Source organism: Azolla caroliniana, unplaced genomic scaffold (genome assembly GCF_043228905.1).
Source record: "Azolla caroliniana isolate FFs.n. ecotype wild unplaced genomic scaffold, voAzoCaro1.0.p SCAF_3, whole genome shotgun sequence".
Classification (NCBI taxonomy): Eukaryota; Viridiplantae; Streptophyta; class Polypodiopsida; order Salviniales; family Salviniaceae; genus Azolla; species Azolla caroliniana.
Window position 1 is genome coordinate 18,940,268 of NW_028230438.1, and position 72,089 is coordinate 19,012,356.

The window sequence follows — 72,089 nt, forward strand, 5'->3', positions numbered from 1 at the left end:
TGGGAGCAAGCCGCAAGTCACGTGATGTATTGCTTGGCGACATGTGTTCAGGATCACATGCTTGGCTACATTCGCGAAGCCAAGACGCCGAAGGAGGCATGGGAATATCTACGAAAGATTTTCGCGGCGAACACAACCGCAAGAAGGCTTCAACTCCGCCAAGAGTTGAACAACACTCAACAAAGGGACATGTCCATCACGACATACACCTTGAAGATCAAGGAGCTTTGCGACTCACTCGGCTCGATAAGTGTAAATATCGATGATGATAAGATGGTGCAAATCTGCCTCGGTGGCATTGCACCACGGTTCGGCGCGATGCGAACCGCTGTTCTAGCAAGGGAGAAATCTCCCTCCTTCTTCAAGCTCCAATCAATGCTATTGGTCGAAGAAAACCACGTGCGCACAAGGAGCAATGAGTCGGAAGGCCACATGCTCTACACGCACTCGAACAGAGGAAGAGGACGCGGACGAGCGAGAGGCCGATTCGGCCAAGGACAAGGAGGACGAGGTTCGACCTACGACAACAACTTCCAATTTCGGCCGCAAAACGAAAGCCAACGAGGAACCTTCGCAAGAAGGGGGAGCTTCCACGCCGGCCCGAGCCATCAAAACGCAACCAAATGCGGATATTGCGGAAAGCTCAGCCACCACGAAGAAGAGTGTCGAAAGAAGATGCACGAATCGGCTTCCACAAGACGAGAACTCACGAATTACACGCACAATTCCGACTACGAAGAGTATAGCGGAATGTACAGGCACAACTCTGACTACGAAGATTGTGGCGGAATGTATGCACACAACTCCAACCGTGGTGGAATGTTCATGATGAAACATAGAGCAAACTCTACATAAGTGCACATCACATTTACACTTTATGAATTTTCATAGTGCACTTTTAACACCTTACATTTACCCTTCCTTTTTTACATTTGTTTCTTTTACAAATCGAAGTCCAAGTGCATGTGCAATGTTGCACATCCCCATTTTATCCATCCCACTTGGTTTTCTCACCATGGCCGAAAATCTTCACGACAACGTAACCTATGTATGTGAACGTAATACACAATTGAGGTATTAACCTTGTATCCATATGACACGAATCACATATCAAATATATGTCAAATGAGGTATTGACCTCATACACATATATAAACGTTTTATACAACCAATTAATTACCACTACAACATCATTGAATCAATAAAGAAAAAAAACATATTCACTATACATAAATAGATTAGGAGAAGAAACAATAGAAAAAAAAAAGAGTTACCAAAGTTCCTTTGTTGATCATTATCTGGATCAAGGTCGAACGCACATTGATCAATCACCATCCATCAAGAAGACAACAAAAACCAACAAAAGAAACATTAGAAACATAAGCTCTGATACCGATTGTTAGAGTTATGATCTAACGTAAGCATATGATAAGGATAAAAGATATATTGTTGGGAGACAGGTCCCTCCGAATGGGAAGGGTGAAGAACAGTGTCGATGAACAAACTCGGCCGAGGCCGAAACCGTATGAGGTGCAGACCCGGTATGAACCGGATGAGGAGTACCCGGCTACAGAGAGCCGGATGGTGCAGACCCGGTATGAACCAGATGAGGAGTACTCGACTACGGAGAGCCGGATGGTGCAAACCCGGTATGAACCGGATGAGGAGTACCCGGCTACGGAGAACCGGATGAAGAGACATATTCGTAAATATGTTTTCTGATAGTCCACCGAGGCTATATTTGTAAATAGCCGAAAAGTCATATTAGTATAAATATGACTTAGGGCAAACTAGTAACTGTTGTTGTTGTTTTCCTTTTGTTGGTACAAGAAGAAGAGAGAGCACGTAACAGTGTACAGAGAGAGAGAGAGAAAGAGGTCGTTGCCTCTGTTGTAACCGCCACCTGTGGCGAAGATCGTGAGCACGAGGTCGTTGCCTCAGTGAACTCACTGTTGTACATTCTTACATAGTGACAGTTTGCAGCCTGTGGGCTGCCGTGGTTTTTCCCCTAGTTTGGGGTTTTCCACGTAAACCTCCTGTGTATTTTCCTCTTCTTTGTGTCGTGTTTTATTTCCCGTTTTCTGTGTATCATTCTAAGCTCGGTTGTGGCCGAGCGTTGTGCATAAGGAGCGTTGAGTTCCTGGCAAGTGGTATCAGAGCAAAACAACACAAAAAATGGATGAATCATTTGGCGGCATGTTCAAGCTCACCGACTCCAACTATTCAGTGTGGAAGTCGAAGATGAGGGACATGCTCGTGGTTAAAGACCTCTGGCTGCCGGTTTAGTTCGGGGACAAGAGACCGGACAAAATCGACGCCGCGATATGGGAGGTGATGCACATGAAGACAACAACGTACATACGGTGCTTCATCGACATGAGCATGTACAACAACTTCAATGAAGAGAGCAAGGCTCATGAGCTCTGGGAGAATATCGGCATAATGTTTCAAAACAAAAATGTTGTTAATCAAGTTTCGGTATTCCGGAAGCTAGTAAGACTCTGGTACCAAGATGGCTCCAGCATGGAGGAGCATATGAATGCCTTCCAGGGGCTGATACACCAGGCAATGTCATTGGAAGTACCTCTTGCCGATGAGGTACTAGCGCTACTCCTGATCGGTTCCCTCTCGGATAGCTGGGAGACGTTGGTTGTCACTTTGGGCAACGCCGGGCCGGAAGGAAAACGGTTATCCCTAGCAATAGTAAAGTCGAGCTTGCTAGATGAGGAGGTGCGTCGGAAAGACAAAGATACGAGCTCCGACTCCAAAGCGCTCCTTACCGAATCGGAACGCGGAAGACATAGAAACCGTAGTCCCCAGAACCGGGAGAAGTCGGGGACACGGTCAAAGTCAAGGGGGAGGCCTACTTGCTTCTATTGCGGCAAGCCGGGACACTTCCAGAAGAACTGTCGGCACTTCCGTAAAGACAAGGAAACCGACGGCACCGATTCGAAGCAGACACCGGACCGGAACGGTAAAGACCATAGGGGATCGGACCGGAAGGGAATGACGGCAATCACGGCAAGTGAAGAGGAGTTGATGCTCATCACCGAGGAGAGTGAGATAAACCTTGCCGGCGACGAGATGACCTGGGTGGTAGACTCCGGAGCGTCGTTCCACCTTACCCCGAACTGGAAATACTTCTCATCTTACTCAGCCGATGATCACGGCTGTGTCCGGATGGGGAATGAAGGTACATGCCGAATTGTCGGCATAGGAGACGTGTGGCTCTCGACACCAACCGGATGCAAGATGTTGTTGAGGGATGTCCGACACGTTCCGGAGGTTCGACTGAACCTGATATCAGCCGGTCGGCTAGATGATGAGGGCTACACGGGTAGCATCCGGAACGGTGTCATGAAGTTCAGCAAAGGGAGCCTGATTGTGGCTCGGGCCCGGAAGGTAAACACTCTATACCTGATGAATGCCCGGTTATGCCCGGAAGAAGTGAACGTGGCATCCGACACTGCCGGTGAGCTGTGGCACAAGAGGCTGTGTCATATGAGCGAGAAGGGGATGAAGAGGCTTGCAGACGACAACCTCATTCTAGTGAAGAACGTGCACTTAGAGAAGTGCACTGATTGTCTGGCCGGTAAGCAGAACCAGACCTCCTTCCAACCAAGGCCACCAATGAGACGCAATGCACCACTGCAGTTGGTGCATACGGATGTGTGTCAAGTAGACACGAAGTCACATGTCGGAGCGCAGTACTTCGTGACGTTCATAGATGACCACAGTCGGAAGTTGTGGGCCACACCGTTGAAGACGAAGGATCAGGTGTTATCCGTCTTCAAAGAGCTCCACGCAAGAGTGGAAAGAGAAACCGGCCGGAAGCTGAAGGCGGTTCGAACAGATAACGGAAGAGAATATCGGGGGCAGTTCGAGGAGTACTGTCGCTCGAAGGGAATCCGGCTCGAATTTACCGTGCCGAAGACGCCGGAACTAAACGGACTGGCCGAGAGGATGAACCGGACCATAATGGAGAGGGTTCGGAGTATGCTAACGCATGCAAAACTACCCAAGAAGTTTTGGGCTGAGGCATTGTCGACGGCGACATACGTGATAAACAGATCACCCTCAGTACCCTTGGACGGAGACACGCCACAGAGAGTATGGACCGGTAAGGAAGTGTCCTACCGACATCTGAAGGTGTTCGGGTGTCTCGCGTACGTGCATGTAGCAAAGGACCGGAGAGGAAAGTTAGATCCAAAGACCCTGCCATGCATATTCCTCGGTTACGGTGACGATGAGTTCGACTACCGAGTGTGGGACCCGGTCGACAAGAAGGTATTCCGGAGTCGAGATATTATCTTCATGGAGGACAAGACGCTCGCCGACTGGGAGTCGGAGAAGAAGATAATGAACTCCGAGTCGACCGGTAAGGATCGACTCTACGATGAGCAGACCCAACCGGCGAGAGACCGGTTAGCACTCGAAGAACCAGCCGGATACGGTGAGGATACCGAACTGGCAGAAGAAGAAGTAGATGAAGTTGAGACCGGAACCGGCCTAGACCCCGAATCGGATTCGGATGAAGAGCAAATAGAGGAGCCGGCTACCGAAGCCCAAAGACGGAGATATCCCCTCAGAGAGAGAAGGGCCCCCCGGAGATTTCTGGATGCAGAGCATGTTCTGCTGACCGATGAGGGGGAGCCGGAAAGCTTCAAAGAAGCAAAGGAAGACACCCACAGCCGAAAATGGTTAAGTGCCATGCAGGATGAGATGGATTCCCTGCATGAGAACCATACGTACGAATTGGTGGAGCTGCCGAAAGGTAAACGGGCACTCCGAAACAAGTGGGTGTACAAGTTGAAACCGGGAGATGCCGGAAACCCCCCGAGATACAAAGCTAGGATCGTGGTGAAGGGGTTCCAGCAGAAGAAGGGCGTGGACTTCGACGAGATATTTGCCCCGGTAGTAAAGATGACCTCCATCCGAACGGTGCTGAGTATAGCGGTAAGCATGGACCTCGAGGTAGAGCAGCTGGACGTGAAGACGGCATTCCTTCACGGCAACCTCGAAGAGGAGATCTACATGCAGCAACCAGAAGGATTTGTGGAGAATGGGAAGGAGCACCTGGTATGCCGGCTGAAGAAGAGCTTGTACGGACTAAAGCAGGCTCCCCGACAATGGTACCGGAAGTTCGATTCCTTCATGACCGATCAAGGGTACCACAAGATGCAGGCCGATCACTGCGTGTTTGTGAAGAAGTTCGAAGGAGGAGACTTCCTAATACTCCTTCTGTACGTGGATGACATGTTGATCGTCGGACGGGACCAAGTCAAAATACAGATGCTGAAGAAGGCTCTCAACCGGACCTTCTCGATGAAAGACTTGGGTCCGGCAAGGCAGATGTTGGGGATGCACATCATCCGGAACCGGTCAGCGAAGCAATTATGGCTGTCACAGGAGAAGTACGTGACAAAGGTGCTTCACCGGTTCAACATGTCAGATGCGAAACCGGTCGGATTGACACTTCCGGCTAACTGCAAGCTATCCGGTAAGCAAAGCCCGAAGACGAAAGCAGAGAAGACGGATATGATGACGATTCCATATGCCTCTGCTGTCGGGAGCTTGATGTACGCAATGGTGTGTACCCGACCGGATATAGGATACGTAGTCGGAGTGGTGAGCCGGTTCATGAGTAATCCCAGCAAGGAGCACTGGAACGCGGTCAAATGGATACTCCGGTATTTGAAGGGCACTTCAAATATGTGTCTCCGATTCGGCTCCGGAAAACCTCAACTGGACGGTTTCACCGATTCGGACATGTCGGCTGATGTAGACACCAGCCGGTCTACATCCGGGTATGTGATGACATATGCAGGGGGAGCTGTTTCGTGGCAGTCGAGGCTGCAGAAGACGGTTGCATTGTCAACCACGGAGGCGGAGTACATGGCGGCTGTGGAAGCAGGCAAGGAAATATTATGGATGAAGGACTTCATCGGAGAGCTCGGTATCCGGCAAGAGGAATACCGACTCTATTGCGATAGTCAAAGTGCCATCCACCTTGCTAAGAATGCGGCCTACCATTCCCGGACAAAGCATATCCAGCGGAGGTATCACTGGATCCGGGAAAGAGTAGATGACCAGGAGTTCACACTGACGAAGATCCATACGGCCGAGAACGGGTCAGATATGCTGACCAAAGTGCTGACACCTGACAAGTTGAGCGCATGCCGGAAGAGGATCGGACTGGTAAGACACCCCATGCCGGAGTGAAGGGGGAGTTTGTTGGGAGACAGGTCCCTCCGGATGGGAAGGGTGAAGAACAGTGCCGATGAACAAACTCGTATGAGGTGCAGACCCGGTATGAACCGGATGAGGAGTACCCGGCTACGGAGAGCCGGATGGTGCAGACCCAATATGAACCGGATGAGGAGTACCCGGCTACGGAGAGCCGGATGGTGCAGACCCGGTATGAACCGGATGAGGAGTACCCGGCTACGGAGAACCGGATGAAGAGACATATTCGTAAATATGTTTTCTGATAGTCCACCGAGGCTATATTTGTAAATAGCCGACTCTATTGCGATAGTCAAAGTGCCATCCACCTTGCTAAGAATGCGGCCTACCATTCCCGGACGAAGCATATCCAGCGGAGGTATCACTGGATCCGGGAAAGAGTAGATAACCAGGAGTTCACACTGACGAAGATCCATACGGCCGAGAACGGGTCAGATATGCTGACCAAAGTGCTGACACCTGACAAGTTGAGCGCATGCCGGAAGAGGATCGGACTGGTAAGACACCCCATGCCGGAGTGAAGGGGGAGTTTGTTGGGAGACAGGTCCCTCCGGATGGGAAGGGTGAAGAACAGTGCCGATGAACAAACTCGTATGAGGTGCAGACCCGGTATGAACCGGATGAGGAGTACCCGGCTACGGAGAGTCGGATGGTGCAGACCCGATATGAACCGGATGAGGAGTACCCGGCTACAGAGAGCCGGATGGTGCAAACCCGGTATGAACCGGATGAGGAGTACCCGGCTACGGAGAGCCGGATGGTGCAGACCCGGTATGAACCGGATGAGGAGTACCCGGCTACGGAGAACCGGATGAAGAGACATATTCGTAAATATGTTTTCTGATAGTCCACCGAGGCTATATTTGTAAATAGCCGAAAAGTCATATTAGTATAAATATGACTTAGGGCAAACTAGTAACTGTTGTTGTTGTTTTCATTTTGTTGGTACAAGAAGAAGAGAGAACACGTAACAGTGTACAGAGAGAGAGAGAGAGAAAGAGGTCGCTGCCTCTGTTGTAACCGCCGCCTGTGGCGAAGATCATGAGCACGAGGTCATTGCCTCAGTGAACTCACTGTTGTACATTCTTACATAGTGACAGTTCGCAGCCTGTGGGCTGCCGTGGTTTTTCCCCTAGTTTGGGGTTTTCCACGTAAACCTCCTGTGTATTTTCCTCTTCTTTGTGTCGTGTTTTATTTCCCGTTTTCTGTGTATCATTCTAAGCTCGGTTGTGGCCGAGCGTTGTGCATAAGGAGCGTTGAGTTCCTGGCATATATGAAATAAGAAAGGAGAGAGAGAAAGAAGGGTGTCGATCCACCCGACCATCCCCGAGCGAAGGGATCGAGATGGACTCGAGCCTTGATTGGCGTCCCATACCGCCGTCGTGGCGTCGAGTCATACATGGTGTTGGCGTGCTCGCTACAAGAGTTGACCCACCACAAGAACAAAGTCTCGACGTAGTCAAGAGATAATGAAATGAGGGTAGCTAGGCCTCATATTTATAGCAAGACCCAAGGCCCCCATGCAAGTTCACACTTGGCCTAATGGGTTGTCTCAATCCCGAGGATTAAAAGTAATCCTCCCCTTCTTTACACTCTCGTTTAACCCTCACACTTATCCACGTGTATAGAATACTACGATAAATTCTCACCACGGGATATTATATGGTCATGCCCGTAACACTAACCAAGCCACTCAACGTATTTCATTATGGGCTCACTCCTTCAAACCCTATGTGTGGGCCGTCCGGGATTACTTATGGGTGATTTCAACATGTGTATTGATGCATCTCAATCTATATTTGAACATTCAATCATGGATGTTCCTGAGCAACTTGCTTGGGATTTGTTGGCTATGGAGGTTCTGAAGTTGGATGTTTGGACATAAGTTGCATGGGAATGATTCATGTTTTACATTCTAATATGTTCAACATAGACAAACATTGAGTCGGTTAAATAGAATGTATGTGGTGCACGATGATTCTTTTTTACCAACATCACATCGTATGACAGTTTTACAAGATGTAGGAACTTCATATCACTTTCCTATTTGTTTGGAGGTTTGTAGTCGTGCAATTGACATGTATAAATCCTTACTTGAAAAGCCTCCATTACGCGTTAACTCTTCTCTTTTGCTTCAACCTCCCTTTGATTCTCTCATGGATCAAATTTTGGTAATTTTGTCACAAGAAGTGAATCTTAAAGGAGTTAAAGCATGGGATATCACGTTACGAAACATTAAGATCATTCATTGTATGTATGGAGTAACTAATGCTCAACGAAGAAGAGGTCTTCTTTGACAATTCTCACAAGTTCTCTCCAGGTGTAATGCATTATTGGTACATGCACCATTAGATGAGGAGGTTTTGGATATCCAAAGTCAATTGCAGGTTATTATTTCTCAATTGTAATGCCAAAGTTATCTTTATGCGAAGATGCGTCAACTGAAGGATGGGCTCATAGATAATCAATTGATATCAATCTCATTTGTTTTTCCAAGTGTTACATCCTACTTATGCTCGATCTAATGTGGTACATGTGAAGCAAGGGGATGAATTGATGTTCATTACTTTAAGGAGTTGATTGGCCCATAATTGTTAATGACAAATGAGGTGAGTAGAGCATGTCATGAGTTTTATGATGTGGTTGGATGTATTGTGCATGACCTCATTAGTCATGAATTGGATGCAGATTTCGCTAAGGATGAGATGGCCACGGTTTTAAGGCATCTTCCTAGTGGTAAGAACCTTGGTTGGGACGGCTTGACAAATGAAGTTTTTAAGCGATATTCGAACATTTTAAAGGGGTCCTTAACTTTGATGTTTCAACATACTTGGGATGTTGGTTGCCTGCCTCAAGCTTGGAAGGTTGGTCTAATTAAATTAGTTCCAATTGTGGCATTTCCCTAGTCATTTCATCAATGGAGACCTATTTCTTTGATGGGGGGATTGTATAAGATATTTACAAAGGACTTGGCAAATAGATTACAAAATTATTTGCCAAAGTTGATACATCCCACCTAATATGGTTTTATTGCAAGTAGGAATATATTGCATAATGTGTTGAATGTTCAAATGGCCATGGATTATGCTCAAAACACTCATCAAGAATTGATTATGGTCCAATTAGATTTGGAGAAAGCTTATGATCATGTTAATTGGTCCTTTGTTTCTAGGTTAATGGATACAATCGGCTTTGGACCTCGTATGTCTCGCCTCATATTTTTATTAGGACAACATGCGATGTCTTGAATAATGCTTAATGGGGGAGTTACATTAGATATTGCCCTCACAAGATCCGTTTGTCAAGGATGCCCTCTTAGCCCATTCTTATTTGTGATTGTTGGTCATCCCTTGTTAGTGATGCTATCAAGGCTTGCAACAAATGGTGACATTGTGGGTTTACACCTTCCGTATATAGGGCAACTAGTAGCACAAGCTTTGGTTGATGATTCTTTCATGTTTCTACAAGCCTCACGAGAGAATCTTGAGAAGGGGATGCTTGTATGGAACCAATTTGCATTGGCTTCCGGATTATATATTAATTGGAGGAAGTCTAGTCTCATATCATGTACTGAAAGGAATTTGGAATCTTTAGAATGGCAAGGATCCGTGGTGAAGAACGACTCTATCTTTTGACACTTGGGCTATCCATTAGGAATGAACGTTACAAATGGTCAATTGATTGAATGGATGTCTAGTAAATTGAGGGATAAGTTCATGTATTGGAAGTCAGAATCTTGGTCATTTCATGTACGCTTGAAGGTTGTACAATGTATTATGAAACCCATGATATTATATTCTTGCCATTGTTGCCATAAACAAAGAAGGCTTTGCATTCTGTTTTGCAACCTCTTCTATATTTGTTGTGGAAGAAGAGGGATAAGATGGGAATCACTTGGGTTGCGTGGAATCATCTAGCAACCCCTAAGCGCTTGGGGGGAGTTGGAATATTGAACTTATCTATGCATATGATGGCTCGTAGATTTTCATTATTACAATACATGTGTTCAAACTCATAACCATGGATATCTATTGTTCAATATTTCATTGAGACCAAGAACAAGGGTTTAACACATGGGAGGACAACGATTAAAGCTTCATGGTGGCAATTATTGAATGGACGTATTTCACTTAGGATTTTGGGCTCTTCATGTGTTCAACACTTGGTTACCTCATGGCAAGAAGCACTCTTGTTATGTGTATGGAAACCATCATCTAGTAGAGAGAATTGTAATTCTTTATAAAAAGAGTTACTTGTGTCTTCTCGGTTATTATGTTGGCTGGGAAAGGATAGTTTGCACTCTCAATTTAATCATTTGTTTCGTGTGGGGGTGAAAGAGGCGGGAGATATAGTTGAGGCTCCATCTTCAAAGAATTTTGGAGTTTGTTGAAGCACAACAATTATTACGCAAGCTGCCTAATTATGGGTTTATTTGGTAACAACTACAAAATATTGCATTGATGCAAGGTCCCTTACCTCTACAAACAGGGGAACAACTATGGATTGATTGGTGTTTACGGGGTCAAACGACATTGTTACAAGTGACTACTAATCTTTTGTATTATTGCTTTGTTGAGTCTCTTGGATGGTTATCATCTAAGGCTGAAGAAGAATGGAAAATACACAAATCTGATCATGGGTGGTGGCAGATCTTACAACGTAGTTGGCATTCTAAATTGCCACTTGTAGCAAAGGTCTTCATTTGGAGAGTTTTGATTGGAGGATTGCCTTTGGGATTAACTCTAAAGCATCGTGGACTAGCAACGGGTAATTGCTTCTTTTGCACTGTTCAAATGGAAGATAGTACTCATCGATTTATACTATGTATGATTGCTTGAAAGCTACATTTCGCAAATTTGGCAAGTTTTATCATGATGTTATTTGACCTCTCAACAGTGGGTGTTTGCACAATTTACACAAGTTGACCCAAAATCTGAGATGGAGATTGTTTTTCTACTTCTGAGATATAATAATTGGAACATGCGCAGCGTTTTTTATGGTAGACATGGAATGAAAGCGTATCTACGAAAGTTGAAGGGAGTACTAATGTGGCAATTTTCTTTATTGGAGCAAGTGGAAATTCTTTCCTCATTGGAGTGTTTGTCTTGCCTGTTGGCAATTCAACATGTTCCACTACCCATGTAGTGGGTAACCATACTCCATTGTCACACCCATTGCAAGTAATGCTTTTTACACACATTTATTAATATAATTCTGTGTTTTCACCAAAGAGATAGATAGATTATAGATAGATTATATTATCGTCTTCAGAGGTCAAATATGACCTATGAGACCAAAAATATTACATTTCACGTGATACGTGTGAAGATGAGTAGCGATTCTCGATGTTCAAGAACTTTACCAATGAATGTTGCAATCGAGAGTGCACATCGTGGTTGTGAGAGAAATTCGTGCAAGGATTGGGCTCGATCAAGGAGATGTGGAAAGCATGGTCGAATATGATCAAAGGTAGAGCATTGTATCAAAGTGTGATACTCAGACTCTCGAACTTGTTTAGGGAAAAGTATGCATAGTCGGCCATTCTCATCACAAAGAGAGAGAGAGAGAGAGAGAGAGATGGTGTCTCGAGTAATTCTTAATGCGGGAATAACATAAGATATTTCCTTCATGAGATCTGTTCGTCAAGGGTGCCCACTTAGCCTATTGTTGTTTGTTATTGTTACTCATCTCTCGTTAGTGATGTTATCAAGGCTTGCAACAAATAATGACATTGTAGCTCTACACCTTTCTTCTGGAGGGCAAATGGTAGCGTAAGCTTTGGCAGATGATTCTTTTATAGAAGGGGATGCTTGTATGGAACCAATTTGCATTGGCTTCTGGAAAACATATTAATTCGAGGAAGTCTAATATCATAGCATGTACTGAAAGGGATTTGAAATGTTTAGGATGGGAAGGATTCGTGGTTAGGAAAGGCTCTATTTTTCGACACTTGGGGTATCCATTGGGAATGAACGTTACAAATGGTCAATTGATTGAATAAATGTTAAGTTAGGGAATAAGCTCATGTATTGGAAATCAAAATCTTGGCCATTTCATGTATTCGAAATCACAAACTTGGCCATTTCATGTATTCAAAATCACAATGTAATATGGAACCCATGATATTATATTGCTTGTCATTGATGTTGTGGACAAAGAAGGCTTTGCATTTTGTTTTGCAACCTCTTCAATATTTGTTGTGGAGGAATAGGGATAAGATGGGAATCACATGGGTTGCATGAAATCATCTAGCAACCCCTAAGCGCTTGGGGGGAGCTCGAATATTGGACTTATCTATACATATGATGGCTTGTAGATTTTCATTATTATAAGACATGTATGTGTTCAGACTCACAACCATGGATATATATTGTTCAATATTTGATTGAGAACAAGGGTTTAACACATGGGAGGACAACTGTAATTAACGCTTCATAGTGGCAATTCTTGAACGGGTGTATTTCAGTTAATATTCCCGAATCTTCATGTGTTCAAAAAATTGGTTATATCATTGCAAGAAGCACTCTCATTATGTATATTGTTCGATATAGCAAGAAACACTCTCATTATGTATATTGTTCGATATGGCAAGAAGCGCTCTCATTGGTTATCTTATGATGGCTTGTATATATTCATTATTGTAAGACATGTGTTCAGACTCACAACCATGGATATATATTGTTCAATATTTCATTGAGAACAAGGGTTTAACACATGGGAGGAAAACTATAATTAACGCTTCATAGTGGCAATTCCTGGACGGGTGTATTTCAGTTAATATTCCTGACTCTTCATGTGTTCAAAAAATTGTTTATCTCATGGCAAGAAGCGCTCTCATTATGTGTATGGTGTTGAGAAATCGTTGCGGAATTAATCACAATAACCAAACGAAGCTGAAATACGAATCACAGAAATGCCAGAAAAACAAGATAAACATATGTACACAGAGATTTACGTGGAAACCCTAAAACGGGGGAAACCACGGGAACAGAACTTCACTCTACAAAGTGGATATACAACACCGAGAGGAATACAACACTCTGTCGAGTGTATCAGCCGCACAGGGCTCTTCACGTCTGTTGTTACTTGCACAGCTATGGCACAGCTCACACTTCTCTCTCTCTCTCACGCTCTCTCTCTCTATTTCTACTACCTCTACACTTACACTGTTCTGCACTTACATAAAGTTTGCCCTAGTTGTATATATACTTACACAACTTTCTGGCTATTTACATACGTAGCCCTCATGGGGCGCACACTTAGACTATTTACAAGTATAGTCACCTGAGTTGGCTATTTACACGATTTCGGTTTCGGCCTTGGCCGAGTTCCTCATCAACTCGACTCCTGTTTACCGACTCTTCGATTGTCGACTTTCCGAACAGTCGGATCATCCTCCCACTGGAGTGATATATTCCTAACAAACTCCCCCTTCACTCCTGTGGGAGGAAATCTGTCAGTCCTATATTTTGTCGACAGACTCTGAGTCTGTCCATAGGTAGGTTCTTTGTCAGCATGTCCGATCCATTGTCGTTGGTATGGATCTTCACAAGAGAAAACTCTCCTTCTTCGACTCTCTCGTGCAACCAGTGATACCGTCTCTGTATGTGCTTGGTCCAGGAGTGGTATGCCGCGTTCTTGGCTAGGAGTGGGTATCTTCGTCCACTCGTTGTTGGCTCCAGTCCGGATGTCTCTGCCAACTCTTCTCTCTGCTCGGGATTCTGCTCATCAATCGGCATCTCTAGGTTGGACAGCTCCAACTCATATTCCTCAATTGATTTTAGCAAGTATGTCGACTCTGACTCATAGTCTGTCGGTCTTTCCGAGTCGACCGACTCGGATTCAGCTCTGTCGACCAGCTATCTCCTTACAGCTGCCGGTGACGTCTCACTTGGCCTTAAGTCGATGGTAGTCGAGGTTGACTAGGGAGTCGGTTCTAACTTCTGTTGCTTCCAATCTTCAATTGTCTTGTCTTCTAGAAAGACTACATCCCAACTTCTCACTACCTTCTTGTCGCCTAGGTCCCATAGCCTGTAGCCAAACTCATCTTCCGAGTATCCCATGAATATGCATGCTTTCGACTTGTTGTCGAGCTTTGACCTCTAATCCTTTGGTACATGCATATACGCCAAGCATCCAAACACCCTCAGGTGTTGGTAGGAGACATCCTTCCCTATCCACACCCTTTGTGGGACACCACCCTTTAGAGGTACCGAGGGAGACTTGTTGATCAGATAAATAGTTGTGTACATCGCCTCAACCCAATAGGATTTCAGCAGTTTTGCATGAGAGAGCATGCTCCTTACCCTCTCCATGATAGTTCGATTCATCCTCTTTGCAAGCCCGTTCAACTCTGGGGTCTTTGGTACTGTGTATTCAATTCGAATACCTTGGCATTTCCAGTATTCTTCAAACTGCCCTTTATACTCGCCACCATTGTCGGTTCAGACAACCTTCAGTTTCCACCCGACTCTCTTTCGGTTCTTGCCTGGAACTCCTTGAAAACCGATAGTACTTGATCCTTCGACTTCAGTACGAAGGCTCATGTTTTGCGACTATAGTCGTCAATCAATGTTGCAAAGTACTGTCCTCCTCGATGCGATGGAGCATCTACATAGCACACGTCCATGTGTACTAGTTCCAGTGCAGCTTCTCTTCTCCTCGATGGTCTCGAGTGGAATGTCGTCCTGTTCTGCTTTCCGGCTAAGCAGTCGACACACTTCTCCAGGTGCACTCCCTTGACTTATGGTAGAAGTTTCTGGTCTGCTAATAGGTGCATTCCCTTCTCACTCATGTGGCCTAGCCTCTTATGCCATATTTCCCCTGCCGAGTCGGTTGCCACGTTTACTTCCGATTTGCACAATCAGGCATGCATCATGTACAATGTGCCTTCTTTCTGTGCTCGGGCCACTATGAGATTTCCTCGGCAGAACTTCCACTTGCCATTCCGAAAGCTACCACTGTAGCCTTCGTCGTCAAGCCTTCCAGTCGATATCAGATTCAATCTGATATCGGGGACGTTTCGAACATCCTTCAACGTTAGTCGACACCTTGTCGACGTCGTTAAGCACACACTTCTAACTCCGGTTATCTTGCACTCTCCACTATCACCCATCTTTACATAGCCATGATCCCCAGCTATGTAAGTCAAGAAATACTCTCTCGACGGAGTAATATGGAAGGATGCGCCGGAGTCGATCACCCACGTGCAATCTTCACTCGCAAGATTTGCACTCGTCTGTTCACAAAAGAACAGTAGTTCTTCATTGCTCGTAGCAATGGCTGAAGTGTTCTTGTCATCCGGAATCTTCCGGGGTTCGACATTGTTTCCGACAGACTTATCTTTCTTCATGTGTCGGCAGTCCTTCTGGAAGTGTCCAGGTTTTCCGCAATAAAAGCACACAGGCTTACCTCTGGACTTCGATCTGGCGTGGGATTTGTCCGTTCGCTGCGGACTTCTTCTTTGTCGGTCCCTTCCTCTGTCCATGTGTTGAGTTAGATTAGACTCCATTTGGGATTGGACTCCTTTGTCTTTCCACCTTGCCTCCTCATTTAGGATGCTTGTCCTTACCTCCTCATTTAGGATGCTCTTCTTGATAGGAGGTGTTGAGAGTAACCACCAGGTTCTCCCAGCTTTCCGGTAGTGTGCACATCAACAGGATGGCATGCATCGCATCATCCAGGGGAAACTTGGTCGCAACAAGTTGATTTACATACCCCATAAATGCATTGATGTGTTCGACGATGCTCTCACCGTCTCTGTATTTCAGCCGTACGATTTTTCTCATCAACGAGGTTCTATTGAGCGCATTCTTCCTCTCATAAAGACCCAACAGCTTCTACCACATCTCATAAGCATTTGTGCCGTTCGCCACATGCTGAAGGACACTTACATCGACGCATTGTCGAATAGTGGCCATGGCCTTTCTGTTTAGGAGCTTCCAGTCCGACTCCAATACCCCCTGGGTATTTCTGCTCTGTCGACTGGCTCGTACAGGTCTTTTACTATGAGAGGGTCTTCCATCTTTATCTTCAAGTCTGCATAGTTCTGAGAGTTTAGAACTATCATACCTGGGAATCCGCTCACACCTCCTTCCATGCTTGCACCTCAAGCTCTGATACTAGTTTGTTGAGAAATCATTGCGGAATTAATCACAATAACCAGACGAAGCTGAAATACGAATCACAGAAATGCTAGAAAAACAAGATAAACATATGTACACAGAGATTTACGTGGAAACCCTGAAACGGGGAAAACCATGGGAACAGAACTTCACTATACAAAGTGGATATACAACACCGAGAGGAATACAACACTCTGTCGAGTGTATCAGTCGCACAGGGCTCTTCGCCTCTGCTGTTACTCACAGAGCTATGGCGTGGCTCACACTTCTCTCTCTCTCTCTCACGCTCTCTCTCTCTATTTCTACTACCTCTACACTTACACTGTTCTGCACTTACATAAAGTTTGCCCTAGTTGTATATATACGTACACAACTTTCTGGCTATTTACATACATAGCCCTCATAGGGCACACACTTAGACTATTTACAAGTATAGTCACCTGAGTTAGCTATTTACACGATTCCGGTTTCGGCCTCGGCCGAGTTCCTCATCAACTCAGCTCCTGTTTTCCGACTCTTCGACTGTTGGCTTTCCGAACAATCGGATCATCCTCCCACTGGAGTGACATATTCCCAACATATGGAAGCCACCATCTAGAACATATTCCCAACATATGACAACTTGTCTTCTCAATGATTATGTAGTCCTGAAAAGGAGAGATGATCAAGCTGTCAATTTATATGTTTGTTTCGTTTGGGGGTCAAAAAGGTGGGAGATATAATTGAGCTTGCATCTCAAAGAATTTTGATGTTTGTTGAAGCGCAACAATTATTACGCATCCTGCCTATTATGGGTTTATCTAGCAACAACTACAAAATATTGCGTCAATGCAAGGTCCTTTACCTTTACAAACAAAAGAGCAACCATGGATTGATTGGTGTTTACGAGGTCAGACGTCGTTTTTACAAGGACTACTAATCTTTTGTATCATTGCTCTGTTGAATCTCTTCGATGGCCATCATCTAAGGTTGAAGATGAATGGAAAATATAGAACTCTGATCATGGATGGTGGCAGATCTTGAAATGTAGTCGACATTCCAATTTTCCATTCATAGCAAAGTCTTCATTTGGAGTTTTGATTGGGGGTTTTCTTTTGGGATTAGCTCTAAAGCAACGTGGACTAGCAACGGACAATTGGTTTATTTTGCATTGTTAAATGGAAGATAGTACTCATTGTTTCATACAATGTCCAATTGCTTGTCAATTTTGGTGTTACCTTTCTCAAATCTGGCAAGTTTTCACTATGTTATTTGATGCCAAGACAATGGGTGTTTGCACAATTCACACATGTTGACCCAAAATCAGAGATGGAGATTGTTTTCCTATTTTTAAGGTATTGGGGATTGCATCATAATTGGGATATGCGCAATGCTTTTATATTTGATAGTAGGCATGGAGTCAAAGCATATCTAAGAAAGTTGAAGGGCGTACAAATGTGGCAATTTTCTTTATTCGAGCAAGTGGAAATTCTTTCCTCAGTGGAGTGTTCATCGTCATGAATTTGAGGCTTCACGATATCAAAATGATGTGAAGAAGCCTCAAATTCATGGAGTCAAAGCATATCTAAGAAAGTTGAAGGGCGTACTATGTGGCAATTTTCTTTATTCGAGCAAGTGGAAATTCTTTCCTCAGTGGAGTGTTCATTGTCATGAATTTGAGGCTTCACGATATCAAAATGATGTGAAGAATGATATTGTCCCACCACCTAGAGCTTATGACAAGGAGCGTGTACAAATTTATGATTCATGAATCGGAGTTTGGAAGCCCAAGATACAACCTCCGACAGGATCATCTTAAGTTCAAGATTGTTAAAGACAAAAACGTAATTATGTCAAAGGGGGAGGTCGAGATAAAATAAGGTCGACTTTGTATTTTTCAAAAGGTGTAATTTTTTAATTGATATTGAAAAAAAACGTAACCGCACGTGCATCAAGCGGTGAGCAAATCACCTCAAGGAGGGTGGCAAAGGCCGTTTGCCCCCCCCCCCATGAAAGCCCCTCTCCTATGGTAGGAAAATGCATGAGAAAGCGAGTGAAGGATTTCCCAATGGTGAAGAAGGCATGATGTTGCAAAGGCCACTGAAGAAGATGGTGGAGATGTATAAGCTGCATAATATAATATATAAACAAAGGAAAAAAAGGAAAGACATATGTTGAGGTGGTTTATCTCAAACCTTTCTTTATATTGAGAGGTCACGAGTTTGATTTTTGGCTAACCACTTCATTTTGGTAACTTCCATTAAGTAATTGCCATTGTGATGCATTAATCGTTGAATTGTTGAGTTTTAAGTGGAATACTTCCATTAAGTAATTGTCATCATGATGTGATAATCGTTTTTCTTCCCATATGTTAGACTCTCCTCAATGAAATCTTGGACAATAGATACCCAATGTTGTTGAGTGTGAAACATGTCTTACAATAACGAAAATCTATGAGCCATCATATGCATAGATAAATCCAATGTTGTAGTCCTCCCCACCCCCCAAGTGCTTAAGGGTTGTTAGATGGTTTCACACAATTTATGTTAGATGGTAACTTTCAATACAAGAACTTATACCTCAACTTGTTAGTCATCCGTTCAATCAATTGGCCATTTGTAACATTCAATCACAATGGATACCTCAAGTGTTGAAAAATAGAGCATTTTTCAACCATGGATTCTTGTCATCCTAGACACTCCAAGTCCTTCATAGTATTGAGATGAGAAGAAACTTCCTCAAATTAATATGCTAGCCAAATGTGGAGGCAAATTGGTCCCATGCACGCATTCTCTTCTCAAAATTCTCACATGACGCATGTATAACTTTATAAGCGTGAAAGGATTATCTACTAAAATATGTGCTACTAATTGTGCCCTAGATGGAAGGTGTAGACACATGATATCACCATTAGTTGTAAGCCTCGATAACGTCACCAACAAGGGATGAATAACTACATATAGCAAATACAATGGGATGAAGTGGGCATCCTTGACTAATAGATTTCATGAGGGCAATATTTGATAACTCCACCATTAAGCATTACTTAGGACATCGTATCTTGCCTTGATAAAAATATACGGCGAGGCATACCTAGGGTAAAGACCAATTGACGTGATCATAAGCTTTCTCTAAATCTAACTACACCCATAATTAATTGTTGATGAGTATGCTGCATATAATCCATGGTCATTTGAACATGACCCATCATTTGAACATGATGCACATTGTGCAAGATATTCCTAGTACCTACAATGAAACCTATTAGATTAGGTATATCAAGTTTAGCAAATATTTTGTAACTATTTGTCAAAGTACATTGTATGAAATACCACGTCAAAGAAATAGGTGTTGCCATCGTTGGAACTAATTTGATTGGGTTTTCGTACAAAGTACTTGGCAAATAGAGTACAAAATAATGGGGTGATGCCATCTTTGGAACTAATTTCATAAGACTAACCTACCACACCAAACTCCACAATAAAGGCATGCACTAAAAATCCCAACACTACTAGAACCATGAAGGGGGGCCTTTCACTTAAAACTTCATTTGTTAGGCCATCCCAACAAGTGCTCTTACTAGGAAGATGCCTAAAACCGTGTTCAGCTCATCCCTACAAAATGTGCATCTAATTCCTAACTAATCACCTCATAATACATTCAACTACAAAATAAAATTTATGGTATGTGATCTAATCACTTCATTAATCATAAACAATTGTGGGCCAATGAACACATTGTAATTATTGTAGCCGAATCCACTATCAATTCAGCCCCTTGCTTCACATATACCACATTAGATCGCACATAAGCAAGATGAAGCATTGTAGCCAAATCCACTATCAATTCAGCCCCTTGCTTCACATATAACACATTAGATCGGGCATAAGCAAGATGAAGCACTTTAAAAAAAACAAATGAGATTTGACATTTGTTATTTGTACGCCCATCTTTGAGTTATCACATCGTGGAATAACGATAGCTTTGACATTGCAATGAAGAAAATGAGTTGAAAATCTCATCATGGGAAACATTAAAGTAAATTCCATTTTTAAGACAATGAAGTTTGCCCTATTACGTAAAAACAAATGTGCAAAAACACACGAGACTGAAGGATATTTACGCTTATTAATCTTCATTGTGTGATAATTTTTATTCCGTAAGCAATGTACACATACAAAATTTGATGCATTCAACGAAGAACAAGATCATCATATTTGCAAAAACTCTCATGAATTCTTCTCTCAATTATTCTTTTCAAAATGTTATCCGAATTATCAAACATGTGGTTTCTCGAAATGATGGAGCTAATCATGCCCTTAAACAATATCAAATGATCTAAAACAAATTCGTCGTTCATTATCCATGGCAAATAAATCACTTTATGTGTTGGGCGGCTCATTATAATGTTAGCTCATCAGGATTCTCCACAATAGCAGCAAATGTCTGTAAGAAGGCAGCCAGCTCCGCACCATATATAATCCTGTGGTCAGCTGTCACATTCACCTGCAACAAATTGTTAAAGTCATATATAATCATGAAAATTCAACTTGCATTGATTGAATCGTAAGCATTTCAAATCCTCATAAATATATGAGTAAATAAGTTAGGAATATATAATCATGAAAATTCAACTTGCATTGATCAAATCGTAAGCATTCCAAGTCCTCATAAACATATTGAGTATATACACATACTTGGTCTATGATTTTTAAGTGACATTTTAAAACACGAAATGTTACCTGCATTTGACTTTTCACTCCAAGTAGCCCATCAGATGTTGCAACCACTTTCTTTTGTGATGCTCCCACAGCCATAATTGCACCCTGGATAAGAGTTAACAAAGAAGGTAATGAAATCTAAACGATCAAATTATCAAAACTGAATTGAGTTTTCGCTGGTACTATCTAGAAGCAATCAAAAACATTATATCGTCGATAAAAACTCACTTAACTATTTTCTTCAAGTTTTGAAGAAATATGGCATACCGTTCCAGGAGGCAAAATTGCATCAAATCGATCTACTCCAAACATTCCGAGATTCGATAGTGTAAAAGTTCCTGTAACGAGAAAATAAAAGTATTGTCAAGACACTATATTGAAGCACTCCCAATGAGTTAATTATAGTAATAGAGTAAAGCACTATTAGACCAATACCAGAGTTATATTCTTGCGGTTGTAATTGCTTGGCACGTGCCTTCTCGACTAGTTCTTTCCACTTGCTAGATAAAGCGTATAGATCGACCTACATGGCAAGAAAGACAATCAAACAAATCAAATCTAGAGAGAAAATTAACCTACATGACATGAATATATTCACTTAAATCCAGAGAAAATTGATATGCATCAACTCGCCATATCTAGTGTGTCAATCAAAACTACATGCCAAGATCATACTAAAGCATGGCTACAAAATGACCTACAGTGGAAATCAAACCATAGCTATATATGATGTGCATAAATCAACTCACATGCCAAAAAAGGCCCAAAAAGGTATCAAGTATATAACAAATCAACCTATTACCGAGAAAATATCAGTCAAGCCACAGATAGGCAAAAAGTAGAAAATTTTATTCACCAAGGAAGATATGCATCCAATAGAAAATTGATGCATTTATATGCCAAGAACATATCCATTAACCATGCAGAACTGGTACATTCATGGCAAGCACATGTATGCATCAAATGATAAATCATAAAGAACTGATCCATGCAACCTTAGCAAAGGTAAAAAGGAGTGCCAAGATCAGCCTATATGCCAAGAAAATAATGCATCCAACCATAGAGAATCAAAACATGTTTACAATGGCAAGGAAAAAAGTAGTATTTACACCTATTCGCCAAGAAGATGTGCACCAAACCATCACATCAAATTGTCGTCTGGATTGATACATGCACTTCAATTCGATTGCATCAAACCATCATATAAATTGACGCATGCATCAAACTATCTATCTATCAAGGGAATTCATACATGCATCAAATCGATAAATTTCTTTTAAAGTATTGACAAATGCATACATTGTTGTTAAATTTGTGAAACAAAATGGGAAGACCTTATCAGCATTTTGAAGCACTGGAGTGAGGAGGCCACCATCCATGGCCACAGCAACTGCAATGTTGATATCACTATTGTATGTGAAGCTTTTCCCATCCTTGCAACTCGCATTCACACCTGGATGCCGGGCAAGTGCCAATGCCGTGGCTTTTGCTAGCAATGCTGTCATGGTCACTCCCTTGGATTTCACCTACAGGGAGAATTATATGATTTTTCATCATTAACTTATGATTAATCAAAACTCAAACCTTAGTATTTCCATAACATCTCTTGGCACGGAGAGATGTCATGTAAATTTTTGTCTGAACAAGTATGCACACAGAAGAATTATTTTGAAGTTTTTTCCTCCAAAGTAGCAGGAAATCCTGAACTTTTCTGTTGAGAGTATTTAGGAAAACTCTTGAGATTTTCTTGAAAATTAAAGACACTTAATCTAAAATTTTGATTAAATTTTGTATAGTGTGAGAAAATCCCATACCTTCTTATAGAGAGCATCGAGAGCATCGGTGGAGATGGTGTATCCAACCCGAAACACGGGAACACTGAGACTCTCTACCATGTTCCTCGAAACCGCATTTTGCATAGTAGAGAATGGAACCGTGTTTCCAGAAGCTTCTGATAGCGACCTCCCTGCAGGGGCAGGGGCAGCTGCAGTGGTGGTTTTAGGCTCAACAACAGGTGGTTTTCCTGGCAGTGATTTCACTTCAAGGGGTTTTCCAGAGGATGATGGGGTTCCGGGAAGTGGTTTTCCTGCAGCAATTGCCACATCTGCGGCAGTAATTCGTCCGAATGGACCCGAGCCCACGACAGAATCCACATTGACCTTGAATTGCTTTGCAAGTTTCTTTGCATAAGGTGTGGCTATGGTTCTTCGCGGCCCATCGTTATCAACAACAGGAGGTAAAGAAGAAGATGGGTTCTCAGCTGAACTTGACAATGGCCCATCATTAGGCAGAGATGGATTAGCTTGTACAACCACAGAGTCTTCAATGCTACTAGGGGGGTCTGTAGAAGAAGAAGAAGAAGTGACCGTACTTGTTAATCCTAGTCCTTGAGCTTTCTTCTTTGCTTCTTCAATCTCTTCCTCTGTCTCAGCAAGAAGAGCTATGGCAGCACCAACAGGAGCTATTTCTCCTTCCCCCACGATGATAGAAGCTAAAATGCCATCATAAAATGTCTCCACATCCATATCTGCCTTATCAGATTCTACTACTACCACACTCTCGCCTTTGGATAGCTTGTCCCCTTCTGATCGTGACCAGGCCACGATCTTTCCTTCTGTCATGGTGGAGCTCAGGGCGGGCATGAAGATCTCTCTGATCCGAGATTCGATTCTGGTGGTGATGGCAAGGGGTGGGGGTCGATGATGAAGGCGAGGGGGGAATGAAGGGATTCTCTTGCCCAAGAAAGCAGAAGAAAGAGAGGAAGAAGAAGAAGATGGAGATGGAGATGGAGATGGAGAAGAAGAAGAAGAACAGAAGACATGGTGATGGGTCATGATGGTCATGAAGGAAGAAGAAGCCATGGATAGACAGGAGAGAGAGAGAGATGGATCTCTGAAGAAGAAGATTGAAGAAGAAGAAGAAGAGAAAGGAGGATGCTCTGTTTTTGATAGTGCAAAGAATGAAAGGAGAAGGATTTGGTGAGACAGAGAGAAAGAAAGAGAAAGAGAAAGAGAGAAAATATGTATGTATTGTATTGCTATTGTATACATACATAATATATATATATATATATATATATATATATATGTCTTAGACATGCAAGAGACACACTGAGAAAAAGAGAGAGAGAGAGAGAGAGAGAGATTTCTTCCTCATGCAAATTGATGCCTTTTTTCTTTGGCTTTTAGCTTTCTTTGCTTTTCTGGGCTTTTTGCTTTCACTCATTTGAATCTCTCATGAGAGAGTGTCCAAGCAATCCAATCCTTACACTTTAGACCCCCCCCCTCCAGAACCCATTGCACTCTCACTCTGCGGGTTTTGTTCGGGTTTTTCTTACAACTCATACAGACCAAGAGCACCTTCGATGGCAAGTCCATCTCTCTTGCTGATTGCTCTCTTTCCCAGAACTGAGTACCTTCGATGGAAATCCATCTCTCTTGTTGATTGCCCTCTTCCCAGACTAAGCACCTTCGATGGAAATCCATCTCTCCTTGTTGATTACTCTTTCCCAAGACTGAACACCTTGAATGGAAATCCACTTCTCTTGTTGATTGCTCTCTTCGCCAACATATTGCCACCGGGCAAAGGTAGACATTCATTCATGGATAAGCCACGAAAGCATGCCATCTATATATGAAGTCTAGTTGTTCATGTCTCATGCCTTCCTCGAGCGAGTTTCTATCCGAAACCATTCTACGATCCGATGTCATGGACTTGTGGATCTTATGGCATTCATGTTGTTGCGTTCGTAATCTCACTTGTTCTCCTTGATAAAAGCCTCTTTTTTTGTTTTGGATGTGTTCAATTTGAAAGACAAGATGGCAATGTCTTCCATCCAATCAATATGGTTTAGATTTTCCTTTATCCAACGAAATAGTGGCCAAAGCTTGTGATTCTCTTCAATTAAACATTCTCTTTGGATCGTCACTTGAACAAACAACACAATTTTCTTGCTCATTAAAGTCACGCTAGCATTTGATCGCCTATTAGGCTTGTGTTGATGTGTCGAGATGTAATCAAATTGTGCTAACAACCTTCTATATATTTGGTAAGACAACTAGTTGTAATGAGTAGCGAAGACTACAATTCAAAGTGATTTTGTAATGGATATGTAAAGTTAACAATGAAAGTAGATGTATGAAAGTGGACATGTAATGTGATTATTTAACGCTTTCGTTTCATTGAGCCCATCCTTGCTTTTTCCCTTTTACATTACACTGTAAACATAATGAAGAGTTCACAAAATCATTTATACAACGCGACAAGGCGAGGAGCTTAAGAAATTTACATATTGCTTTGCACGTACATTCATACTAATATCAACTTCGAGAAATCCCCTTTCCTCCTAACCTTTAACATCCTTTGCACATTTATGATGATAGCTCTAACATTCACATGGAGACGACCTATTTCATGAATAACTTAATGCCACTCTAAAACTCTACAAGAAAAGCACAAAAGCAATTAGAGCGCACATCATCGATCACCTACCGAGAAAATTAAGTAGCAAACATTTATTGCTGCAATATACTTTCTAATGAATTGGAATGTCAATCATGTTCTAAAATCTAGTCGCAAGTCCAAGTGCTTAGAATATAGAATTTGGCAATCTCAAATTCAACATATCAACACATTTATGCATTCACACTTTATATCTATTTTAGTGTTTGAAATTTCAAGGGTTGTTGTGAGGTTTGGATACATAGTGTATATACATGTCATTCAAAAATCAACATTTGCAACTCCTGATTTTGCTATAGTTTATGCATGGGTGACTATGATGAATAAGAAAATATATTTCAAATAGAAGCAAATAGAGTATGTGGAGATGCAATGCATAGCTTTGAAAGTTCCATGAGATGTGATTGATTACATATTGCAGTTTTTAAGTATTTATATAGTAGAGACATACACAACCTTGATAGCTATTTTAGAACTTAGCAAATGACGAAGGCCACTAGAACACCCCACATGTACATTCATTTGGATAATATATCAACAAATCTAAGAGGACAACTAGGAAAAGTTTAGGCAAGCTTAATCATGTCATGAAGTGCATTGAGGACTTGTAATTCCTCCTAATAAAGTAGGGGACAAGTATTCAAAATTTTTGTACTAATCCATGAGTTAGCTTGAAAGAGCCTCAAGTGACTAATACTTAGAATTAGTGGTATGTTACTTGGCGCAATATGTATGCGAACAAAACATTTCACTCCCCTAGAGGCTAGAGCTTCAACTCCACTTTGTCATGCCCAATAAATTGTTGTGAGTTTAGTTGATGTTACACATAAGCAAAGTAGTAAAAAGGCTAAAGCAAGTCATGTGTGCATGAGAATGTTGCTCCCTTTATACACACCAACGAGTGCATCAACAAAGTGTGAGGCCAGACTTAACTTAGTATAGAGCACACTTAAAAAAGGGGAATAGGGAGACAATTGGCAGTAGTCTAGTACACTGAGAAATATAATTATTAGGAGTTGAAACCACAACATGCGCATTGAGATGTAGTAACTCCAAACGTTGAATCTTTAAAATCTTAAACTTCGATGTACTATCAAGGAAGTAATAGGAGAAAAGAAAGATATTTGAAACTAGGTAATGGAAACAGGAAAATACAGGTCAAGGAAATCGAGATGGAAATGAACGAGAGGGGTGGGTGACAAACAACAAGAAAACAATTCGAAACAACAAATAAATAATTTGTGTGTTTCTACTCATGCGTGGCGGGGTAAAAATGGAGGGGAACGATCCTCTAGTTCTCGATAAAATAAAGCTAAAACTCACGTGAGCGATCCCAGTGTTAGCAGGGCGGGCAAGGAGGCAGTCCAACTAGCCGCGACACTCCTCTTCTTTTTTTTGCTTCGTACGAGCAAAACGTGGATCATGGGCGAGCCCAACACTTTCATCGGTTGGAGCTCGTGTATGCATAATAATATGCATCATGTGTGAATGAAGCTCGGTTCGTGCCACCGAAACCGAGCACCCCCCGGGGAATCAATGCCACTGCTCATACCCTAAACCCTAAACCCTAAACCTAAATTGTAGCCACTTTCTATAGTGTAGTTAGTGCCCACACACACACTTTTTTTGTGTGCCCACAATTTCTCTGCTCAATCCATCACTTAATAATTCATAGGAGAAAGAAACAGACAGAGAGACAGACACAGAGAGAAGAGAGAGGAGAGAGAGACAGAGACAGAGACAGAGAGAGGCAGAGAAAACAGAGAGAGAGAGAGAGAGAGAGAGAGAGAGAGAGAGAGAGAGAGAGAGAGAGAGAGAGAGAGAGAGGCCTTGTCGAAGATACATAATCAGGAGGACATGGGGTTCTCCTCACTATGCATCCAGTCTCGAATCCTCTTCTTATCTTCTTCTTCTTCTTCTTCTTCCTACTCTCTTCTTCGTTCCCCTGTTCCCAGGTATGTTTCTATCTCAGCAGACTCTCTCCTTACTCCGTGTTTCCATGGCCCTGTCTTTCTTCCCCATTAGTTTTTTTTTTCTCTTTCTTCTTTTCAGATATATTAGCTACCTCTGTTTTCTGTTTTCTCTTCTCTCTTCTCTTCATGTTTGTTCTCTCTTTTGTTGACATTTACTTAGTAGTGTGTATAAAAGAATATGCTACAGAAACAACAGCAAGGTTTCTGCATTACATACAACGGAAATGTTGAAATGTCACAACAAACAAATTAGCATCTGCAAAATGAGACAAACTTGGGACTTGATTTTGTATACTGTGGATAGGATGAAATCTGATACGAGAGGAAAGTCTCCGAATGTCAGCTCAAATCCAACCATATGTGAATACTAGAAGGTTTTTTTTCCCCATGAACAATAGTTTTGTCATCTGAACAATGCCTTCTTGATGATATGAAGGTCTAATCAATATCTAGATCGTGTTTTGAACAACTTCTCCTTGATGACATCAAGATGTTGATGCTTTTCTTGATTGTCTCATGGATTATTTGAACAACTTTCTCTCAATGATCGCAACAGGTAGTAAAATTTCTTGATTGAACAAGTTCATCTGGATAGTATCAAGGGGTACTAAAAAAGCTCTTTGTTGATAGAGAAAACAATGTTTTTTAGAGGAATCCTTGAAATTTAATCAAGGGCTGTAAATCCATGAAATTTAAGTTTAATGATAATGGAACTAATCAATCCACCAATGTGGTCAGAATTATTGAATGAGATACCCCAAACATGTTAAACAATGGAGTTCCTCTGGTATGAGTAAACCATTAACCATATCTTAGTGCCGGAGATAATTAGGGCACATATACTCTCATTATCTTCGTAATCAATCATATAATTTGGAATCAACGCTATGGTCTGGAAATACACTGAGGTTAAATTCTTAAGGCCTTCAACATGGTGTTTACAATTCATACCCATGTCAAGCATTCACACCTACGACAAGCTCTTCAAGTGTGTCATCAATTGTTGAAGCACAAAACAAAACTAGACTCATATGACTTTGTTTCTATTCTAAAAGCTTTCACTTTTGCTGAATCGCTCTTCCATGGAAGACTCATTCATGGGCATTTAATTATGTCACATGGCTTGGATCAAAACTTGTACGTGGGAAATGCTCTCATTCACATGTACATGAAATGTGGTGCGGTCATGGATGCATTTTATATGTTTCATGATATGTCATCAAGAGATATAGTCACATGGAACTCTATGCTTTTTGGATATGTTAATCTGAACAAGTCTGAAATGGCCCTTTGTCTATGGAAAAAGATGCATCAGGATAGGGGCTTGAATCCAGACAAATATACTTTTGTTTGCATGCTAAAAGCTTGCTCTACCCTCGGATATATTATGCCAGGTAAGCTTGTTCATTGCCTTATTGTTGAATATGAACTTGAATGTGATGTATATGTTAGAAGCTCTCTTGTTGATATGTACGCATCTTGTGGAAACATCCATGATGCTCAAAACACATTCATTTTTTCTTCGGAAAAAATATTAGTCATGTGGAATGCACTCATTTCAGGATATTCTTGGAATGCAAATGGTGATAAGGTCATTGAGTACTTCTTGAAAATGCAATGTGAAGGTCACATTCCAACTCAAGTCACATTTGTTTACACACTGCGGGCATGTTCACACATTCTGGACATTCAGCTCGGGATGCAAGTTCACACTTATATAATTGAGTTGAACCATGATTTGAATGTGTTTATAGAGAGCGCCCTTATTGACATGTATGCTCAATCTTGGTGTTTGGATGAATCATTGCATGTTTTTAGTTCATCAGTAAAACAAGATAATGTAACATGGGGTGCGTTGATTTCCGGCTTTGTTCGATGTGGCCAACATGATGAAGCTATATGTCGTTATAGGAATATGAAAGACATGGGCTTCAAGATCACCGAAACAATCTATGTTTGTGTTGTGAAAGCATGTTCCAATCTAAGGGCTATAGAGCATGGTAAAATGATCCATATAGAAATCATTGCAGGGGAACTTCAATCCGTAGTATATGTTGCTAATACCCTCATCGACTTGTATGCGAGTTGTGGTTATCTTAAAGAAGCCCAAATGATTTTTGATGATATTTCCGAGCGAGACATAGTGAGTTGGAACTCGTTGCTTGCAGGATATGCATGCCATTGTCATGATGATGAAATTTTTGAGCTTTTTTACCGTATGCAGAAAGAGGGGATAGACCCTGATGCTGTCACGATTATATGCATGATTAAGGCATGTACAAAAATGATGGCTTTGGATAAGGGCAAGTATATCCATAGATATTTGAAGATAAAAGAGGGATTATATGACTCAAACGCGGTGAGAAATGCACTTATCGGCATGTATAACAAATGTGGATCTCTTAGCCATGCAGAAAAGATCTTCAATATCATGCCAGCAAAGGATGCTGTAACTTGGAGCACAATGATGGCTGGTTTTCTTGAACACGGGCAAGCCAAAGAAGCCATCTCTCTCTTCTTAAAAATGCTTCAAGAAGGCACACATCCTAACCAAGGGGTACTTGTAACTGTACTTAAAGCATGTTCTGATGAGACTTATCTTCACTTTGGCAAACTAGTTCATGCTCTCATTCTCGATAGTATATTTGACAATGACACTGTTGTTAGCAATACACTTATTCACATGTATGCCTTTTGTGGCAAGCTTGAGGATGCTTGTATGGTCTTTCAAACAATGCCAGATCAAAATCAAGTAACGTGGACATCGATAATTTCAGGTTTTTGCCATAGTAATGACGTAAAGTCTGTAGCACAATATTTTTTGGGCATGAAAAGAGGAGGCTTTAAGCCCAATGATGTGACTTTTGTTTGTCTTCTATCAGCATATAGCCATGACGGATTCTTAGAGGAAGCATGTGATCTCTTTAGCTCGATGATGGAAGATCCAAATGTTTATCTGACAGTCGAACATTATAATTGTGTTGTTGACATTTTAGGAAGAGAAAATATGCTTGATCAAGCAAAGGAACTACTCATCAGCATGCCTTTCCATCTCAACCTTGTAGGATGGAAGTCTTTGCTCAGACATTGCAAAACATTTGGTAATGTGGAGCTTGGAAGAGAATGTTTCGATAGCATAATTGCTTTAGATGTCGGGAACTCATTTGCCTATGCTCTTATGGTCGACATCTACATAGATGCAGGAATGTGGGAAGATGTTAACCAATTGCAAATGAAACAAAGTGAGAGAGAGCTCCAGAAATTTACCCCTAATGATTAGGTAAGAGAGAAATTAAGAAAGTATTGAAGTCATTACTCATAACACGGGAGATGAGGAGATCGGTATATTTTAAGGTACACAGGAGACTGGTATGGTCTATGGGATGGGGCTGAGCCCCTGGTGATGATGGAGAGGGAAGTGCACCCATTATGATGAAGTAATGAAGTTAGTAGTACATGAAGATTCAAACAAGCAGGAAAGGAAAATAGAAACTCTTATTTCTCTCTAAGAAAAATAACTAAGTTGCGGATATTGTCTTTGGTACCTTGTAGACGTTTTGAAAGGAAATGATGTACCCATTGTTAAGGAATTCCCATAAGACGCTTAGGTGGCAACAGCCGATTTGGGTGCTTAAAAGACCGGAGGAGCGTCCAAGCTTAAAATGAGAACATACCCTACTAAATTGGCTTTCGTTCCCGATGAACTTCTGAAAGGAAAATGACATATGGGTTCACAAGTATTGGAAGAATATGTAGATCATGATACGGAGGTGGTAGCAAAGCGTTGGATGGGTCCCTTATGAATCCCTTGTAACAGTGGAAATTTACTGAAACTTTCCTTTTATGCAACAAATTGGGCATTTCCTAACTAATGATGCATATTTATTCTCTTTCCAACTCTGGCAAATGCAAGGGTTCCTAGAAACACGATGCATTCTCTTTTGTACTTCAGGAGAATGTTTTGAGTCCTAGAAATGCTACATTGGTATCCTAGAAATGCTTGAATTCCTTCCAAACATGATGAATGCTCACAAAGTGACATCTCATCCTTCCAATCACAATGGTAATCATCTCGTCAAAAATACGTCATCTAATATTTGTTATGCTTCACAGCATTCACTTGTCAGGCTAATGTTTACATATTTGATTTCATGTATCTAAGAAAAAGGTTTCATTCTCTTTTGAATGACTCTCAATTGAATTTGATGATCATTCAGATCCACATTTGTGCCTATATGCAAGTGGATCTCCAAAGCTGGAACAATATCTTCTAACAAACTATTTACTCCTTACTCTCCAATGAAGAGGTAAGACTGAGTATTTGTCATGGACACTTTGTGTAATTATTTTTTCCTTGTTCTGTATGAATCTTTCCATTGCTTTTTGACATATATGTTGAATCTGAGTTGCTTTTTTTTTATCTATTCTTTTCAACAGAGCCTTTTCATGTGTAAGGGCAGAGAGAAACGAAGAAGATGCTGCTGTCGCTGCTGCATCTTTAGCTGATTCAGGTGCCCCAACAATGTGAGTCTTCCTAATACAAAGCTTTACATATAGATTATGTCTTTGATTCATTGTTAGCATTGCCAAAGGAAGTCTATGATATTGTTGTCAACCCTAGGGATTCTGAGAATAGTGAATTTGCAAAGCAATATTTTTGAGAAAAAACTAGTGGTGTATGCACACTAGGATATCAAAAAAATTTGAAAGATGAATTTTCGTTTATGCCATAGTGTGTCTTAATTCGTAATGGATATGCTAGTATTGAATAAACAACATCAAGGTTATAAATCACATACTTTATCACTTAGCCTAAGGTTATTTTTTCTATAAATTTTGCAATTAACATGCATCCCCAACCCATTATGGTTGGAACCCAAGGTATGACTTTCCACTAAACCTGACATAATTTTTATACAAATAATACGTTTAGTTTTCCAAATATAAAGGCAATGCTTTGCAGATTCGATAAGATCATCAAGAAAGAGATCCCATCAACTGTTGTTTATGAAGATGATAAGGTTCTTGCATTCCGTGATATCAACCCACAAGCACCTATTCATATTATACTGATTCCAAAGATTCGAGATGGGTTGACACAGCTTTCGAAGGTTTTCATCTCTTCTTTGGGCAACTCTTCTTAAGATTTTCATCTCCTTTTGTGCAAAATATCTACTGAATGTGATTGATTAATTGATTCTTTTATGCATCAGGCTGAACCCAAACACAAAGATATTTTGGGCCATTTGATGTATGCCACTGCTCTTATTGCTAAGCAAGAAGGTCTAGATGATGGTTATAGGCTGGTAATCAATGATGGGCCCAAGGGATGTAAGTAGCCAATCCTTAAAATTAATGTTTTTCAACCTACTTGCATTAGAAATTCGTTAATCTTTGATACGAGTATAATTGAACTATGTTTTCGTTTTATTTGGAAATTAATAGATTTTTACCTTAGTTTATAATTGAAATGAAAATATATAGAAATTTATTCTTATATTCAGATGTGTATATTCTGAGCAATTGGTATTGGAAGTTAGCTTGAAAATCCATAGAAACTCATTTCTACAGTGTTTTTGTATTTGGATTGATTCCCACTTGGAACCAAATAGATTCCTGATGTTAGACTTAGGTATATGAGAAGTGTATAGGAACTCGTTCCTATTCTGTGTTTTTTTTTGTATTAATTCCTATTTAAGAATTAGTAGATTTTAGTATCACCACAGTATTCCACATGGTCTGTTATTTGTATTGATTTACCCTGAATAATGCAGGTCAATCGGTATATCATCTCCATTTGCATATACTTGGTGGAAGACAGTTGAAATGGCCACCTGGTTAAGTGAGTCACAGAACAGTGCCTAATAGATTGAGCTATTAGTAGTTGGCATTAAGATCCTCACTTTAGGTTGTATTCAGCCATCTTCTTTGTAATAAGGATTGTTGAGGTTGTGTCAATCCTTTTCTTTATAGAATTGTAGATAATTTTATCCATTATCTTTATAAAGATTGCTGAGTTTGTCCAAGTGGGTCTTGTGCAAGAAGACTTCGATCTTGTCGTACTTATTTTGGGTATTCTAAGATCCTTTCTTCCTACAAATTTCTTTAGTGCAGTGAATTCAGACATCCTTTATAATATCTTTATTATTCTCTCCAATAGGTCCAAAGGAGTAAAAAGAATAACAAATCACCACACAAGTTTATACACATATACACAAAGTTATAAAAAGGTTTTGGGCCTTGTCCTCTATCAAGATTCATAATCCTTAACATTGATTGTTGTAAAGCATGCTGACACAATCTCTTGACATTTGTGAGGTAAAATCTGTGTTTGAATTGTCCAATCGTCTATCAAGAATGTTGTAATACCTCTCTGAATAGACTCAAGCAAGTCCTTGCATCACAGGATGGGATACATGAATCTTACAATGTTGTCTTACTTCCACAACCCTATATTGTGACATTAAGATTGTGATAAACAGTGAAGTGTGTTTTACTAGACATTAAAGATTGTAAAGATTAAGATTTAAGCCTTCGGATAGAGTATGTGTAATTCTATTATCAGTGGAATACTTATAATTCTCTTAAGGACCAACAATTTTGATGATATTCAAAAGTTTCTTGAAGCGAAAATGCCCTCCACGCAATTGTATATTCAGTGTTTTCTTATAAATTCTCTTGAGGAACCTAAAATTACAATGATATTCAAAATTTTCTTGAAGTGAAAACACCATCAATGAGCTGAAAAGGTTATGAATGCAAGCACACAATTGAAACAAAACAATGCACAGCAAAAATATGGTTATCATTGATGATTGGATTACAGCAATATATAAATAGACAAAAATTACTAGAGCCTTCAATGGGATTGCTTGTAATTAGAAGCATCAAATTATTAGCATAAATTAAAATACAAATTTATTGTTCTTTTTATCCGACAAAGGACACAAGAATATCTAGGCCCAAATTGATTCCAATCCTGATGACAAAATGCTAGATTCTCCAGGTGTAAATAACAGAGCCTCATTCTAAGTTTTTCTCTAGGTACAAAACGAGAATTGTATCTTATACACATCCTTAAATCTGTCAAAAGCTGAACTTCGGCCTCCCCCGCTCTTCATTTAAGGTTGTAATAATTGATTAGAAAGTCCACTCTCACCTCCATCTTTAATACTTACAACCTTCTTCCAGAACCAATGTTCCCTCCACAGAACAGTACTGGCTTCAATTGGGATACCTTTAGTCTCCGGGATAAAGAAGTATACGAAGGCTGACATTACAATAACAAAGAAAGCAAATAGAAGGAAGATTGTGGATTTCATTGCACAGAGTGTCGAAAGAAAAGCTTGTGCCATAAAGAAGGTGAATAACAAGTTCACTGATACCACTATACTTAGACCTGCCGACCTAAGCTCTAATGGAAATGTTTCACTGGGTATTAGCCACCCCATACAACCCCATGAATACGCAAACGCTATAACAAACACACATATCATTATCACAGTGATGATGCCTGATTCCTCCGGGAGACCCCCCGTGTCCTGAAGTCCAATCCCAAGCAAAATTCCAATCACTGCCTGTGAAATTGAAAAAACCAAAGTTGCTTTCAGGCTCAATAAAAATTATGGGCTGTCATGATATGCATTTTCATCTCAAATGGGTTATAATTCTGGCATTTACTTATGATAAACCATTAATTTTCAAATCAATAATGACATATGTCATGGTAAAACACTTAGGTCTTTTGACCACTAATGGGAGACTTTAACATGTACTTGATGAAAAGCAAGTAGGTTTTAAAATTAATAATGGGCTATTATGCCATGTGCTTATTTATTGGTTGGTATATGTACTTAACTACGAACGATATAGCTTTCAATCTCAATAATGTGTTATTATAGTACATACTTGATGGTAAACAGTTAGTTTCCAATCAATAATGGGATATCATGATATATGATGCTAAAAAAGTAGTGTTCAATCAACAAACGACTATTATGATATATGTACTAGAACATCATAAACACGTAGCTTTCAATCAAGATTGGGTGATTAACGATAATGATGTGCTCAATGGTAGTTTATCTAATGCAAATTAGAGTTGAACATATACATTCATTGGTAAACGCAAACACACACACATATACCTGAGCCACAAACATTTGAGCTCCACCAAAAAGTAGTAGAATTTTGCGCCCAAATCGATCGACCACCACAATTGAAAGCACCGTTGCAAGAACATTCACCATGCCAGTAATCACCGCCGAATACAGGGATGCATTGCTCCCAAACCCTAAGGTTTGCAATAGCACTGGTGAATAGAACATTATCGAATTGATTCCTGTAAGCTGTTGGAAGATCTGAAGCATAATTGCAATCACCAATGCAGGCAAGTTCTGCCTTCTCACTATCTCTCTGAAGGGGTGTTTCACCCGTGAGGCCAATTTGCTGGCTTTCACTAGCTCCTCAAATTCGTTATCAACATTAGGTTTGCCTCTAACCTTCTGAAGAATGGTTTTTCCTTCGTCGAGCAAACCACGCTCGATGAGGCTACTCGGGGTTTCTACAAGGAGAAAACAACCAATACCACAGAGAACGGCGGGTATGGCACCGATGCCGAAAGAAAGACGCCATCCCCATGACCCCAGATTTGCAGTTCCCGTGTTTACAAGGTTTGCAATGAGGATTCCAATAGTGATATTCAGTTGAAAGGCGATGTTCAAGGCGCCTCGCAACTTCATTGGCGCCATCTCTGAAAGATAAATTGGCGCAGCCTACATTATATGAATTCCAATTTCATCATCCGAAGTACCATATATAATTCTCAATTGCATTCTTTAGGGTTTATAGCATGCTAGCTGCTAATAATAACCGTGAAATCTTAGGTTCATGTTCATACCATAGTTCTAAGATCATGATGACCAAATTATCCATAAACGGATGGGTAAATCTCTAGCTTTACTAATTCCCTAGGGTGATGCTTACTCTCATAACACATGAACATAAATGATCTAGCCAGGTCTAGAGTAATACATAACCATGAAACTCTAGCTCTATGTCCAGGATCGTACCATCCTAATTGTGCAAGGTCTACCATGCACAAATGGGTCAATTCTCTCACCCATAATATTTCAGTCACATGGTCATCCAAGAACTGATGGATCAGTCTCTGGCTTACGGACTCCCTAAGATAAGTTGTATATGCTCATAATGTATGAATATATATGATCTAGCCTTTTCTATTAAACACAAAACCCTGTGTCTAATGTCCAGATTCTGTGGACTTACGAGCCATCCATGAGTAATGAGACAATTTCTGGCATTAACTCCATAAGTGAGAACATATGTTCATATATTAGGGTATCTATCCTTTAATATAAGTTATAACTATGAAACCCTATGCCTGTATACAGACCATACCTATCCAGATTGTTCAAACTTGAAACATATAACCCATTAGCCAAAAGCTTTCAAAATCCTTGAAAACATAGCCATTTGGCAACCCGTACTTGTTTCTCCTGGAAACCAAAAGTTCTCAAAATAATATTTCACAATAAAATTGCCCCTACTTGTTTGTCTTGTTTAGGCACATGGCCATTCACATACCAACAGGTCAATCTCTAGCCTTATTGATTCCTGATAGTTATTCATATACTTAAGAATAATACAATATTAACTTAAATACACTAACAAGAATATATACCTGGTTGCCAAACCCAACACCGCATCCTAGTATAATGCGTCCAAGCATAAGCATGATGAGATTCTGTGATAAGGTGGTAAGAACAACACCCACTATATAGAAGCAAGCCGAGATTATCATAGTTGGTCGTCTTCCAAGTTTTCGAGTTGTTTGCGAGGCCGCAAATGTGGAGATTAATCCAGCTATGTATAGTGATGATGTGAAAGCTTGTAGAAGTTGATCGCTAAATTTGCAATAATTGCTCTCGGAAGCTCCTTGTTTCTTTTCGTAGACAGTGGGGAAGAAATATAAGAGGAATGCATCCATGGATGCCACCCCACCTGCCTCCAAAAAAAGCTCTTTATTCTTACAGGGTAGAAAAAGATTGTTTGAGACTCTTTAATGTTCAGAAAAAGAAATGACTGATACATGACTAGTAAAAACTAGTGAGAAGAAACAGAACTATAAAAGGATAAATACATGACTAAGAAAAACAATGGAAATTTAGGAAAAGTGAACAACGAAAAAAGAAACCAGGAAGAGAATGGAAATTTAATGTTGGGAAAAACAATCTCTTTAATGTTGAGAAAAACAGCATTGACAAACAAGTAAGAAATGCTGGGAAGAGTGTGTATGTAATTATCTAACCAGAGATGCCGATGCAATAGCCAAACATGAGTCCAGCACTGGAGGCCATGATGCTTGAGAGAACAACATAGAACGTGATCTGCATTTCTTCATCTATCCTTTCTATTCCTCTTTCTTCTTCTTCTTCTTTTTCATCTCCTCCTCCTTGCATACCTATATCATGATATGATGAAAGATGAACAGAGTAAATCAAAATATGAGCGAATATAGGGAAACAGAATATACATATGTATATGTATAATTTGTATATGTAAATGTATGTGTATGTGTATATGTATATGCATAATTTGCATATGTATGTGTAAAATTTGTATATGTAAATGTATGTGTATATGTATATGTATATGCATAATTTGCATATGTATGTGTAAAATTTGTATATGTTGTAGAGGTGACTCAGTAGGGCTCCTTCTTCCTTACCTTCTGCTGCTGCTGGTGTTGTGTATATGTATATGTATCTGTAAAGAGTGGGAATGGATTGTATTTTTTGATGAGATGTAATAGTTTGCAGATATTATTGAGATATATATGTGTGTGTGTGTGTGTGTGTGTGTGGTATAATAGTTTGAAGAATGGATCTACTACTAATTTTTTGTAAAATTTTCACTAGAACTCTCTAATCTCTCTCTCTCTCTCTCTCTCTCTCTCTCTCTCTAATCTCTCTCTCTCTTTCTCTGTGATAAAAATAGCACGATTCCTCGTTATCATCCATGATAATCGTCATGGTGTGCCCTGCTACCAAATTTTAACCTAATTTGACGATCCTCATGTGGCAAAATGCCTCTTTTTTTAACTTCAGAACGAACAGGAGAAATGCCCATCACAAATCTCTCTCTTTCTCTGTTCACACAGGAAAAGTTCCCTTACGGATTGACAACTAGGATGCTGCAGGAAAAAAAGTTCCTGTCTATATATATGTACATCTATCTAGATAGATAGATTTAGACATCTAGGATGCTCAGTGCAAAGTGTGTGATGTTAAGGGTAGTTGAATACCAATGGCTCAGCCCAAGCCTGAACCGAGCCGTTAAACCGTTTTTTTATTAAACAGTTTCGCGGTTCGGTTCGGATAGATGACCCCGCCAACTGAGCTTCTTCTCCTCACACACCCTTCAATCTTCAGTTGATTCGATACACATCATGATCCAACCTCTTTGGATATCTACCCCAGACATATCAAATACCCCGTGAGTTAGGGTATTTTTAATGTTTATATCCCTTTTACTTTATCGTCATCGCTCGAAAAAGGGAAAGTGGCCTACTCTTCTGAACTTGAGGTTCTTTAGTTAATTTGCATTATGCGTGTTAAAAGCAACCGTTTATTGGTAAATTAACTTTATGTGATCACACTTTCTGCGTAATTTGATCATAGTAAGGCTCTATCAAGAGTTGAGAAATAGACAGAAAGAAAGCAAGAACCTACCAAGATGCGCATTCTCGAGATCTTCATTTGTATTGACTGTAAAGTTTATATGTTTTTTTCTACGTAAAGCTTTAGACCCATTAAATAATTTCAAGACGTTGGATGTCCCACATGGATGTGTATAAATTCATTAAAGGATTAACTTGTCATTGTTCTTAAACATGATGGTACAATAGAAAGACATGTGACATATAGCATCGAGGTTTTATGTTTGAATCTTTTAGTCTAGGTTCTAGGCTTGATGTTGGATTCATTTTAAAGAAACTCTTAATTATGAAAAAAACTCTCCATGGATTTACCACATTGATATTGACAATTTCTACATTATCACCTTTTGCTAATACTAATGGTAAGTGATAACAACCTTGTAGACAACATCTCATTGTGCGACTCCCTTAAGATTATTTCACCATTATAATAACATTTATAATGTATAATCACAATACTTATATGATTAGTTATTACAAGATATTTAAAGTATTCTAGAACGTTCTAGAATATTCCATGATGATCTTAAATATTCTAGAACATTCTAGAATACTCCATAAGGACCTATAAATAGGTGTCTATACATTCATCACAACTCATTCGGTTCAAACTGTCATGACCTAAGAGCAAGAGAGAGATGGAAGAGCGGCGGAAGTTCAAATCCCATCGAGAGAACCAAATATTAGTCTTCTGGCCAAGTTTGATGGTACAAGGTATCAATTTCGTGGATTTTTAAATTAGGTACAAATTGTGATTAAATTACATCCTAGTCGTTACCCAATTGATGTTGCTCGTGTGGGACTGGTTGGTACCTTGTTAACTGGTACCACATTAGCATGGTTTGCACCACTCTTGGAGAAGCACTCACCATTATTAGAATATTTTGATGGATTTATAAAGGAATTTGAAGCTAGCTTTGGAGACACAGATAATATGAGGACAACAATAAACAAAATTCGAAGATCACGACAAGGAGATCGTCTTGCTTCCCCTTACGCTGCAGATTTTTGCTTCCTGGCATGTGATATTCCATGGGATGAGGCGGCATTAATGGGCCAAGTTTGTCAAGGTTTACGAAATGACGTGAAGGATTTACTTCTTACCTTCCTTGATGATCCGAAATCTCTTACTGAAGCAATAACTCGGGCCGTGTGCTGTGACAATCCCTTATTTGAGTGACGTTCTAAACGCCAACAAATGTTACACTTCAGATAAGAAAATTCATATGCTTCGGTGGTCGCAACTCCACCACAAGTGTCAAAGCCCAGTTTGATGGATGGCCCCATGCCGATGGAAATCAAGACAACACGACGTCGAGGACCATTATCGGATGCTGAAAAGCAAAGACGTCGAGTGAATCGTCTATGCCTATATTTTGGTGGTCCAAGACATATAGGTGTGAATTGTCCACATAAACCAAGATGACAAGTTAACCAAGTACGTGCCCATGACAACCCCATTTCAATTTTTGCATCGCCTTCTCGTAACCTAAGATGATCATTGTGTGTTTGTAAAAAGGTATGATGAAGGTGACTTCTTGATTCTCTTACTTTACGTAGATGACATGTTAATAGTCAGACATGACACAAAGAAGATCGTGAGCTTGAAGAAAGCATTAGGCAAATCGTTTTCCATGAAAGATATTGGACCAGCTAAACAGATCTTGGGGATGCACATAGTTTGAGACAGAATGAAGAATGTGCTATGGCTGTCAAAGAGAAGTATGTAACCAAGATCTTGGAAAGATTCAACATGTTGGAAGCAAAACCAATTGGGTCTACATTGCCGACAAATTGGAAGTTGAATGCTAAGCAATGTCCAAAGAGTGAGAAGGAAATGGCCGAGATGAGGAAAATACCATATGCCTCGGTTGTCAACAGTTTAATGTATGATATGGTCTTTATGAGACCAGACATAGCATTTGTAGTCGGAATAGTGAGCTGATATATGAGTTAATCCAGGGAGAGAACATTGGGCAGCAATGAAATAGATATTCATGTACTTGAAAGGCACCTCAAGGGTATGTCTTAGGTATGGTTTTGGAAAACCTATGTTTGAAGGTTTTACCGACTCAGACATGTCGGGGGATGTAGACTCCAGTCGATCCACATTAGGTTATGTCATGACCTATGTAGGGGGAGCAATGTCATGGCAGTCAATGTCAAGAGTAGCACTAAGACAGAGAAGTATTGTCATGAACAATACTAAGACAGAGAAGGAATTAGTACTAAAAGATGAGGATTAGTACTTAGGGAGGTGTAGAACTCTTGAGAGAAGGAAAGAGTGAGTGAGTGAGAGACAGAGAGAGAATGATGATAACAAAGATATATATTATGTTAAGAGAATATACAGTAGTAGCTAGGAGGGTTAAGACCGGCGTTGAACCAATTTGGTTCGAAATAATGCCTTGTGCCTCCTTTTATAGTGTTCTCAAGAGTACGCCTGAAGTTTCTAGAATGTTCTAGAGAAATCTAGAATATATATCAATTTTCTATAGTAAAACTTACATGAAAATAATACCTTTCGTATTACAACATATAGTCTAATGGTCAAGAGCTCGACCCATGTAACATAAGGTCATGGGTTTGAGTTTTCTTCATGACACTATCCCCCCCTTTAAAACGACGATTGTCATGAGTCGTTTTGGATTGAGGACCCGGTTTTTCTGGATATTGACGATGGAAGTTTTCAAGAAGAGCACAAGCATTGGTCACATTCTCTATTGGTTCCCAAGAACGCTCGTTGGGACTATATCCTAGCCAATCGACTAAATAGTAGAGCTTGTTGCGAGCAATCTTGGAATCGAGGATGGCGGCAACCTCGTACTCAGGTCCATCTTCAAGTTCGATCGGGGGTGGAGGTTGTTTAATACGACCAGGGATGGTGCTGTCTTGATAGGGTTCAAGGAGAGAACTATGAAACACCGGATGTATCTGAAGTTGTGGAGGTAGATTGAGACGAAAAGCGACATCATTAATTTTTCCGATAATACGGAAAGGACCTAATCACCGATAATCCAACTTCTCGCATGGGCAAGTAGTCTTGATGTGTCGTCGAAGTAGCCATACCCGATCTCCAATGTTAAAACTGGATGGAAGCCGATGACGATCTGCGTAAACCTTGTGTGTTTGTTGAGGTTGTTGTAGATGAGTAGATAAATCGGCTTGTATCTTGCGCAACCACTCCAAACGATCCTCTACGCAAGGATTTGTGGGTAACTCTGGGGTTTCAAATACACACCATCGGGGGTGACAACCTGTATAAGCATAAGATGGTGTAACCTTTGTCGATGACTGGACAGAGTTATTATACGCAAATTCGGCGAAGTGGAGAATATCCGCTCAGTCATCTTGATGATAGCTTAGAAAGCACCGAAGATACTGCTCTAGCGTTTGATTTGTTCGTTCTGCTTGGCCGTCTGTTTGCGGTGGTAGCCGGAGGAGAGGTTACAAGTGACCTTGAGCATTTTAAAGAGGTGCTTCTAGAATTTTGAGACGAACTGGGGTCCACGGTCGCTGATGATACTATCGGGAAGGCCATGATGCCGACATACTTCATGCATGACAGTTTCGGCGGTTTCCTCACTGGAGATTTCCTTAGTTCATGGCAAAAAATGGGCCATCTTCGTATATCAATCTACTACTGTTAAGATTGCATCGAATCCCTTAGAGACCGGAAGATCTGTGATGAAATCTAGAGTAATGGATTGCCACGGCTTGCTTGGAATTGGCAATGGTTCTAATAAACCATATGGATGATGCCTTGGCATTTTTGCTTTGAAACATGTATCACAAGTCCAAACAAAATCTTCGACAAATTGTTGCATATGGGGCCACCAGAATGATCGTTGTACTAAATCTAATGTTTTAGTACTACAAAAATGCCCATTTGTATATGTGTCATGACAGTTTTGGAGTACTCGAAGGCAACAAGAACCATTAGGAACATACAAGAGTTTCTTAAAGAATAGTAATCCATCATGACATTCGAATTGTCGATAGTTCGTACCTAGTTGTTGCCACTGTGAACAAGATGCTCAAGAGGGATCAATTTGTGCTAGAATGACTTGGGCGAAAGCATCTGTCTTCAAGTCCTCACGTATGGTATCGATAACGTGGGAATTCAAGGGCATTCCGAAGACCTATGTTGCTTGCAGTCGTGTTGGTCCCAGGACTACTTTCTGGTTATCGAAAGTTGGCTCGCCAGGACGTGGTGCTAGATACGAGTTCCATGATAATGCATCTGCCTTCCCTTGTTGCTTCCTCGAGTTCTATAATTTTGAAGTTGAAACGAGTGAGGAATTGGGCCCACCGAGCTTGATGTCGATTTAACACACGAGCATTCTGAAAGTAGGCAAAGTTTTTGTGATCACCGAATATGGTGACTTGATGAGAAGATCCCTCTAGAAAATGCGTCCATTGTGTAAAAGAGTCCACTATTGCTAATAGCTCCTTATCTTGAATTTCATAGTTGATTTCGGCGGCGTCAAACTTGCTTTAGTGGAAAGCCACAGGATGGTCTTCTCATCATCACCTTGTTGTGACAGAATGCTACCCAACCGAAATCTGACACGTCTGCTTCGATGATGAATGGTTTTTCCGGATCAACATGAGCCAGAATAGGAGTTGATGTAAATGCCTGCTTAAGACCCTCAAAAGCGATGTTTGCTTCTTCAGACCAAACAAACGATTGTCCCTTCTTGGTGAGCTGTGTGAAGGCAGAACAAGCTTTGAGTAATCCTGTATAAATTTGCGGTAGAAATTGTCAAAGCCAAAAAACATTGCACATCTCACAACGAATGTGGAGTTTGCCACTCTACCACCGTTTTGACCTTGGCGGGATCCATGGAGATGCCTTAAGAGGAAATGACATAGCCCAGAAATTCTACCTAATTGCACTCGAAACTACATTTTTCCAACTTTGCATAAAGACCATGTTCTCGAAGTTGTTTTAGTACTAATAGTACATGAGAATCATGCACTTCTTGGTTCTTTGAATAAACCAATAGATCATCCAAATAGATGATCAAACAAACATCCAAGAGATCTCGGAATATATCATTTGCCATGTGTTGGAAGACTGTTGGCGCATTAGTGAGGCCGAATGGCATGACCATATACTCGAAGTGCCCATATCTGGTGCGAAACGCGGTCTTCCATTCATCTCCTAGTCGAATCCATACGAGGTTATGTGCTCCTCGTAAGTCGATCTTTGTGAAGAAGCTTGCACCATTGATCTGTTCTAAAAGACTTGAGATAAGGGGAAGTGCGTACCTATTCCTGATAGTAACCTTATTCAAGCCACGATAATCTACGACGAGACAAAGTGATCCATCCTTTTTCTTGACGAAGAAAATGGGTGTGTCAGCTGGAGATTTCGAATGTTGAATGAAACCATTTGCCAAATTCTCCTCTATATAGGCTCGAAGGACTTCTAGCTCGGTTGGTAACAAATTGTAGATCGATCCCCATGGTGGCTCTTTTCCCGGTTGTAAATCGATGGGGCAATCATATGATCGATGGTGAGGAAGCGTATTGGCTTGTACTTTATCGAACACATCGGCATAATGACGATACTTTTTTGGAAGTTGAACGATGGACTCCTCTTTAGTTGTGTTGGAGGGCTTTACTGATACTACGAAGAGAAACATTTCTTCCACGTGTCCTTCCTCATGCAATTGATGTAGTGAAATGGTTGCAATCTTATGAGTAAATCCTCGGCTTTGTCGATACCAGATTTTTCTTGTTCTCCAATCTATGACTGGGTTATGTAATTCGAACCATGGTAATCCCAAAACAATGGGATGTTCTGGGATACTAATTATATTAAAGGATACTACACACGCTAAATTATCTAGGACAACATTAATGGGCTCTAACTCTTTTATGATATTTCCGGAAGTGATGGGATGACCATGAATGGCTACTATAGAGGTTGGACACGGGAGTTTTCTTAGGGATATCTGATGAGGTTGGGCAAAATTCCTATCCATGAAGCAAGAATTAGCTTCGGAATCTAGGAGTGCTGAGACATGTACTAGAGAGGTACTTTTAGTACCAGCGATTACTTGGGCTAAGAACACATTGCTAACTTGCTTAGAGGGAATAAGACCACTAATGGGCTGCACAAATCTAGGGCTATCCAACCAAACGACTCCTATTTTGGCTGGACTTAGTCGTTTAACTCTTCTTCTAACTGACTAAGGACATCAAATTTGTTCAATAGATTTGGGTTATTAGTACTATTAGGACTATTAGATATTCCTACTAAAATAGACTCGGGATTAGTACAATTAGAACTAGCAACTATTTGGTTCACCTGTCTTCTTGGCCTATGGGGACAGTTCACTGCAATATGCCCTGGTTCACCGCAATAAAGACATAGTCGATTTGCTCGACGTTGTTGCTTTTCTTCTTCCGATAATGGTGCACAACGACGTGTAGTGTCAATTTACATCGGAGTTGGAGTATTCACTGGAGACGCATTATATGAATCCCTTGGAAAAGGTTTTGCTACCATTGAGGCGTAGGTGGGCTCTGATCTTGCTACCACTGAGGCACTTAACAAAGTGCCTACTAAACCCACTCGTGATGCATCGGTGGGATATCGGGAAGGATGCATTTGAATGACTAATCGTACTTGATTAAGGAATCCTCTAAATTGCGATCGCGTTCCATCGAATTTCATGGGAAGGCCGATCTTGGGTTCTTTATGAACTCCTTGCGTATTGGGTCCTTGTTGTTGCATTGCTGCTATGGTTGCTTCGAGTTATTGCACGCGTAACGCTAGTTCCCCATGTTGTTGTTGTGTCTGCTGCTTCTCTAAGGAGATTTGTTGAAGCTCCCCCAACAGTCGTTGATTTTCTTGTTCCAATGTGAGAAACTTCTCTTTCAAGCATTGCAACTCCGAAAAAACAGATTGATATTCTTGAGCGCTAACTGTGGCCATAATATGAGAGAAAAGAGGAATAAGATATTAGTATGAAGGGAGGGAGAAGTAAGAAGATAAAGGAAGAGAAGGAAGGAGACAAAATCGGTTCAAACTATTAGGGGCAATACTAAGACAAAGAAGGAATTAGTACTAAAAGATGAGGATTAGTACTAAGGGAGGCGTAGAACTCTCGAGAGAAGGAAAGAGTGAGTGAGAGAGAGTGAGAGAGAGAGAGAGAGAGAGAGAGAGAGAGAATGATGATAACAAAAGATATATATTATGTTAAGAGAATATACAATAGTAGCTAGAAGGCTTAAGACTGGCGTTGAACCGATTTGGTTCGAAATAATGCCTTGTGCCTCCTTTTATAGTGTTCTCAGGAGTACTCATGAAGTTTCTAGAATGTTCTAGAGAAATCTAGAATACACATCAATTTTCTATAGTAAAACTTAAATGAAAATAATATCCTTCGTATTACAACATATAGTCTAATGGTCAAGAGCTCGACCCATGTAACATAAGGTCATGGGTTATGGGTTCGAGTCTTCGTGTAATGGTCAAGAGCTCGACCCATTAACATAAGGTCATGGGTCATGGGTTTGAGTCTTCGTCTAATGGTCAAGAGCTCGACCCATGTAACATAAGGTCATGGGTTCGAGTCTTGTCATATGATGACAGTCAAGACTGTAGAAGATTGTGGCTTTGTCGACCACAGAGGCAGAGTATATGGCTATTGGAGAGGCTAGTAAGGAGCTGACATGGATGAGGAGCTTCCTCAGTGAGAACTCGTAATGAAGCAAGGAGAATTCTTGCTCCATTGTGACAGTCAGAGTGACATACACCTAGCCAAGAATGTTGCATATCACTCTCAGACCAAGCACATACAGAGAAGGTATCACTTGTTACGAGAGAAAGTGGATGAGGAAGAGTTTACCCTCGTAAAGATCCATACTAATGATAATGGATCCAACATGCTCATGAAGAACCTACCCATGGACATACTCAGAGTTTGTCGATAGAAGATAGGACTAACCAACTCCGCTCATAGGAGTGAAGGGGGAGTTTGTTAGGATTTTGTCCTTCCTAATGGAGAGGTCGACTGGTTGACTGGGAAAAGCCAGCAGTCGAATGGAGTCGACTGGTCGGGCCGATAGGATGGTCGATCGGATCAACCAAAGAGTTTATGTGGAGAGTTGACAATATTGGATAGATGATCCAGGTTGAAGACAAGGCTGATTGGATAGCCCACATAGGAGTCAACTAGTCGATCAATCGGCTAATTAAAGATTATTATTATCATTGGATAATGATAATAATAACTTATCTCCTATCTATAAATATGTAAAGCTAGGGAAAACTCGGTGTAAGGGTGCAGAACATAACGAATTGTTGTATATCATTGTTGTATAGAGTGGACAGAGAGAGAGAGAGAGAGAGAGAGAGAGAGAGAGAGAGTGAGTGAGTGAGTGGCGACACAGTTTAGTGGAACTTGCCCTAAAACCCTAAGGGGTATTCTCAGTTTTATTAGAGATTTGTAATATGTTTCCTCTTCTTCTGTACCTCTGTTTTATAGTGAAAATCAGTCGCCCAATGGTTTTCCCGTTTTAGGGTTTCCACATAAAATATTGTGTACTTTGCTGTTTTTTTTGTATACTGTGTGAATATTTTCAGCATATCTTTCTCATCCACTCATGGTCCTATAACAACAAAAATAATATATCTATTTCTCTCCCTTTCATTCTAAAACATTCGTTATTTATATAAGCCTCTATGCTTGACACGTTAGCCTCGTTCCTCCTTAATATTCGGTTCTCCTTTTTTGACTATTAGTGCTTGGCTCCTTTTGTCTCCTTTCCCACCTTTGTCTCACTTGTCCTACCGGTCAATAGTGCTCCCTAACTACAGACATTTAGATGAATGTTAAAATGAATGACAAGTGCCTGCTTAAAATGAAATGCAATGGTGCATGTTAAAAATGATGATGCTATATATATCTAGCAAGAGAACTCCATGAAACTACATAATGCGCAAGAAAGCTTCTAGAAACTATATAATGAGCAAGAGACCTCGTTGTCAAGTTTGTTGTTTAGGTAATTTGAATTCCCAAGCTTAACAAAGAAACCAAATTAGGAGGTAGTGGATCACGACAGCGCGTGAGAGGACTACAACCACCAACAAGGGAATCCCCTAATTTACTCTTTTGAACTTAATTTTTTCACTCGATGTAAATGAGTTTGAAATTATCTAATCTAGTTAATTAAGTTTATATCACCGAAATTGTTGTAATTCCACATGATTTCCTCATACCTTCTTAAATTTTCATCTTCAGTTTTACACACGCATAAAAAATGCATATGCTCTTGTACAAGGACACGCACCACCACATAGCCAACACATACCCATTTCAAAAACTTCCATATACTCACACATATCTGCCAAATGCAAGCATACACATATTTAATTAGCTAAATGCACATAATTGCACGCAAACATCTAGGTTGACATGCATATAATTTTAGGTCAATTTAAATTTTATACATTCACAAGCATTCTCTCTCATGCACATGCAACCCATTGTGCACATGCAAATTACAAGGACCTATAAAGTATAATGTATTGTACTACTCATACACACAATTAGAGTTTAGTACATTAGAGTATTAAATGCAGATGCTCACTGATTTTATGATAGGTTAATAAAATTATGATAAGCAACAACAAATAATAATGATGGACAATGGATAACCTAAGTTTAACCAAGTTGCTACCATTAACACCTTGTGGTTGTAACTATAATAGACAACACTCCACTATGTATTTGGACACATATGATAAGATAGTTACGTCGGATATACATATATAACAACACCTTGGCGCACCCTTAAGGCAAAATCCATGAATCATATGAGCCCACAAAATCAAGCATATCTAACTTAAGTATGCATCAGTTTTGCAATACCACGATAGAGTATCATAAATGAACTACAATTACGCAGGGTATTATGTGTTGTTTTCTTCAAGTCCCTTATAAGTTACTTTTTCTATAATGTCAATTAGAAGCCTAATATCTAGTAATGGAGCATCTTAAGGATGAATCTCATTTGGCTATTAGCATGACATTATTCTATCTTCTTCTCCCTATTTATTTTGACTTCATCATATCATTCCCAATCCTATTTTGCAATGTCACTTCACGCTGCAAGGCAAACTTTGTTATTTGCACACATTGTTGTAAGCATGATTCATGACCACCAAGGGCAATAGTAAGGGCAGCCACCAAATGCTTCTTCATCCTCTCGTCAACACTTATGTTTGTCCAATCCCATTCACTCTCCCACTCATATACATCTCTATGCATCCTTAATGCTTCACTTTTCCCAAGTTGGCACATCCACTCATGCTTTGGTCTTCCACTTATTCATCTCATCATCAACTTGTTAGTCCAAGAATCTTTCTAAGTGTGAATCTTCCACTAATTCTCTTTCACTCAATCCATCTGTCCTTCCATGACCAAGTCACTTATTTCCCTTTAATATGCAATGGCTTTGTGTATCCGCACTTTTCAGACATTGTTGGCCGCCCATATTTTTGTTCGTGTTGCTTTCTTTGAAACCTTTCCTAGGATATAATTGAACAAGTTATCGATCTCTTTGTTGGACTTGAAGACCTTTAAAGCAATTATTAATGGAAAGGTTGTCTCAACGTCGATAATAGTGGACATAGTTAATGCTTCCTTAGGTACAATGGCTCCCTTTGCCTCCAAAATCATGTTCTCCCAACAATGTGGTATCCACTTTGCCTATTAGTGTGAATTATTTACTTCCATTGGTTGATGTATTTCACCCTTTAACTTTTTTCCCTCCTCTTCAAGAATGATCTAATGTAAGTTCTCATTGAACTCCTCTTGTACAACATTGCAACCACATCCAATCCAATAGTTAACAATCGGCAATAGTTCAGTTTGAACTGAACCGAACCGCGAAACCGCGGTTTAATGGCTTAACGATTTCAACAGTCAAAACCACGGTTTAAACAATTTTTTATTTTTTATTTTTAAAAAATCTAAAAAAAATTTAAAAAAATCTAAAAAAATCTAAAAATTGTTTTTAAACAATCTTTTCATTTTTAGACCTTATTCTCACATTTTAGGAACATCTTTAAAATTTTAGAATTTTAAAAAAATGAAATATTATAAATTTTAAAAATTTAAAAATTGAACCTATGTTGAAAACCGAAACCGAACCACGAAACCGTGGTTTTTACGGTTTAATGGTTTGAAAAATATTTACCTGTTTGGTTTAGCGGTTTCGTGGTTTGGTTTGGTTTGGTTTAGGTTTCAAAAAAATTTAACGATTCGGTTTGGACCCTCTCAAACCGAACCGAACCGTTGTCGATTGTTACCAATAGTTATAAAAAATGAACAAAATAAAAGATGGAAAATGTGTCTCCACACTCATCAAATCCATGATAATGTGTACACCCCTTAATGAGGACTCAAGAGGTAAGAATACAAGTTTTTAAATTAAAGAGATAAGATATAAAAAGAATGGGTAAAACATTTCTCTCTATTTTTCTGTGTATAGTAATGTATTAATTATGAAATTTAGACCACAATTAGTAGGATTACAAAATCCTACCAACCCAACACAAAAACCCATCAAGGATAGAGTTAAATCCCTCTTCCCTAGCTCCACTTGTGTCAATCTCCTCGAAGTCTCTAGCGAGAAGAACTACCATAACAATATGCCTTTTAATCAATGAATGTGTCTGTTTTCCTTCATCGTGATTTCAACATTCATTGTAAGATCAAAATTATTGCCATTACCTAGTGACCTTTTGCATCGCTTTGATTTCAACTCTTGTCAAACCATTTCCTTCTAGAGTATATGTTTGTGAAGTTCATTGTGCATAGTGTTGTCCGTAACGAATAGAGGAGTATGTTTAAAAATATGTTGTTAAGGTGGGTGGATTGTGGTTGTGGATCCAACCATCACAATATTTGCTTGAAGCTGACGATGAATTACACCATTGGTTTGCTTAGCATCGCCATAATGTTTGTGTTAACTTGTCAAAGGTGGCAAAATTATGTGGGCTTGGTCGAACCAACTTGGCACCTCTCCCTTTAAGCAAAATCAAAACTCAACCACTTTTATATTTGTTAACCATCAATCACTAATACAAGTGATCAACATTCCAAACGCAAAGAAATGTCATGCTCTGTTCATTCAAAACTTCCTAGCCTCATAACTTTGTGCATTAGAACGTCATATTTTCCTCTAGTATTGCAATAAGGGAGCGTCAATGTTAGTGGGATGCTCAAGCATTGGTTGCCTATAGTAATGGAACTCCCTCTTAGTTTTCTCTAGAACTCCCAACACATGTTGCAATGCTTGCAACAAATTCGTATTCGTTTCATCCATGCCTAAGTTATTGATGTTCAAGTTTATAACTTTGTTATGTCCACAACCTGTAGCAATTAATGATCACTCAAAACCATTGGATATTGATGCCCATTTTGGTGTTACATCTTAAACCTCTCATTGGCTTGTTCCAACTAGGCTAAAAAACTTTGGTTAAACTTACGAGCTTATTGAAGTATCAACCTATTAGATTGATCATCATGCTACTCCAAACCGTTGACACAATTCATGATTCATTGGCCTCATGATCTTGTGTCATACAATACCCATGCTCAATGAATTGATATTTCTTGTCTACTAGGTGACTGTGTATTGTATGTTCATCATCAGTATGTTGTTGATGATTTTCCATTGTACACTAATGACACACATTAGGTTCGATTGTGGGTTTATTGCCTAATCATTGTGGAAGTCATTATGTTTATGTCAATTGTTGGTTATAGGCACCGTCATCGTGGTCTTGTAGTTCTCCTCGTGTTGTGCCTCTTCATATGACTATTTACTTCATTTCCATCATCCAAAGGTCGTGATAACGCTGTGTTACAAGGTGGTTACAAGGCAAGAGACAATGATAGGATTTGGATTTCATGGTCATCTAGTTGTCCTAGGCATTTGAAAGGGTCACATATCATACAATATTTTTTTTGAGTCAGTCATACAACTCAAAATGGAAATATTTTACTCACCATTAGGGACATAAGTTCCACGTTTCTAGACAAGCGACTTTGTAAACTGCATGAATATAAAACATTAACATTAGGTACCTATAATTCCTTAAGCTATGGTATATACACAATTATATAACGAGTCATCAATAATCAATAATGATTATTGATTGTGGTCTACAACATACGCTCCTAAGAAATAAGGATCATGAGTTAGAAATAAATCATCTATTAGAAATATATGCAACATATACCTATTGTCTAACATTTTATTTTTTCTTAATTATTTAGGAATTAGGGCAAAATTTTGATGGGTGTCATGCTTGTCAAAGGCCATTTTACCCAATAAAAATGTTAATCAAGTGATAATTTTCATATGAAAGGCACCTAAAATTTATATATGTCAAATGACATGCTAAAATTCTATTTTCCATGTTACATATGTATATATGCCACATATAAATATATGTGTGTACTATGAAGTGTATAATAATATATTATATATTTGTGTACAACACGCTTAAAATGTTATCATGTAATGATGTTATATCTTTTCAAATCTTTATTCTTTACTAATAATATTAGTTCAATTTTGATTTATACAATAACCTTTTACTAAATACTCTAGAGTCTAGACACTAGGTATAATTTTAATGTTTTAAGTTTGAACTATTAATAATTTTTTTCATATTATCTTTTGTTACAAATTTTAGGTTAATAAAAAAACAAGTGGATACTAGGTAGCAAGTTTTTTATTTTTTTTCCAAAAAAACAACACTACTTCACATTAGTTAGCAAACGAAGTACATCAAAGTTCAACCATATTCAGCAAAACTCACACTTCTCCACACAAGACTATTAGGTAACAAGTTATTGTTGCTTACTCTATTTCTCAATCTTTACTTTAGATTTTCCATTGTAAGTCATTTACATTATTTTGTAAATATTGATGTTATTATATGCTTTAACTATAATTGTTTATGTTTGTTTTAATTCTTCACGTACTTTTTATAGTAATGAAATGTATAATAATATAACATTATATAGAGTTTTTCATTTTTAAAATTTGTATGTCAAATGACATGTTAGTTTTTGCACTCTTATGTCATATAACATACATCTTTAAAAAATGTCTGTAAATATTTTTTTAATACTAACCCATCAAATTTAGGCCATGTTAAGAATGATTCATGAATACGGATGGAAAGGTCCTTAGTAATTATTGGGAAACCTCTTTCATAATATCCTCTCCTCGATTCACTATCATCATCATATTTCCTTTTATACTTTTGTCCATAGCAAACAAGTATTGCTTATTGAGAACAAAAAGTAATATAATACCTTAACGGGAACTATGAAACTAATGTGTAGAACTTTTTGTGAGATTAATAATATCAAATTTAAATTTCAAAACTAACTTTCTCTTAAAAAATGAAGTTTGTCAATATTTGTCGACATAAATACACAAAACCTTACCGATTTTGAAGAGGTTAGGTGAAGCAATTTTTTTTAAATCTTGGAAGGATATGAAGAATAGAAGAATTGGATCATTGGCCACATCATAACGTTGATCAATGAATATGCCGCAACATGTGTACAAATGCCATCCTTCTATAATACTTTGTGTTTTATGTCATTAATGTAACATATTGATTGGTTCATCTTTATTTAACATTATGAAGTTGGTAGATTTATGAGAACATCTTACATATGTGCTTTTGGACAACTAGCAACAATTTTAGAATGTCAATGAACAACCAAAAGTTAGAAATTTACCACTTCAATAAGATTGGCACATTTTTTAACGACATGTGCCATGAAATTTTAGGTTGCATGCCCCAAATCCTAAGGTTTGCGAGAGAAGAAGGAGACAACAAATATGTATGTGTAAACGCGTGCATGTGAAATTTATGTGTGACATTCGGGCTCTTGAACCATGGAAGCCAAGTTTGAGGATTTCTCCATTGTAGTTTGTCGATGATGTTCACTTAGATTGACATGTATGAGTACACCAATAACGTCTCACTTGATATGTGTACAAGCACTTGGAGTTTCCCTTTGAGAATGTAGTTGCGAATGGACGTGAATGACAACCCATTTTCGATATTAGTGTGCAAATGAGCACTTGGTAAGGGTTCACAAGTATAAGCTTTGTTCATATAACTAACTAGGTGTGTGCCTTGTGATTGATTGTGCACATGTTTGTTGTATTTATTTTTTTTCCAAAGAAGAATATACTCCATTAGTTAAAATGACATACAATACACAACTTTAGACATTACCTACTTCCATATGGACATTACCTATCTTTATGTTCTTGTTTTAGTATAATTTGCCTCCCAATTTTCGTGTTGTACCTGAAAAATTGCACCAACTTGTCACCATCACTTTGACCTTGAGTTCTCCAGAAATACATCACAGGGTCCCATGATAGCTTATTTGAATACCCTTCTATGAGCCAACACACTGTCATTGGTTTAAGCTCACTCGGCTCGGGGTCAACTATCATATCCTTTCCATTTTTTGCAAGCAACCTAATTGGCCTTTCAGTTTGATAGGTTGGTTGCTCACATGTTACCATTCTATGCTCTATTTTGTAGTAGCATGCCTCATTAGATCCGGCTTTCATTCCCTTAATTCCAATTAAATAATTTTCAGCATCGATAAGTCCTGTCCATTCCATTTCAGAGGGACTTATGGCGGCATCTTTTAAGATTTGCTCGTTGCATGCAAAGGCATATGTAATCCTCATTAGCATGCATTTACCCCTATTTATCCTCCATATTCTAGCCTTTTGAGTGCCCACATCATTACATAGAAATTTCTTCCAATCTACCAATGTATTCCCTTGGGCATTGATTAAATTGGCCCATTTGAAGCCTGCTTTTTGTCCTATCATCAGCCCATCCACATCTCTAATTAGTGGGTTCCAAACAATAGCCATGTACATTCGAGCATATGCATCATTTCTCCACCTACAAACGATTCCCTTTCTTATTCCTTGCCATGCCTTCATAATTCTAACGACACATATACTCTGTGTACATCCTCGGTATTTGGGTCACATTTCTAGCACAAGCCCCCAAAAATCGCTACTTGGCCAACTTTCACCGTGTCTTGGCAACCACATCTTCCATCTGCGTCACCGGAGAATTTTCCAAGGTGCCTCAGGTGGTTGCAAGCTCCTGACCACCAATTTGCCTAGCAAGGCCTTTGTTTGCACCATAGGATCTATTAGTCCCACCCCACCTTCACTTTTATTTTTTATGAGTGTAGTCCATCCAACCTTTGCACAAGCATGTTTTCCCTCTATGCCCCCCCATAAGAAATTTCTGATCAACCTTTTTATCACTTTCATCGACTTGAGTGCGATTATCCAACATGCCATAGTATGCCATATTGTGGCCATTAGAACCTAATTTGCAATCACAATATTGGCTGCAAAGGATAGTTTTCTTGCATTCCACCATATTAAGTTCGCTTTTATTTTGTCCACAAGTAGATTGTAGTGTTCTGAGCGATCAATGTCCATCCCGATTTTGAAACCCAAGTATTTAGTAGCTTCTCCTCTCCTCAACCATCTGAAATTAGGGTTTGGAGCCCAATTTACCACTGGCTTATTGCTAATCCAAATGCCCACTGATTTATTCCAGTTTATTTTCGCACCCGATCCCCTACAAAACTCATTTATTGCACTTTGTAGTCTGTCCAAGTTGTTTGTATCCCCCTTAACATAGGTTGTTGTATCATCAACATATTCTGTATCAAGCATCATTCCTGCATCCTCGGGTAGGGGAAGGCCTTGTATTTGCCAATATCTATCACCAATCTGATAATGCAAAGCTTCTGCTGCAATAATGAATAGGTACGGGGCCAATGGGCATCCTTCGCGTATCGATCGTGTCATCCTAAAGCTCTTCCCCAAGCTTCCAGCCATTAAAACTTGGCTGGAAGCATCCCTATAAAAAACAACCAATCCAAGGATCCATTGCTGCTCGAAGCCTAGTGCATCCATCACATGCCTCCAACAATGTGTCGAGGAATGATTTATTTAATTCCCAAGGATGGGAAAGATCTAACTATGCTTGATAATTGGCGACCTTTGACGATTCTCACTAATGCCTATAAGATCATGGCTAAAGTTGTAAAAAGTCAATTGAAAACAGTCTTAGGGGACATAATACATACAACGCAAACTAGCCTCCTTGAAAACCGGAGCATTATTGACAATGTGATAACTTTCTGGGAGTATTTAGCATGGGCGGAGGAGCAAGGAGTGGACCTAGCAGTAATGTTACTCGATTTCGAAAAAGCATATGACAAGATCTCATGGGAATTCCTAGAAGCAGTGTTTGTTGTATTTTTTGTGTATGTGCACTTGTGCATGGGTGTAGTGCTTTACGGTAAATTGATGTTTAAATGTGCAAAGTGGGTAGTTATGTATAAGCACATGCCTTTGTGTTTATGGGTAATTTTTTTTGTGTGTATATAGGTGTACATGTGAATGTGTAAAGCTGCGTGTAGAATGTGAAAAGAAAAAATGTGAGTGCAATGAATGGTTTATGTGTACTCATATCTTAAAATGACATATGTTTTCAATCTAGTCAAATTATAGCCATTCATAAAAAATATGTGTTAGCCAGAACAACGATGCCTTTTTCCACAATGCTAAGTTGGTAGGGAAGAATCGTTGAAAGCGTGGTCTTGTAGTCAAGCTCCCTTTTGCGTTTGCACTCGAAGGCCGATTTCTGTCCAGCCTAAGGAAACCTAGGAGGTCACATTTATGTGTGTGTGTGTGTGTGGCTAAGTGCTTGTAGTATTTTACATGCAAGTGTTTGCAAGAGCTCATGAAGTGTATGTGCAAATATCTATAAAACGTGTGCATGTTGCTGTTATATGTGTTTTGACTCTTGAGTGGTGAGTGTGTAGTTGCGTGAACATATTACTTTATTTGCCATGGCATCCTTTAGGAATATATATATATATATAAAGCTCTCCGCTCCGTTTATTTGGTTAGGAAGTGTGAAAATGGAAGGAAAAGAAATGTAAATGTGGGCTAAAGGTATATATATGTGTGAAACGTATGTTTGGGGCAAAGCTTAGGATTGGTGATGTTGAGATGTAGGTTTTTTTGTAGGGCATCGGTCGTGGACGTTGAGCATCTATGATAACAATTTCTGTTGCTGCATTTTGATTTTGGGCATCAATCTCCCACCTCTCCACTTCTCCTTCTTGTACCAAAAAGGGGCCACAACACAACTTGTGGAATGTCATCATAGAAATTTCCATGAAGACCTTTACTAAAAGGGTTTTCCCCTTTGTGGATTTTTATTCCACAAAGAAAAACCCTCATGGGAATATCCCACAAAGTCATCAACCTCTTCGTTCGTGACTCCAAAATTTAAGGTTTGTGAAATCATAAGGGCATTGCATTCTCAAATTTTGGAGATGCGAGTTTGAGTCCCCTCTTGCTTGGCCATTTTCCCTTAAATCATAAATTTGCCTCCACAATGTGGTGTGCATGTGTTCCTTCGTGCCACCCTTTTTAGCATGCATGTAGCTAAGCCAACCTAAATGGGTACCTTTGTATCGACTATAGAAGCTACGTAGGCTAGTTTTGATCTCTTATGTGCATTTCACAATGCTCTAAATTATGTGTCGAAAATTTTGTTGTGACCACCCTTGTGGAAATGGTTGAATGGTAGAGTTTTGACACTTGGAAGTGGGGTCCCAAATCTATGTCTCATCCAAACTTAAGTCTGATTTGGGAAGAATTTTATACCCAATGCTCCTATTTTTGAAGCAAAAATTTCCTTGCAATCCTTGAGTAACCCAAATCATGAAAAACACAATGTACAACTCTATAGGTTACATACAATTTAAAACATAGGGGAGATAATGTTCCTGGCAATTTGCATCAAATTTAGAAGGAGAGAAATAAAATCAAGATAGTATCAAAATTTACAATAAATAACCCTTTTACAATAAGGTATGAGACATTAAGATAAATAAAAGAATGGCGGGTATCCTTCAATTTATGATCAATGGCCATATCACCTTTTGTCGTCATTAAGGTCTCACACATTCTCATGATTCCCTACCTTGTGACAAATTGTATGTCAACATGGCATGACACTTCACTCCCAAAATCGACAAACTCAACTATGAGTTGTCTTGCTCATTTTATAACAATTTGGAGCTCCTTGTTAGATTAAAACAATAGTGCCTCTTTTGGCATGCTCAATCCTATTGTTTGCTTCATTGTTGTCACATTAAAGCTCGCATTTTCCCTTTATTGCATTGCTTCATCGTTACAACTCACCTTTTTTCTTTCATTGCCCTTGAGACGGTTCAAACACCAAACCTTATTGTTCAAGTGTTAACTCTTGTCATTTAAGCTAACTTTTGTTTATAACTTATTTAATCCTCACCTTTTCTTCTAATGACAAGTTTACGTACTTTTGTCCCTTCATGCATGCAACATCACAATATTATGATCCATTGGTGTTGTGAAAAAGTCTCATTCACCAGGGAATTTAGTGATACATCATGAAGCAAATGCAATACATCCTATTTATCAAACCATCTCTTCGCATCTTGCATCTCTATAAAAGTCATAATTTTGCTTTTGTCTATGTTTTAAATCTTTTTACTTGCTTCCCATATGATTCTAAGGAGCTAATCCTTACAAATCATATCTATTTATATAAATCAAGGGCCAACCAAATGCCATCTTCTTCAATCATGACAAGAATAAAAGGAATGAAGCATTAATTAAAAAATATTCATTGATTATGCATTGGATTTAATGCACTTTCAATCTCTAATTTTAAACTACTATGGTAGTGGTCTAACTAATAATGATGACTAACTACAAGATAACTATTTGTTGATCTAGTTATACTCTGAATATCACCTTGGAAGTTTGAGCTATATTTGATGTTTCAGTCTTCAGACATGGCCAATCCAATAACTATGTTGTATGATAATAACCTAGTTTTGAAATTTGTTTCTCCTTGGAGTCTGGAAAGTTTTCTTGATCAAACAAAGCAAATCTAATTATCTTGTTATCCTTAATTTAAGTGGAGTATAAGATGGCATGTTATGCATGATGGATGTGGAGTGGCATTGTTGAAAACTTCTCCTAGTAGAATAAACGATGTAGATTGAACGGGAGCCAATGTAGATAGCATGCGCATTGTGAACACTAGAGTTCCATCGCTATCACAAATATAGTATGTAATACACTCAAATGCATTGGCAAACATTCTTTTCCATACAAATGCAAACGAATGCGTATGTTATCAAAACATTCTTATGTTTTTTTTTACAATTTTTCCCTTAACTTTCTTACCTTAAAAAACATTTATCTTATAATAAATAATGAATACAAAAGTATGATATTTACCATACTTCGAGGGTGGTGCCCATATTCAGTTGATTGAAACATTCTCGAATGTGAATGCATGTATGGTTCATACTATGCTTCATTCAATAACATATTTTGTATGAAGTGTGAAGTGGAATCAAAGTTTTTTCATTTGATGATTGTGTTGACATCTTTATGATGGCCCTAAAGCCTTACCTAATTAAAAGTTATAGTGGGATAGTTGAGAGAATACCAACAAATCGAAACAGAAGAACCAATCAATGTAGGGACTCACTAGATAAAAGATAATCCAAAAAAGAGTCAGGTGATGCAGTTGGTGTGGATAAAATGCTCAAGGATAGACTATGTGTGCGAACAAGCATCAACCCACTTGGGTGTAACCAAAGGAAAGAGTGGTGCATATAAATGTGGTACATGGGCTGGCCATCATGGTGAACTATTTATTGGCTTATATGAGCCTTAGAAATAAAGTTTAGTTCTTTGCTACACATTGAGCTATGTATGTATTTGTTCTTTTAGAAGGGCATGCGCTAGATCTCTTGTTGTATCATTCCTCTATTGCACTTGTTTGAGTAGTGACACACATGTTCAAGAATTTTACAACTAAAATGCAATCAAGAGAGCACAATTTGATCATGACACAAATATGTGTAGGGGTGGACCAGATTAACAAGATGTTGAAAACAAACCCGAATGTGAATAAATGCAATTCCAAACTCCCAAACTCATTTAGAACAAAATATGCATAGTCAATGAATCTCCTCATCTACACCCCAACACCCCGTCTTGCATTGAAAAGAATGTGAGCTAAGTCATATGAAAGAAATGGTGTAGATAGCAAACAAAGGGATGAACTTTAGAATTGTAAAAACCACCTTGTTCATTAAGGTATCTAATGATGCATCATGAAGCAAATGTGATGCATCCCATTTCTAGTGTATGTATGGTGCATCATGCTTGTAGTTGATAGATTCACAAGTCATGAGAATCTTGTCTACTTTGTTGCTACTCGTATCCTCAACAGTTGACAAGACAATTGGTCCATTTTCTAAGCTAACTACAATTTTGAAAATCCTTTTGACTGGGCTCAACATGGGAACGCGGATGCAAAGTTTGAACTTCCCCAAGGGATGAGGCCTATGGCCAACAAAGTCAATGTCATTTAAAATCCAACTAGGGCGAGTTGTGTCAAACTCACATAGTACAAGTGTGCAATACAAGAATTGATCATGAGAATAACCTCAAATTTGTTGGCTAAAGAAATTAAAGAATAACTAACATGATCCAAGATGGAAACTATATGTGGTGACATTGATTAATTCATGATTGAAAACAATCTCCTCCTCTCTCTATCCCCGATACAAATCAAGTTGATGCAAAGATCTTATCAAAATGATATGACAACGTAATGGTTGGGCACTTTGGTGTTGCAAAGACTATGGAACTAGCATCACGTAACTACTAATGTCCACAACAAGTGAAGCTAGTTATAGAAGTTGTGAAGACCTATTTCACCATCATCTATTTGGTCTTCTTTTGACCCTTGTTAGACTTTGGACCTCGATATAATTGATTCATCACGAACTTGCCATTAATTGACAAGTATGAATCATAGTTGGTGATAATGGATCATTACATAAAGATGACCTACCTTTTAATTTGTAAATTTGCAATTAAGCCACTTCAAGAATGGAAACTGAGAACTCAATTTGGCTACACGGGTTCCCATATAATATTATCTCGAATCGAGGTCCCAATTCATCTCATGTTTTTTTGAAAATCCCATTCTAGATTCTTGGAACCTCCATCAAGTTGTCCTCAACATATCACCCTTAGATAGATAGCCAAATGGAACTAGTCAACAAAATTCTTGAACAATATATAGAGAGTGTCAGAAGCTATCAACAAGATGATTGGATATTGTTGGTCGCTGAGTTTGTCTACAATAGTACCATACATTTGTACATTGCCGCAATCACTCCATATTTTACAACTTATTGGTTCTGTCTACGATTCAATATCAATAACCTGGGCAGTTATGTAAAGCGAGTCCACCAGAATGTGAGCGTTGAACCCTCTGATATTGAAGATAAACATAAATATCAAGTTGGTTGTTGATTTGTTGCTATGGCTAGTTTAAAGTTGGGGACAAAGTTTGGCTCTTGGGCAATATCACTATATCTCGCCCATGAGACAAATTAAACTATAAAATATTAGGTCCTTTGTACATTGTTGTGACGGAAATAAACCTGATAACTTTTTGAATTGATCTAACTCCACACTTTTGGATCTACAATGTGTTTCAGACAACGTTCTTGAAGCCTTACCACCCATCTTCTCTTCCTTAGTGCCTGCTTGTTGCACCCCCCTTTGATCATACTTGAATATCAAGAGGCGTTTGAGGTATAAAGTTCCTATACTCTCAAACGATGTATCAACAACTTCATTATCTACTACCATTGAAGGGCTACTATTAGAGATTATTTCTAATGTAAACATGAAATAAGGAATATAAATTATAGGTACATAAGAAAAAGAGAGAGAATGAGGGGTGACGATCCACTTGACCACCCCCCAACGAAGGGATTGAGATGGACTTGAACCTTGATCAGCGTCCCATTCCACCACAATAATTGCAATGGAAAGTTAGAGAAGTGAGTTTTAAGGGTGTTTTCTCGTTCCCATGTATCATCTTTTATAAATTTTTCCTTCCATTTAATTTTAAAGTCTTGGATTGTTTTAGAATGCAAAAGTTTTGTTTACATCAAATACGTAATTAGTGAAGATTAAACTTGCAACCTCACATCTACAAGATGTCATGCTCAACCATTTGGATATGAACATGCATTTGTATATAAAGTATTATCTATTCTAGCATATATACATTCCAAAATATTCTAGAGCCTTTAGTGTATTCTGGAAATATTCTACGGTATATTCTAGATATATTTCTCAAGTATATTCTAGAGATATTCAATATCGGAACTTGTATAAATACTTGTAACCTCCTTGGTCCCTTTCAATGAATTCAACACTAGTCATTGACACATCAATCTAGTATTCTCCTTTCTCCGCATCTTGTCTCCTTGATCTTTATCTCTATCTTCATGCTCTCCATAGTTTCCTAAGTTCATAGTCTCATCACTCAAAACTTCTAGAGTTCCTAGCCTCGTCACTTCTAGTTCCAAGTTCGTAGCCCGTCGCTCGTAGCCCCATGTGCTCCGTCCTAGTCTGCACTTGGTGTGTCCGTGACACATGTGGTTTAGAAGCTAAATATTCAGAAGTAACCAAAGTTTTGGTTGTAATTATATTATCACTAGAATCAAATTCTTTTAGATGACTTACATGAAAAACTGGATGGATTTCGAAACCATGAGGAAGAGCAAGACGATAAGTTGATGAACCAATGCGTTTGAGGACTGTGAAAGGTCCACAAAACCGTGTGGCTAACTTAACACAATAACCTACAGACAATGTCTTAGAATTGTGAGGTGCACGTAAAAATACCTCATTTCCAAGTTTGAATACATGAAATTGGCATAAAAACGTGCTCTATCTTGAGTTGTTTTATATTATTTCGTGCAATATACAACATATCTTGCAAATTCCATAGAAAGATTTGTGTACTTCGCAACTCTCATTATGTATATTAACATCAATCGAAGCTTGGTGGCTGAAAGCCATACATCAACATAAAAGGACTAATCATGTTGATGTATGCTTGGAGCTATTATTAGTAAACTCCAAAATCATGAGATAACGTTCCCATTTTGTTGGCTTCGTAACAACATATGCTTGAAGGTTTTCGTCAATAATTTGACCCCAAGCAAAATCACACTTGGCCCTTATGGGTTGTCTCAATTCCTAATATTAAAAGTATTCCTCCCTTCTTTACATTCTTAGTTAACCCTCACACTTTTATCCTCTCGTGTAGAACACTACGGTTCAAACTACCACGGGATAAATTATGGTCATGCCTGTAACAACTGCTATAAATTTGAAGCTAGTTGGGAGCTAACCAACTACCTCCACAACACTCTAGATGTAGTTCAACAAATGTACTCCACCTAGAAGTCTAAGATAAGGGAGAGGATAATATCATGATTCATGACCATGGAGATGTTAGACGTGAAAATCTAATCATTCATATTGGTTGGCATATAGCATGGTTAGTCTAATGTTAAAAGAGTGATCATAAGGTGATATGTATGCATAGATAATGTTAGTTGGTGGCATGTTTTGAAATGAGAGATGCAAGGTGCCACACATTCATATAGAGAGTTTATTACGTTGAAGCTTATTTATCCTTTGGGATTCATTCATTATTGTGTAATCTTTAAATAGGCATTGTAAATACATAAAGTATTCGTCAATTAAGTGGGTTAGTTAAGTAACTTTGTAAGCTCGACAAGTTTAATAACAATATCACGATATTACATTAAGAACACATAGATTATAGAAAAATAAGAAGATATGTAGATAAAGCAGATTCAACAGAAAAGTGGTTTGTCAAGTAGGAGAAGAGCTAAGCAATGTGCCCATGCCCCTCATGTGGAGGTGGATGAAAAGTGATGAGAAAACGGGGGTATTCAGGTTGTTTGTGCATAAGAGGAAACACAAAACTTGGGCAAGGTTATCAATATGCAAGCTAGAAATAGGAAGTGTAGAAGTAGTGAATTCGATAGAAAAGTTGCTCATCAAAGAACTTTGAAGTTAGGGCAATGCTTGCGACCGAGAAAACAATCGAAGAGTAAGGGAAACGGGGGGGTATAGAAAATGTCTTAAGCATAAGGGGAAAGACACAATACAACGACAGAGTTACCAACGATACAAAAAACACACTCAAGGGGGTGGGGGGCACATACAAGTCGTCGATTCAAGTCGAGAAGCAGGTTGCCGAAAAAAGAGCGAGAGGAGACAAAACATACAAGAAGGAATGGATTGTTAAAAGGCGATGTTTCGAGACAAGAAGGAATGGATTGTTAGAAGACAATGTTTCGGGTGGCCGGGAAGAAACACACACACACACACACACACACACACACACACACACACACACACACACACACACACACACACACACACACACACACACACACACACACACAAACGAGACGGCGTGTCGAGAGGCGAGGGGGGGTGGGCAGGGGCTCGCTTCGGACGAGTGTAGGGTAACGGTGAATAACACATACACGTGCGCGAGAGAGAGAGAAGAGATAGAGAAGAGAGAGAGAGAGAGAGAGAGAGAGAGAGAGAGAGAGATATGGTAGGGCCGTTGAGTGTGGAGGGAGCAGGGGGTCGATCTGACGGTGGAGATTCAATGCCGTCGATCCTTGGCTTGGAGGCCTGGGCCAATAGGAACCTGCGCATTTGGTCCACCCAAAATTCGTGCAGTTATTTATTTATTATTATTAGTTAAATTGATTCATACATACTATTACATCTACATACATACATACATACTGTTACATCTACATACATACATAAATACATACATACATACTGTTACATCTACATACATACATACATACATACATACATACATACATACATACATACATACTGTTACATCTACATACATACATAAATATATCCATAACAGTATAAACAAAAACAAAAACAAAATATGTATTCGTAAAAAAATTACTTAAAAATACATATTATTTTAATTTCCAGAAATAACAGTCTTTTCCATAGCCAGATCTCCCTGTTAAATTTTTTTGTTTGTTTGTCTTCTTTTCCATCATTTCCTGCAGTCGACGAAGACGAAGACGACGACAGGCAACACCAGCACCCCCCCCCTCCCTTCCTTCCCTGTTTTCTTTTTAATTTTTTCTCCTTTTTTTAATTCCTGCCCCCCCCCTTTTTATTATTTTTATTTTCTTTCTTCCATTCTTTCTGCCTCGCCGCCATGGCTGCTTCCTCAGAGCTCGCAAAGAAGACCAAGAAGGCTTCTTCTTCCACCAAGAACACCGCCAAATCTGAACCTCTTCATCCTTCTTACCTCCAGGTTTTCCTTCCTTCCTTCCCAAGTCCTTCTCTTGTTTTTTTTTTTAAATTCCATTTATTCCTGTTCTATTTGTGAGTTTCTGATCATCGACTTTCTGTGTAATTCGCCTCGAAAATGGAACTGTTTTTAAGGTCTCTATTCATGCGGAAATTAAATTCTTTCGTGCATGATTCGGGCCTCTGATTTTATCGTCTCTGTGCGTGGAAATTGCTTGCTAGGGTTCCTTACGTCAGTGATTCTTATGTCTGTACACAAAAATTGATCAGAGTAGAGCTGCTTGCTGTATAATTAGACAAGTTTTGAGCGCAAAATTGAATTGTTTTGTGTAAATTTCTAGCTTTAGTCTCGGCTTAGCGTCTCTGCCTGAAATTAGGAGGACAGGCGTTGCTTAAACATTTCAGGTCATTCTTTGTCTGAGTTATTATTTCAGTAAACATCTTCGGCTGTCTCTGAATGGAATGCTTAGCTGCTCAGATTAGGGCTTCCATTCTGGGATACCTCTCAGGATTGTGTTCCGGGCAAGGCACATCATGCTGTTAGTCAGAATGAGACTAAGCGTGCGTCTGTGTTTTAGGGTTAGGGTTAGGGTCTCGCGTGTATGGAAATGGTATCGTCTTCATATGGTTTTTTAGGGTTGTCTGGTTCTCGACTGTCTCTGCAGAGTCATCTATCTGCGTTCACAGGAGGTAAGTAGTGATTAAGAGACTGGAAAAACGGATTTGAGGCAGGCAATGTCCTGCTAGAATAGCCGCTAATTTTAGCGACGGTTGCCTCAAAGCCGGTCGTTTAGTTAACCACAATGACTAACCATTCCTTTAGACTTTAGTTTGACGGGCCGTTACTTTTAACTAGGGTTAAGCATTCCGTCCAAAGGTAAACCAGATGGGTCCGTTATGTCAACCCGGGGTTGACGTCAGCGGGACTGTGGCCTAACCAGGGTTAGGGATTAGTTGGGTACGGTTACTCTAACCAGGGTTAAAGTTGAGGAGGCCCGTTAAGTTAGCGTTAGCGTCTTAACGGTGACGGACGCTTGCCGTTTCCGCATACATTTGAATGAGGCTCGTCAACTGACTAACTGTCTAACTGTCTAACTAACTAACAAACAAAATAACGGTCAAACTAACTAACTCACTCACTAACTAACTGTTAAACTAACTAACTAGCTGCGGTTAGCGGCACTGATTTTCTCTTTGTACTACCTGTTGCCCTATCTCTTACTAACTGTTACTGCCTCCTGTCTTGTTCCTGCACATACACACACACATACACACACAGATGATATCAGAAGCCATAGCTTCTCTGAAGGAGAGAACAGGGTCCAGCCAATACGCCATCGCCAAGTTCTTGGAGAGCAAATACCAGGGCTCCCTCCCTCCTAACTTCAAGAAGATCCTGCTCGTCCATCTCAGGAAGTTGGCCAAGGAGAGCAAACTCGTGAAGGTGAAAGCCTCCTTCAAGCTCTCTGATGACCTGAAGAAGAAGGCATCTTCTTTGTTGTCATCGGCATCGGCATCGGCATCGGCATCGCCAGCCAAATCCAAATCCCCCTCCACTTCATCTGCTGCTGCCCCATCGCCCAGGAAATCGACGAAAGAAAGAGGGAAGGAGAAAGGGGCTCCTGCCAAATCCGCCCCCTCCAAGGCTTCCGTGTCAAAACCTAACCCCAAGAAGAAACCATTGGCCCCCAAAACTGCCCCTAAATCGGCCCCCAAAGCGGCTGCTGCCTCCAAAACAGCCGCCAAGCCTGCCTCCAAAACCGCCGCCAAGCCTGCCCCCAAACCCCCCGCCAAACGTGCCTCCAAAAGCCCCGCCAAGGTTGTGCCACCCCCGAAGAAGAAGCCGGCTGCAGATAAGAAGCCCAGCTCCACCGCCATTCGGTCAGCTGCTAGGTCTGCCGCCAAATCGGCTGCTAAACCTAAACCTCCACCCAAAACCGCCCCTAAATCTCCCTCCAAAGGAGCTGCTAAAACAGTTGGTAAAGCCAAGACAACCACCTCCAAATCCCCCTCCAAGAAAGCCAAAAAAGCGTAGTATAAAAGTGCCCCCTTCTTTTTTCACTTTCATTATTAAACTCTCTTTTGTTTTTATGTCTTCTAATCTCTCTCTCTCTCTCTCTCTTTGGATGTCTTTGTTCTGTGCTTGTGGTCGTTTTAGGGTTCCTAACTTTGTAACTGCTTTCTAGGGTTTCTAACTTTTGTTTTTTAGGGTTTGTAGAGATGGGGAAGAAAAAGAAACTTGTAATGCTTTTTCTTTGTAATTTCCTATTTTTCTTTCCCTCCCCACCCCCCCCTCCCCTAAACCAAAACCAAGCAGAAGAAGGAGAAAAATGAAGAAGACGTGAAGTGAAATGTACACGAACCGATTTGTTTGATTTTTATCTGTTCTTTACTTCGAGAGAAAAACAAGAACAAGATATATTCTCAGACAGAAGATGGAAAAGAAAAATCTCTGAATTTGTGCCAAAAGAAACATGGAATTTGCTGTTTTTTTTGGGCTTAATCTGTAATCTCTCTTTTTCTCTCTTGCGTTTCTGTTATCATGTGGTGTTTTTGTTTGTTTAGAAATGAATAAACAATGAAAAGAATGATTGATTGTAATGTAATGCATATAATAATAGCAGCAGCAGAATAGCATATTATCTTATCTTTATCTCTTCTCTCCATAATGAATACTATCTTATCATTTGGTTGGGATAGAAACGTGTATGTGTGTATGTATGCATATATTGTTTTGGTAGTATTGTATGTATGTGGACTGGTAGTGTATGCTTTATATATACTCATAGACTGCAGTAGAAGATGTAATACTGATTTGATGGAATGCTATATATATGCAAGGGCATTTTCATCACACTAGGGCTTCTGATTTTTGCTTGTATATGCATGTGTGCACCATCCACTGTTTTGGAGATTGTTCCATAGATTCTCGACAATAGGAGAGCACTTTCTTTTTCTCTGTTCCTTTGGGTAGATTATCGAAGAAAGCTTTGTATTTTGTGATCGATGGTGGCAATTTGTAGTTATTAGTTGTAGATAAGGAAAGAAACTTGTCTTTTGCTATGGTTGGTTTTTGTTGATGTGAGGCAACATTGATCATTTTAGTTGGGTTGTCAAAGAAGAAAGTTGTCTTTTGCTTGTGCAAATTGGTTTTTTATAATGCAATTGTTCTTTGCTTTTGTTGTGAAGTAGGGTATATAATTGGTCAGTAATATAAAAAGTAGGTTGTATTTGGTCAACATAATATGGCTGGCCATTTGTGTCTTTATCTTTGCGAAAGCTGTCAAAAGAGCCGAGTTGTGAGAATCATCAAATGCAATTTCATTTTTGGCTATTTTCTTGTTGCATAGTATCCATGGAGAGCAGTAAACAAGAATGAGTGTACAACGAAATCCTTGAAAGTGATTCGAGCAATGCTGTATGATACAAAAAGATAAAGAAACCACTTGATTTTATGTTTGGTGCCCAAACATGTGACACAACCTCTAATATGGCATTAGTGGTTGGGTTAGGTTTTTCACTCACCAATTGGGAAGAGCAAGTGTTTTTAAAAGAGCCTTGTGTTTTGCTTGGGGAACTCATTGATCCTTTTACTATGAGTTTGACCTAACTATGAGCTTGGCTAGTTGTGTCTTAGTTCCAAATGTATATTGTGTTGATAACTTCTCTAAAATTTCTATGCATTAAACCCTGAAGTTTGGTTTTTTGAAATGCTTTTTATTCATGAGATTTATGTGCAATGGAATGGTTGAGAGCAAAAGCACGAGTATGTGTAGAGAGATATGGATTGGTTTTCTTATTATCATCTTTGAAGGTCAAATATCACCTACGAAACAAAAAAGATAGTAATGGCTGTCGATGTTCAAGAACTTTATTATTGGATGTCAGAATTGAGAGTGCACATTGTGATTGTGAGAGAAATTTTGTGAAGATTGGGTTTGGTTGATGATGCGTGCAAATCGTAGTCATATTTAATCAAAGGGAGAGTGTTATGTGAAAGTGTGATACACAAGAGTCTCAACCTTGTTTCAAAATGTGAAGAGTCTGTTACTCTCATCACTTGTGCTCCAATGACATATCAAGTGAGTGTGAGCTAAGTCACATGAAAGCAATGGTTTAGATGATAGACAACAGGACGGGCTGTAACATGTAGGTGAAGAACATGTTTTTGTAGTTATGTATTGTGGAATAATGTGTGAAGTGTGAGCCTCCACAATTTTCTCATGTAATGATACATTGGGGTTGCAAGAAGGCCTCATTCATAGAGGAATTTATTGATTGATCATTAAGCAAGTGTGTTGCATCCTATCATCCAAACCATTTTTCTATATTGTGTGGTTCCCATGTGAGTCTTGGAAATCGATAGAGATTTTTTTGAACCTTAAACATGTATTTGACAACGCTTTCAATGACAATTATCTCAATGGGAAGTGATCTCGTCTCACGAAAGAGGGTGTATGCCATTTGTTTCATGACTTGGAAAAACTTTTTGAGTCTTAGAAGTCAATGTGAGGGATCATTTTTAACCTTAACTATATATGTGATAACCCTTTCTATGGCCATTATCTTAATGGGAAGTGATCCCATCTCACGAAAGAGGGTGTATGGTGTTTGTTTCTTGACTTGGAGAAACTTTGTAAGAAAATACTTTTGTACATTTTCAAACTCTTTTCACTTGGACATAGGGATGCTACCACCCCCATACTTTTGCCCCACGCTTCCATCCCATAGAGAAGCGTCAATGTCACCAAAATGTTGTAAATGTATTTCTGGAGGACCCAACACTTAATTTATCCATGATTGCATGTGTTCTCAAATGCATGATATGCTCCCTTTTCCCACCCTAATCAGCCGATAACACATTCATTCCATCTATGGAACTTCAAGGCCAAGGTATTTGCTTTCCACACTTTCATGTTTTCCCACCCTAATCGGCCGATAACACATTCATTCCATCTATGGAACTTCAAGGCCAAGGTATTTGCTTTCCACACTTTCATGTGGTTCATTATTTTATAAAATGCATGGTTTAACTCTTCACAAGCATACCGTTTTGTTTTAAAGTTATTGACACTCAACTTTCAGTGCATGCAAAATTCTTTGGATGTCCTCATAAGCTTTTGTGCATCTCCTAAAGTATTGGCAAAAGGTACTACATCATTTGATTAGAACAAAACTTGTAAATCATTTGTTCTAATTCATCTGAAATACATAAACTAAATAGAGTTGGGGAGAATAGGTATCCTTCAAATGACTTTCTTTCATTAATACTCGAAGGGTTACAAGGTAATCGATAGTGCTATGGTGTTTTCGAAAACCAACCTTGTCCATAAGCTCTCTTGCCCTTTTTTCTAGCCCATGCACTTACCTTTAGTAGATATATATATATATATATATATATATTAACGTCCTCTAAGGCCAAATTTGGCCCATGAAGAGAGAGAGAGAGAGAGAGAGAGAGAGAGAGAGAGAGAGAGAGAGAGAGAGAGAGAGAGAGAGAGATGTAGCTCAGTTGGTAAGGTTGCCCAATGGAGACCAGGTGGTCATGGGTTCAACCCCTATATTCCATCCACAATGGCATCTAGTGAATTAAGATATATATTCCATCCACAGTGGCATCTAGTGAATTAAGATATATATAAGAAGTATATAATAGTGAGGTGCGGAAGTTGGGTTTCGAACCCAGAGGCATCTAGTGAATTAAGATATATATAAGAAGTATATAATAGTGAGGTGCGGAAGTTGGGTTTCGAACCCAGAGCCAGAACACAGTGCTTGTAGTGCTAACAACTTACCACTAGGGTAAGGTAATTACAATAAAGAGAGAGAGAAGCAAGCTTTACATAGTATCTTTTGCATATAGTGATGTGTTGTGTTGTGTTTCTTGTGCCTTTTGCATGTATTGGTTAGTGACTACATGCTAAAGGACATTGGTTGGTTTACATAGTGATGTATTGTGGTCGTTTGATGGATTGTTTGGGTCACTCATCACGGGTGAAGTAATCTTTGACCCTTGCGATTGTGGCCAAGTTTAGAGAGTACCATAATCAAACATGATATCATAAGATATGCAAGTTTAGAGAGTACCATAATCCTTCAAACATGATATCATAAGATATGCAAGTTAAGTTTCATTCTTACTTCATTGGGTACATGCATGTATGTGATATTGCAAAACACTCTTTAAGTTCAAAATATAGATATTCTTTTCAAAGAAGTGATCATGGGAGACATTGTGCAGTTCATTTGTTGGGCATTAATTCATAAGATGTGAATTAATGCATACTCATGCCTAATGTGTGTGCAACATGTGAGTTCATCATGGAATGTGCCATGTTTTTGTACTAGTCTAGTGGAACTTTTGTTTTGCTACACCATTTTTTTGAAGTGTGTAACAACATATGAATCAACCACAAATCTCTTCGCATTGAGG

The 72,089-nt window shown here is 39.5% G+C and overlaps 4 protein-coding genes across 6 annotated transcripts; 2 read left to right on the forward strand and 2 right to left on the reverse strand.

Annotated features, from left to right (window-relative positions):
* Positions 1–20,578: 20,578 nt before the first annotated feature.
* On the reverse strand, positions 20,579–23,946 carry LOC147866403 (dihydrolipoyllysine-residue acetyltransferase component 5 of pyruvate dehydrogenase complex, chloroplastic-like). The gene is made up of 6 exons (XM_087316848.1): positions 22,885–23,946; positions 22,405–22,596; positions 21,506–21,593; positions 21,338–21,408; positions 21,092–21,175; positions 20,579–20,855 (listed from the first exon to the last, which is right to left on the reverse strand). Exons 1-6 carry the CDS (start codon positions 23,929–23,931, stop codon positions 20,751–20,753), a joined length of 1,587 nt encoding a protein of 528 aa, XP_087172974.1. The 5' UTR covers positions 23,932–23,946; the 3' UTR covers positions 20,579–20,750.
* Positions 23,947–27,358: 3,412 nt separating this feature from the next.
* On the forward strand, positions 27,359–33,530 carry LOC147866404 (14 kDa zinc-binding protein-like). 3 transcript variants are annotated; one of them, XM_087316849.1, is made up of 6 exons: positions 27,359–27,486; positions 31,722–31,811; positions 31,942–32,028; positions 32,468–32,615; positions 32,718–32,835; positions 33,279–33,530. In XM_087316849.1, the coding sequence occupies exons 1-6, from the start codon at positions 27,389–27,391 to the stop codon at positions 33,344–33,346; spliced, it is 609 nt and encodes a 202-aa protein (XP_087172975.1). In that variant the 5' UTR covers positions 27,359–27,388; the 3' UTR covers positions 33,347–33,530. The 3 variants fall into 3 exon arrangements, 1 of the variants encoding a protein (XP_087172975.1); XR_015529490.1 differs by lacking the exons at positions 27,359–27,486; positions 31,942–32,028; positions 32,468–32,615; positions 32,718–32,835; positions 33,279–33,530 and adding exons at positions 28,148–30,605; positions 30,702–31,567; XR_015529489.1 differs by lacking the exons at positions 27,359–27,486; positions 31,942–32,028; positions 32,468–32,615; positions 32,718–32,835; positions 33,279–33,530 and adding an exon at positions 28,148–31,567.
* Positions 33,531–34,364: 834 nt separating this feature from the next.
* LOC147866405 (sugar transport protein MST4-like) lies at positions 34,365–37,987 on the reverse strand. The gene is made up of 4 exons (XM_087316850.1): positions 37,835–37,987; positions 37,208–37,527; positions 35,652–36,278; positions 34,365–35,081 (listed from the first exon to the last, which is right to left on the reverse strand). Exons 1-4 carry the CDS (start codon positions 37,983–37,985, stop codon positions 34,626–34,628), a joined length of 1,554 nt encoding a protein of 517 aa, XP_087172976.1. The 5' UTR covers positions 37,986–37,987; the 3' UTR covers positions 34,365–34,625.
* A 27,511-nt stretch (positions 37,988–65,498) lies between these two features.
* LOC147866406 (uncharacterized) lies at positions 65,499–67,745 on the forward strand. The gene is made up of 2 exons (XM_087316851.1): positions 65,499–65,660; positions 66,936–67,745. Exons 1-2 carry the CDS (start codon positions 65,562–65,564, stop codon positions 67,689–67,691), a joined length of 855 nt encoding a protein of 284 aa, XP_087172977.1. The 5' UTR covers positions 65,499–65,561; the 3' UTR covers positions 67,692–67,745.
* The last annotated feature ends 4,344 nt before the right edge of the window (positions 67,746–72,089 follow it).

Excerpts from the sequence above, each read along its gene's own strand:
- LOC147866403 (XM_087316848.1), bottom strand. The coding sequence starts at position 23,931 with ATGGCTTCTTCTTCCTTCATGACCATCATGACCCATCACCATGTCTTC. Across the intron at positions 21,594-22,404 it reads TGCTTCAAAATGCTGATAAG|GTCGATCTATACGCTTTATC; the intron begins GTCTTCCCATTT and ends CTTGCCATGTAG. Across the intron at positions 20,856-21,091 it reads GAGTGAAAAGTCAAATGCAG|GTGAATGTGACAGCTGACCA; the intron begins GTAACATTTCGT and ends AATTTGTTGCAG.
- LOC147866404 (XM_087316849.1), top strand. The coding sequence starts at position 27,389 with ATGGGGTTCTCCTCACTATGCATCCAGTCTCGAATCCTCTTCTTATCT. Across the intron at positions 31,812-31,941 it reads CCTTACTCTCCAATGAAGAG|AGCCTTTTCATGTGTAAGGG; the intron begins GTAAGACTGAGT and ends TCTTTTCAACAG. Across the intron at positions 32,616-32,717 it reads GGTTGACACAGCTTTCGAAG|GCTGAACCCAAACACAAAGA; the intron begins GTTTTCATCTCT and ends TTTATGCATCAG.
- LOC147866405 (XM_087316850.1), bottom strand. The coding sequence starts at position 37,985 with ATGCAAGGAGGAGGAGATGAAAAAGAAGAAGAAGAAGAAAGAGGAATA. Across the intron at positions 36,279-37,207 it reads GTGTTGGGTTTGGCAACCAG|GCTGCGCCAATTTATCTTTC; the intron begins GTATATATTCTT and ends CATATAATGTAG. Across the intron at positions 35,082-35,651 it reads CTCAAATGTTTGTGGCTCAG|GCAGTGATTGGAATTTTGCT; the intron begins GTATATGTGTGT and ends TCAATTTCACAG.
- LOC147866406 (XM_087316851.1), top strand. The coding sequence starts at position 65,562 with ATGGCTGCTTCCTCAGAGCTCGCAAAGAAGACCAAGAAGGCTTCTTCT. Across the intron at positions 65,661-66,935 it reads TTCATCCTTCTTACCTCCAG|ATGATATCAGAAGCCATAGC; the intron begins GTTTTCCTTCCT and ends ATACACACACAG.